This window comes from Delphinus delphis, chromosome 1 (assembly GCF_949987515.2).
Source record: "Delphinus delphis chromosome 1, mDelDel1.2, whole genome shotgun sequence".
Lineage (NCBI taxonomy): Eukaryota > Metazoa > Chordata > Mammalia > Artiodactyla > Delphinidae > Delphinus > Delphinus delphis.
In genome coordinates, this window is record NC_082683.1 from 104,824,990 (window position 1) to 104,885,937 (window position 60,948).

Sequence of the window (60,948 nt, forward strand, 5' to 3'; positions counted from 1 at the left end):
CTCTCATCCAAACTGCTCCCCAGGGTTTTCTGGTTCCTGGCAAGTGTTTCTCGGTGCCCAGGTTTGGCCATGGCAGGGTGGAGCTGCCTTGTGACAGGTGGAGGAGGGTTTCTGGGTCAGAGGATCGTCCACTTGTTGGTAGAGGAGAAGGAGCTGCAGGAGATCCGGGTGCTGGACAAAGTCTTCAGACCAGAAGTTCGGGAGGAATTTTCTAGTAAGTGAACTTGAGTCATGGGTGTGTAGCTGCATTTTAAACCCTGCATAGGTGTGGGGAGGGGGTTCTTGTCTAGCAATTTAAGGAAAGTTGTAGTCAAATCAAGGCTAATCCCGTGTTATCAGAAAGGAGATTACAGATGGAGTAATACCACGGTGTAATCACAGATGGTGTCAGGAGATGATTCTGGTCCTGACCCAGGATTAGAGAGGGTGGCTGTAGACCAGCCACTTCAGCCTCTGTTCTTCTCAACCAGAAAATCATGTTTCAGTTTTCTCCCTTGTCAACAAGTCTTCAATGTTCTGATGATTTTTGACTTGTCACTTGCTATGTACCATCTGCAAAGGGCGAGCTAGTGCCATTAACCTGGAGACCCCACCAGCGGGTCCCCGCCCCTCTTGATTGCTCTGGTCTTTCTGTGGCTTCACTGAGCATCTCCAGTGAAGGTGAAATAGAAGGAAGAGAAGGTGAAGCGAGTGTGTGTGAGTGTGTGTGTGTGTGTGTGAGAGAGAGAGAGAGAGAGAGAAAGAGAGAATTAGAGATGGAGCAGGAGAGAGGGGAGTGCAGAAGGTGCACAGGCTTGCAGCAAGGGAGCCAGAAACAGAACAAGAGGCAGCATGAGTGCAGACACACCTCGCGTGGATTCCCCGTACATCTCTTTTTATCATTCGCCTCTCTTCTCATCACCACAAGGAAGTGACTGCAGAATCTGCTGTAGCACCTCACGTCTCTCTTTCCAGATTGCTGCCCATGGTGCCAATGCAAAAGCTTGATTTATAGTGTATTTTCCAACCTGTTTTGCCCCCCAGATCCTCAAAATAACCCTGTGAGGAAGGTAGGAGAGGGGTAACACCCATCTGGACAATGAGGAAATTGAGGTCCACAAAGGTAAAGCGACTTGCTACCCGGATTAATGGGTAGCAGAGCTTAGACTAGAACTCCAATCACACGGCCCTAGGGCTGACTCCTGGGAAAGTGAATCTTCAGTTTCTGCCATTTCCCCCTTATGCGCCCCCAAACCAATTCGCTGTCCTCCTCCCCAGCCCCAGTGGACTGGCCGTCTACATGCAGGCCCTGGCTGCCCAGAGGACCCCTCTCCCCACACAAAGCCCCCCCCCCCACCCCAGCTCGCTCTCCTGGACCCTGCCCATCGCTCTGTTCTCCTTTCCTCTCCCCTGACCTCTGCAAACATCCTATTTCCTCTATCCTCTGCTTCAACAACGTCTCTGCTTTTTTAAAAAAAATTCACAACTGATCAACATCAACTGTTTGTAATCCCTACATCTCAGCAATATTGGCAGTCTGACAACTTATGCCCAGAGAGGGTGATGCTCAACCTAAGAGGAACATCTCCCCAGTGTGAATAAGTCATGCGCTGTCATGGGTGGGGGCAGGGGCCTCTGTCAGGATAATAACAGAGACCACTCACGGTGTTCTTTCTGTGCCAGGCACTGCGCTAAGTGTTTCACGTGTGTCAACGCATCTGTTCCTCATCGCAATCCTCTGGGATGGGTAACAGTGTCCTCCTTTCTTTAAAGATGAGAATACAAGCACAGAAGAATCCAGTCCATTCAGGCTGCTGCAACAAAATACCACAGGCTGGGTAGCTTATAATCAGAAATGTACCGCTCACAGTTCTGGAGTCTGGAAGTCCAAAATCAAGGCAGGGTCAAGTCCTGGTGAGAGCTCTCTTCCAGGGTTCATAGCCTACACCTTCTCACATGGTGGAAGGGGCGAGGGATGTCTCTGGGGTCTCTTCTATAAGAACACTAATCCCATTCGTGAGGGCTCTACCCTCATGACCTAATCACCACCCAGAGATCCCCCCAACTCCTAACACCATCACATTGGCATTAGGATTTCAACAAATGGATTTGAGGGGACACAAATATGCAGACGTTGCAGAGGTTAATTAACTTGTTCAAGGTCCCCCACCTGGAAAATGGCAAAGCTGGATTTGAACCCAGGCGGTCTGGCTGCAGCGTCTGTACTCTTAATCACTAGTTTGTCTAGTAGCTTCTCTCTGGGCCTCCCTCCAATCCAGTTCACACCACGTAAGCAACTGCATATTCAGTCTATGCAAAACACTGGCCAAGTCCCACAGAGCCTTGGAGGAGGAAGCTAGGGCTCCACCGCCGAGAAATACACAGCGCCCTCTGCTGTTCTCTCTGCGGCCCTGCATACTAATGGGTAAGAGGTCTTTCCTCCCTTGGCCTTGGGCTTCAGGGCATAGCAATTCCTTTGAGCCGGTCTGCTGAAGTTAGCCTTGAAAGAGAGGCAGGGTAAGGGAGGGGCAGGGCAGACGTGGGGACACAATCAGAAAATTCCACTCTGCGGCTAATTCCTCTGCCTTTCTCTCACTTCGTGGCCTTTTTGGAGTGGAAGCATTGGGGCGGAGCTAATTTTGCAGAGGCTTAAGGAGAGCAGGCTTAAGGTTCTTCCAAGTTGTAACCCAAGGAGGAAATTCTGCAGCCCTGAATTTTTCACTCTGAATTTCTCTCTCACTGTTCTCTGCTGTCCATTGCCAATTTCATTTAAATTGACGTCCTGCAAGCAAGGCTTGAAGCCTGGGCGGGGTGGGGGGGGGGGGCGGGAGGCGGGGCGGGGGGCAGGCTAGAGTCTTCATTAGAAGTGTGACTTGGATGTTACCTCACCCTCTCTGAGCCTCGGTTTCGTCGCCTGTAAAGTGGTAATCAGAATCTCTATCTCATGAGACAGCTGTGAAAGGAAATCAGAAAGCTGAAGGTCGTGTGCAAAATAAAAAGCACAAAATAAGTGCGGGGTATTTATCCAAACTGTATGTAGCGTGGCGTTTATGTCGTGGGCTCATCGGAGGTGATGATGTTACCAGTAGTGCACAGTAGCTCCACTTCCCGCGGGCTTCAGAGGAGCCAGAGACCCTGATGTTGTCTCTGCAACCCTTGGCTAGATGGCCGGAATGTTAGTCCCTCGGTGGCTGGCTCATTTTCAGCATTGATATCTGCTTTTGATGATATCTAATAAGAGCTCTTTCAGTTAAATCCATCCTTCGGGCCCACCCTAAATTCCTGTTAATAAGCGCCACTATCCTTCTGATCACTCAAGTGGGAAAAACTCAGGCTGCCTTTGACTCTTCCTCCCAGCCCATCACCAGTAAGAACCAGGACCTGGCAAGGTAAGGTCTGAAAGTTGAACCTTTTGTACCTCTCCCCTTCTCGTCTCCCACTCCTGGATCCCTGGTTCCAGTCTTCCCCATGTGAACTGTGGTTCAGACGGTGTAATTAATCCCTCAATCACCTTGCTTTCTCTTATATCCACTAGACTGATCCACGTTATAATACTGCAGCCAGGGTTCGCCTCTTACAGCACAACTGTTTACATTTCTCCTTTAATTCCAAACCTATACTGGATTCCCCATTCCCTACCGAATTAAATGCAAATTCTCTCCTTAATGAATTTTATAAACTCCCCATGAGTCTCTTTAACAATTTTGTGTTCCAGGCACTCTTGACCCCTCACTGCTCAAACTCTCTTTTTTAGAATGAGATGGGACGGAAAGAGACGTTTGCTCTTTCCCAAGAAATGCTACACATTCTGATTTCTGTGGCCTTGTTTAATTGGTCCTTCCATGGGATGTTCACCCCTCCCCACTCCTCATTCCCCCCAATCTACCTGTCCTTAAAGACCTGGGTCACCAGGAATCTTCCAGATCCAGAAAGCCTTCCAGTGACCTGACTCCTGTTCACACAGAGCTCCAGAGCAAGATCAGGCTGACCTTGCTGGAAGGAGACATCCTGGATGAGCAGTGCCTGAAGGAAGCCTGCCAGGGTGCCTCGGTGGTCATTCACACAGCCTCTGTCATCGACGTCATGAACGCCGTTCAGCGAGAGACCATCATGAATGTCAATGTGAGAGGTACAGGATCCTGGGGAGGAGCTGAAGGGAAGTGGGCAAGTGAGGGTCAGAAGCTGGGATAAGTGAAGAGGAGGCTGGTAGACACCTGCTGGGTGGGCACCAAGTAGTTTTCCTCATCACCACCAACAGAGATTCAAGGCCATCATCCTCCGTATTTCTGATGAGGAAACTAGGGCTGAGACAGGCTAAGGGACTTGTCCAAGGCCCTCTGGGGAGGAGTGAAAGGGCTAGAATTTAAACCCACGCCTGTGTGAGTCCAAAGGCCACGAAAACCCTTCTGCTGGTCCAATCAAGTGTTGACTCAGCTCCAACCTCAAACTCTTGCTATCCAACCACCTCCTGTCTCCACTGGGCTGGAACCAGACCTTACAAATTCTTCCTTGGTCATCATGCTAGCTTTTCTGTGTGGCTCTAAGTTGAGGGTCACCATACAGCCAAGAACTAAGAGCTCTGTGGTATGAGGTACCCCCAAGTCAGTTAGGAGTGACGGGCCACAACTCTGGGCTGGTTTCCTTCGGGCAGGACTTCCTGCAAAGGAAGGATAATAAGGGTAAAGAGAATGCCACCCCCAGAAGGATTCCTCATAAGAGAACTGGCAAAGCTGGTTCACAGTGGTCTGGCAGTACAGAATTAGCCAGCACTTGTCTTCCTGTAATATTTTCTTAATAAGAATAATTTCCCATTATCCATAATACCATCTCTTCAGCTCACTACCAGATCTATTATTGAAGAGTAGCACCTAGCCAGGTGCCCAAAGTACACCCTCTTTAGATCCTCATCCCATAAGGGCTTGGTGGCCCTTTCTGAACTGTGGCTTTCCAATTTACTTTAAATCTAGACACAGTCACTCAAGGGATTAGCTTAAATCCCTTATTAGCTTGCTGTGTAGTATCCTCCCTCTGACCCCTGGAGGCCAATCTCTCTAGGACCACAGCACCCCAGAACATCTGCCTTCCACGCCCTGCCCGCCAGAGTTAGTCTACTCAGAGACTCCTTTTCTAAAGCAACTCATTGCTTTTGCATCTCCAGCCTAAAATTGCACTGTTTCAAAAAAGACCATTTCTAGTTTCAACTTAGCCACACCCCCGGTCACCCCTATATTGCCAGGAGGGTGCTAAGATTAACCAGTCTTGAGTTTTCGGCCCCCCTCTCATAATTTCTACTCTCCACAGCTCCCAACAACAGGGGATTTGAAATCCCTGAGAAGTGTTAGAGGCCTCCATTGACTAAAACTAGCATCACTGACAGGTTTAGAAAATACTTCACAATCATGGCCATTTCTCCCTCTGCAGGTAAATTAGCTCCGAATTTTCTCTGCTTCTAGATTTAATTTTTTAAAAAGGAGGCTGTCTCTCCTGAAAAGCAAATTGCACAAAGACCTTAAAAAGGATTTTTTAAAATACCACCCAAAAATGATGCTTTGCCCAGGAAATTGCTTCCTTCTTGTAAGGAAGGCGCTCTGGGTGACCTCCGTGAGCTAAAATCCTACCCAGATAAAGGGATTCTGCAAGATCCTCCCACGATAGATATTACCAGCAGAGGGTGCACTCCTTTCTGCTTCGTCCTCCGGCTCGACACACAAGGCCAGGGCTAGCTCCAGAAAGCTAAGCGAAAGGAAGCTTTGCCACCCCGACTTTTCATACCTGGGTAGACAAGCCACGACCACAATTAGCAGTGGCCTTTGTAGGAAACACACAACCAGAAACAGAGTCTGGATCTCCAGCTTCTCCCCAGAGCCCACCAATCATTTGCTCAGTGACTCAAAAAAAAGTCCTTGTGACAAGTTTTTATTGGTCTTCAAAAAAAAAAAGGAGAAAAATAGGAACAATTCAATGTGTACTTAAGAGTATATATTACCTATATACAACTCGTGTGTGTGTGTGTGTGTGTGTGTGTGTGTGTGTGATGTGAATCCTTCAGCTGTCCTCTTTTGCCTAAGAACCAGAGCTGTCCTTATTCTAAGAGTATGACCTCCTAATTTTTTAAGTTAAAATAGCCTATCTTTAATGAGGTGGTAGAGATGATAAATGATCATTTTAAAACCTCTTTACTCCGCAAAATATAAAGCGGCAACTCGTTGTCCTTTTCTGACATTAGAAGTACGTACCCTGGTCCATGAAATCCAAAAGCCTAGAAATGCTGGATCTCCAGATTCCAAATCTTGGCCTCTTTGCATTTCTGCTTTCGTCCTGTGGCTTTGGCATAAGCTGATCTCAGCCAGAGACACACAGGAATGCACTCCTCGTGCAATAGCCCCCTCCCTGAGGGCTAGGGGCAGACACGGTCCATGGCTGGCTGGCTCTGGACTATTTCCCGACACTGACGGTGTGCTCCCCGTGGGCAGGTACCCAGCTCCTGTTGGAGACCTGTGTCCAGGCCAGTGTACCAGTCTTCATCCATACCAGCACCATAGAGGTGGCTGGGCCCAACTCCTACAGGGAGATCATCCAGGACGGCCACGAAGAAGAGCATCTGGAAACGGCATGGTCCTCTCCATACCCATACAGCAAAAAGCTTGCCGAGAAGGCTGTGCTGGGAGCTAATGGGTGGGCTCTTAAAAATGGCGGCACCTTGTACACTTGTGCCTTAAGGCCCATGTACATCTATGGGGAGGGGAGCCCATTACTTTATGCCCACGTGGACAGTGCCCTGAAGAACAATGGAATCCTGTCCCATCACTGCAAGTTCTCCAGAGTCAACCCAGTCTATGTTGGCAACGTGGCCTGGGCCCACATTCTGGCCTCGAGGGCCCTGCGGGACCCCCAGAAGGCCCCAAGCATCCAAGGACAGTTCTACTACATCTCAGACGGCACACCTCACCAAAGCTATGATGACCTCAATTACACTTTGGGCAAAGAATGGGGCCTCTGCCTGGATTCCGGGATGAGCCTCCCCGTTTCTCTGAAGTATTGGCTTGCCTTCCTGCTGGAGATAGTGAGCTTCTTGCTCAGTCCAATTTACAAATATCGACCCCCCTTCAACTGCCACCTGATAACCCTGTCAAACAGTGTGTTCACCTTCTCCTATAAGAAAGCTCAGCGAGAGCTGGGGTATGAGCCCCTCTTCACCTGGGAGGAAGCCAAGCAGAAAACCAAGGAGTGGGTCGGCTCCCTGGTGAAGCAGCACAAGGAGACCCTGAAAACAAAGACTCACTGATCTGGGGGGTGACAACGATGTGGATGTGGGTATAGTTAGGAGATGTCTGTCACGCTCTCCCCTTCCGGCTTCATACGGCAAACAACACAGACACAAGCCCGGGTCCTCCTGCTTCCGTTTTATAAGATGATCATGTTACTGTCTTCCTCCCTCCACCAGAAACCTTTCCCTGTCACTGGCCCAACGGGAAGCTTTCTGCCCTACCCTCCCTCCAGGGGACGGCCAGACAAGGTGATTTGCTGCAGCTGCTGTGCCACCGTCTCAGTTGCCGATTCTGAGCTATTTGGGCTTCTTTTAACTTAGAGTTTTGCCTGTTAGTTCCGTTTCCTTTGTTAAATGCAAAAGCCTTTCTTTTCTTTCAAAAGTTCATATTCCTTCACACAGCTCAATGAACGTAATAAACGTTTTAATGACTAATCTGGAGGAAGTTGTGGTTTACGTGATTGCATCCCTTTTTATTCCCCACCCCGCCCAATCACCATCTCCTATTTAGAAAAGTAGCTCGGGACTGGGGTGGGCAGAAGTGTCAGGAAGGGGAACCTAGGCTTGACTAAGCACTTACTACGTTTCAGGCATCATGTATTAGATGACTGACATATATCACTTATTTAACCCTCACCAGAAACCTACGAGGTAGGGATGACTATTCCCTTTGATGAATAAGGAAACTCGTTCACAGTCACACTAACTGCTATGAGACCGGGACGTTTAATCCAGATGGACTGACTTGAAAGCCCTTATCCATCCGCTGAATTGTGTAGCCTGAACTGCTCAAAATTTATAGCAAAACGGGGACGGGGTGGTGGATGGTTTGTCGGGGGTGCAGCAGAGCACTGGACATGGGGTACTGATCCTTGGGAGAGCCCAGCTCCCTTGGGTCCCCTGCTTCTTGCCCGGTCCTGTGCAGGAGACATCCTAGGACCAAGGACAGCCCCTTGGGGGAATCTGGGAGGTTTTCATACCCTTGTCAGCTGGGAGGAGAGGGAGAAGCAGAGGTGCAGCCAGCCTCCACTGCCAATGCCAGTGTCCTTGAAGGTCCCTAGAACACACTTGGATATATGTGTGTTGGCGACTCTGGCAACTCATAAGCCTATATTCCAACCTTTCAAATCACACAATGAAGCCGCACCATGGCTTCCTAGGAAAGTCAAGGGGACAGATGCAAACTCTCCCTCATACTGCATGCTCTCTTCCCTCACCTTCTTAGCCTCTTTCTCCTCCCTCCATCTTCCCCTAATCACTGGCCTTCTCATCCTTCTCAATGCCCCTAAGAAAGGGAGGCCAATCGAGACATGTTTGGGGACTTAAATGATGACACATTCGTTAACTGACTGGAGGACCAACAGTCAAAAGAAACACTGCCAGGCCAACAAGGACCACGTGACCTGAAGCAGGTGAGGGGGTGGCGTGGGGCTCAGTGCCAGGAGTGGGGAGCTCTCTCCTTCTAGACCAGGGTGTTGCCTATCTTTATGAACCATGGACACAACAAGAGTCACGACCAACACCCAGATGGCCTCTTTCTTACCCAGGGAATTTACGGATTATGAATTCGGTTGAATTTGATTACCACAAAGGAGCTAGTGTAAGCATTCAGTCTTAAGGAGAAAGGGGAAAAACACTCTGGCCCAAACGAACAGGTTTCCATCACCTTCAAAACCCCAAGAGACAGAGGATCTGGCACCCAGGGATCAGGGTGGAGTGGCCGCAGTGGGTGAGACAAGGTGAGAGAAGAAACACTCCTTTCCTGCCTTCCTCCAGCGCACAAAACACGAAAGGCAGCATCTGCCAACCCGGTAAGGTGTGCACACCCACATGTTTATACCGACAGGGAAGGAAGGAAAGGACGGTGGTGGAGTCTGGGACAAAGTCCCCTCCGTCCGTTTTTTAGCCCAGGGAAATCCCACAGCTATACCGCCAGGGCTGTTCTCCCAGGGAAGGGAAGTGGCATTGTCACCAGAGGACAACCGGGGGTTGGTGTGAGCGGAGAAAGAGGAGAGGGGATCTGGCCGGCTGTTGGTCTCAGCTGAATAAGCATAAAGACCTGGGAAGCTTTTGGCCACCGAAGCCCCATCCTTACTGGCACCGGGCTCAGGATGGACCGCGCGGGGCGGTCCGAGCTCGTGCACAGCGGCCCGAGGTGCAATGCAGGGAAGCACCGCACGGAGGCAGCAGAGGCCCGGAGGGAAGAAGGAAGCCCCCGCACCCGCACCCGCCACCCCCGCCACCCCCACCCCCACCCCCCACCACCCCCCGCCACCCCCACCCCCCCGCCACACACACCTGGGTGACTGCTGAGAGTACAGGTGAATGAGTGAAGGAAAGCGCAGCTCAGTGCTCAGCCACCAGGTTAAGGACTGTGTATACTGACTCTGGAAAAAGGAGCTGAGCTGAAGTTACTGGGAAAAACCTCAAGGAGCAGGTGGGACCTCAGCTCGGCCTTGGAGGGGGGGTGGGCCTTGGGTAGGAGAGGAGGTGGTCCAGGCAGAGGGAAGAGGCTGAGCAGTGGGGGGGCGGGGGGGGGCCGGGGGAGGGGGGAGTAGTGTGAAGCCGGGACAGGGGAGGACAGAGGAGGGAAGAGAGGGGGCGGGCCTGCCAGGTGAGAAGGGTTTGCCCAGGGGAGATTAGGCAGCTGAGGCCGCCAGACTTAGCTTCGACTTCAACCGACTTGAGGAAGCAGGCCTCAGAGGGCCGAGGTGGAGCTCGCAGCTGGGTGGCTGGCCTGGGGAAGGACCCGCAGAAAAGCTGCAGGGGGCCTGAAGCAGCGGGAGGAAGGCCAGACAGAGCCAGCTGTGGTAGAAACCCCGGGGCGGCTACAAAATTCTCAGTTACTTTATTAACAAACAGATCGAGACCAATGACAAAAACCAGCCTCACGATTTCTCCTCTCATAAGAAAACCCAAATATCCAAGAAAGAGACAAAGTCTGGGAGCTCTGGGATTGGGACCTGCCTTCTCCCCGAGGACCTGAATGCTTCTAGGCAGCCTGACCCACCCCAAAATGGATGAAGCAGTTTAAGTCTGTATCACACTTCACGTGTGTTCTTGCTTTTTCTCCTGCAGAAATTTCAGTGTGTTTAATTCCAAGGTGCTAGCCTGGATCCTGCCGGGATGGACTGTAATATATGATATATACACTTATTACCTTATTAAAATCCAAAAGAAATCTGAATTCCAAAAGACGTCTAGCCCCAAGCGTTTTGGATAAAAGACTGTGGACTTTTAGCAGCAGAATTATGAGCCAGGTATTGCTCTAAATACTTTATATAATAATGCTCAATCCACACTCAAAAGTAGGTACGCTTCTTATCCCAGTCTGACATATGAGCGAATGGAGGCACAGAGAGGTCTATAACCTGCTCAAGGTCATCCAGCGAGTTAGTGGCTCAGTTCCAGTAATAAAAAAGCTTTCTGACTTCAAAGATTTTACGTGAAGATGGCAAACGCACATGCCTGCAGGAGCCAGGCGCCATGTATAAGTGAGGCAGCCTAAGCTAAGAGGCTTTAGGGAGTGGCGGGGAGTGTGGTGTGCTGGAGAGCACATACTTTGCGTCAGGGAGATGGCAGCTGCAGAGTCCCTGCTGACTCATGTGGGAATATACCCCAAGTTACCAGATCTTCTGACTCTTTGAGGAAAGCAAAGCTTCCTAATTTTTATGTGAAATCTTTTGATTTCTAAATACTGTCAACTAATTCTAAATTTTAAGAAGTGTGAAAACCAGCTCCAGGAATGGGATGGTGTGGGCTAGCACTCAGATTGCATGTGTAATAGTTTACTTCTTAAAAAATGGGTGGCAAGTTATCTGAGGCAATCTGTTCATTCTTGGTGATAGGTCCCAAGTACACATGATATTATAGTCTGTATTTTCCGTATATTTGGTATAGGCTATAATTTTTTTAAGACATTGATTTTGATTTAAAAAAAGGAGTTCAAACTAACAAAACACATCTGCAGGCTGGACTGACACCTAAGGCTTCCAGTTTTCCTTCTCTGTTCCCAGTCTAGTGGGAGCAATAAAATATAAGGCATGGTAAGTTCTGTACACAGTAAAATGTACCAAGTGCGCTTAGAAAGGTGAAGTGCTTCTGGAGGGTCCCATCTGGGTAGGGGACTCAACAGAGCCCTTGCACTGGGGCTGGATATTGACAGATGGGTAGGATTTCAATGGGCAGATATGTGGGGAAATATATTCCAGGCAGAGGCGATGGAGTCGGGAAAGACACAGAGGTGGGAAAGGGGAGTCATTCCAGGCAGCTATGAGACCACTAATGACAGACCAGGGAACACAGGTGCAGGAGAGAATGGAAGATACACCTGGAAAAACATGATGGGAAAAGACCAGGGTCACCTTGGGTCATCTCTGGGAGACACTCTGCCTTCTGCCTTCTTCCCCCTTCCAAAGACCATTTGACATTTAACTACGTCACATGTAACATGCCTCACCTTCTCTGGAAAATTAGACTCTTAAGAATAAGGAGGATGTCTCCGTGTCCCCTGCCCCCAGTGACAAATATTGGTAGTCAGGCTACAGAACTTGGAGGTTATTCACTATGCAATGGGAAACCATTGAAGATTCTCATTTGGCTGTCCCTGGAAGGTTACTTTGGCAGCAATGTGTAGGATGGATTGGAAGAGATTAAGAGGATTCCTCAAGGATCTAGGCAAGAAATAAAGGCTTGATTTATGTAGTGTTAACAAAGAGGACATGGGGCAGCTGACGCCAGCCTGAGGCAGAATGGACACTACTTCAGGCAATGCCTGAGTGTGACCACAGCACTCCACATACCCCATGGACCCACCTTCTGAAGCCAGAAACCTGGATGTCCTTCCCTTACTCTCTCTATCATCCAGTCCTATCAATTTCACCTCCAAAACGCCTCCCGAATGTGTCCTCTCCTTCCCTGGTAACACAGCCTGGTTGAGGTCCTCATCACCTCTTGCCTTGCCTCCCTGCCTCAGAGGGTCACCCATGAAATTCATTCTCAGCAGTGTTGCCAGAGTTGTCCATCCAACATAAAATCTGACCATGTCACTCTCCTCCATAAAACCATTCAGTGGAGCCCCAGGACACTTAGGATAACCCTGAGTGTCTTAGGACAACATGTAAAGCTTCTCAACAGACTGGCTGTTGCCAAGGGGGAAGGGAGAGAGGGAGGGAGGGAGGGAGTGGGAAGCTGGGGTTAGCAGATGTAAGCTTTTATATAGAGAAGGGATAAACAACAAGGTCCTACTGTATAGCAAAGAGAACTAGATTCAATATCCCATCATATACCATAACAGAAAAGAATATTTAAAAAATGAATGTAATACATATATATATGTTTGTGCATAATTGAATCACTTTGCTGTACAGCAGTGATTAACACAACATTGTAAATCAACTATACTTCAGTTTCAAAATAAAAGCTTCCCAAGATCTAGCCCCTGCCTACCTCACCAGACTAGATTCCCACCAATCCCTGCCCTATTTCCGGACTCTCCAACTTTAGGCTCCAATAATAGGCCAATAATGCTGGGAACTGCTGGCATATATCACGCTCTTACATGCTCCCGCGCCAATGCATGGTGTTCCTTCTGCTTCAAGATTGCCCACCTCTCCTGTCACCACATCCTTCTCAACTCCTTATTCATCCTCCAGAGCTCCCCACTTTCTCACCTCTGCACCGTGTGTCTATCTAATCGCTATGCATATATTCTGCCCCCCTGGCTACACGGTTATGTTCTTGAGGGCAAGAACTCACCATTTCATCTCTATGTGTCCCTAGTGCCTAGTCCTGTGCCTGACACAAAGGGGTCACACGATGGACAGACGGATGGGGGTGGTGAATAGACAGACAGACAAAGCACAAACAAACAGCTGAATTGCTGAGATGGGGAACGAAGGGAATCAGGGAGGCAGAATGAATGACAAAGCGAGAAAGAATTCAGAGATAATGTCAAGGCATCGACGAAGCTGAAGAAGCTGGATCTTCACTATGAGAATCAGGAAAAAGAGGAGCAGTGACCCTGGAGGTTAGGGCTAGAAAGATGACTTCATCTGCACTACATGAAGAGTGAGTGAGTGATGAGTGTGTGAGCAAAGAGACAATGAGAGGGAAAAGGCTTTTATGAAGACAAAACCTAGCTGCTAAGATGTTAAGTTTCTGGAAATTAGATACACAACCTAAAACAATGTCGTGCCCAAAGAGTTTTTATACTACAAAAATAAGGAAATCCTATTTTTAAAAACTGAATTCAGAAGAAAATCTCCCACTCCCTTAAGTGACTCAGGGTGAGGACAACGCAATCCCTCTGGCTATAAGCAAGTGCTTCTTAGCGCATCAAGCGTCTCTGGGGGAAATTCGTGGGGAGTGCTTGTCCTTTGCCATGGCCCAAGATCCCAGGGGTCTTGAGCAGGGAATGGACTCAGTGCTTCAAGGCATGAAACAGGCTCATTACGACAGAGTGGAGTGGGGGAAGGGAGGACCAACAAAAAGTGGATTGGCCACTCTGTCCCCAAGGGCATGAAGCCAAGCACGGGGCCCTGGGTCACCGCACTGGCCCCAGGCCTGTGAAGCTGCCCTGCTCACAATTACTCCGGTGACTTCACACTCTGGCTGGTGGGAGGCGGAACCTAGATCCCGGCCCCTGAGCAGGCTCTTCCTACCTTCATGACCAGGGTCCGTGCTAGGAGGGCCAGCAGCCCACCTCGTGGCCAACCCCTGCCGCCACCACCTATTTTGGAAGAAGAGCTGACTTCACTGGTACATGTTCTTCTGTTTCTTATGGAAAGACTGCGTATGGGGAGCTTCAGGTTTCTAGAACAGACTGGTGACTGTTCCAGAGTTTGCAGCTGACCCCAGGGGGATTGCGTTACAGCTTCCAGCACATCTCTACCCGTCGCTGGACGGCATTCCACCACAGCCGCCCCTGCCTGCAGCACATTCACAGTCCCCTGGCAGCCTTCCCTCCTCAGCTCTTCATGCTTCAGGCTGCACCTCCGCGGGAAGTCTCCCACCTTCCGGGGAGTGGGAGAGTGACCCTCCGATAGGCACCCGTCACTGTCCAGCATGGCTGCTTATTAACTTGTCTCCCCGCCTAGACTGTGGACTCTGGGAGGGCACCACGGGGACCCTGCACTGACACCTGTGCACACCTGGCCCCAAGCAAACACTCAGCTGATAGTTATGGAAGGAAGGGAGGGAGGGAGGGAAGGAAGGAAGGAAGGAAGGAAGGATGGAAGGAAGGAAGGAAGGAAGGATGGAAGGAAGGAAGGATGGAAGGAAGGAAGGAAGGAAGGAAGGAAGGATGGAAGGAAGGAAGGATGGAAGGAAGGAAGGAAGGATGGAAGGAAGGAAGGAAGGATGGATGGAAGGAAGGAAGGATGGATGGAAGGAAGGAAGGAAGGAAGGAAGGATGGAAGGAAGGAAGGAAAGAAGGAAGGGAGGGAGGGAGGGAGGGAGGGAGGGAGGAAGGAAGGAAGGAAGACAATGTTCTTAAAGGAAGGGACTCGGACTAGAATAACAGGATTTTAGGGAATGGAGTGAAGGTGGTCCAGGTATGAGTGTCCCCTAAGCAAGACAAACTTGGACTCCATACCCACCTGTAATGGTGACCTAATATTTGCTGCCCTGAGCTTGGCCTGGGAACGCAGAGCTGAGCAGGGGGTAGGGAGAAGCACAGCCTCCTGGTGGTAGAGAGGGCACAGAGCCAGGAGGCTGCCCTACCAACATGTTTGTTAAGGAAAAACAGTGGCGTGGGGGATGAGAGAGAGCATTTGGAAAGAGGGCAGAGGGCAGTCTTAACCAGCACACCAGCTGCCTGAACTTTCTATGGTGCCCATACAGCGCCGACCCTCCCTCCTCAGCTTGTGGAATGGGGGTCCTGCGTGAATAAAGACAGGCAGGGGCTTCATGGTACAGGAACAAAAGTAATCGGGTGAGGGGGGCCTGAGGAAGGGGGAAGAGGAGGGCAAAGGGAAGAAAGGATTCTTATTTGAGAAGCAGACCATTTCCACAAACAAGAGTGAAAACTCTGGGTTCTCTTTCCATTTTGCCATGAAAGTTAGGCAAATCCTTTTACTTTCCTGGGTCCTTACCTGCAAAATGAAGGTTGTGGCCCATTTCTAAGGTTCATCGCAATGATACTGGGCAGCTGTAAGTTGACTGCGTGTCCCCCGGTACCCCGTACTTCTGCAGCTAACCTTCACCATAACACAGTCCTCCCCTTGAGTATTTGTTTGTTTGTGCAAAGCCAAGGCTGAGAACGTGGCTTCCCAGCCCTTCCCCAGCTCTCTTGGCACCTGGCACCTCATCTGTAAAGGGACATAATACCCTTCTAAATGCGGAGGTCCAAGGCTGGGGGCTGAGCAAGGTCCCACCCTCCACTGACATCCCATGAGCTGAGCTGCAGAACCTACTGCTGATTTAGACGCATTCTCATGGCATTCTTACATGGAGCTATGGATGTGCCCCAAGCAGGTGTGAAGCTCTTGGATAATTAGGAGACACTAGAGTAGAGAGAATCAATAGAGGTAGTGTCTCCTGAAGGGGAAACAGAGACCCAGAAAAATCCAAGCCTTGATCCAGACCGCAGCCAGTGAACACCAGAATGCCTTGCCCTCTCCCCAGCACCGCACGCCCTCCAAGGGATAGCAGGACTGGTTCCTCCTTTCTCCCTCTGTCCCTGGATAAGGGAAGGCCATGGCCTCCCATCCCCTCATCCCCCTGCCTCAGGAGCTGGAAATTCAAGAGAACACAGACATGCAAGCAGCTGCCTCTCTCCTCCTTCTCGGCTCCCAGGACCTATGATACAAGCCCCTAAACCTTCCAAGAACCTTCATGTGTGTTATTTTGTAAGGTCTTCTCTCCATACCTCACACCTGCATCTTTCCACCGGACAGACAAGGCCAAGATCAAGTCCACCTGTAGTGCCCAGCCCAGGCTGCAGCAAAGTTGGACAGTAGCTCCCTCAGCCCAGAGGCTTTGTGGCCATGAGGTGAGGTCCATGACCTCTACTATGTCCATTAGCGTCAACCCAGGGAGCAGTAGAGCTACCTCAGCCCAAGCCTTGAGGTGGTCCTTGTCTATCAAAGTCCTACTTTATTCAGACACCTCCTGACAGACCTGACAAAAGAAACATGTAGCCAGATCGCTTAGCAGCCCCTTCCTTCATTAGCCTCTCCAAGGTCACACACTGCCCCGTTTCCCCACCCTCAAAGACAGATCAAGGGGACACTACCTGATTTGCAGCAGTGGTGTCCCCAACTTACAGTCACACAAGCCCTCCGCAGAGAATCTACTCCATCCTGAGCCTTTGCTGGGAGTACCATCTTGCCTAGGCATAACATTTGAAGTCTTGATATGAAGAAGTTCCTCCTCCCCAACCCAACCAGAGGCCAAATGCCCAAAGTTATACTTACAGTTTGCAAAATTATCACCACAAAGAAACTGGGTTTGATGTTAGGCAGGGGACAAAATCAGTCTTCCCTTCACCCTTGTAGAGTATTAGAACATGGAAGCTTCTCCTTCTCGTACCTGTATCCCCAGCATCAAGCACTACCCAGCACGTGCGCGCTCAGCACGCTACGGAGTGAACTTCTCAGGGTCTCCACTCTTAATACGCCACAGCTTTGGGGCACGAGGGAGACCCACCGCCCATACACCAGGAATGTGTGTACGGATATTATGGGAACATCTCTGCAGAACTACTCCAGCCCTCATAGCTCAGAAAAAGCATCCCAAAGGAGTATCTTCCGTGAATAAATGTTTGCACTGAATTTCTTCCATTGAATCCCTAGGTCTCTAGCAACTGTTGGGGCCTGGACCTTTTCAGTCCTTTCACTCAGGATGAAATCCCTCCAAATATATATGTGAGAACGCCAGCTTGAGCAGTGCACATACGCTGATACCTTTTTTCAACCTTCTTAAGCACAGGACAACTTGGTACATGGAACACCTGCCACCTACCTCTGTGGTTTCCAAAGCTGAGCATCCTGGCTGCTGTGACGAGGTAGGTCACCTCATCACAAATGGATGCAGAGGGCTGTGAACAGTGTGACCTGGATCCCATCAGGGCAGTTGGAAATTGAAAACCATTGGAATGTGTTTTGGGTTAGCAGAGATGACCTTGAAACGGGGGCATGCAGCAGGGACTGCTTCGCTCTGGCTGGAAAAGACAAGAGCACGACGCTAGTCTGTTCAAGCTGGGACCTCCTCCCCTTTCCCTCCAGCAGCAAAATTTAGGAAACAATTCGACTGCCAAGCGCAGCTGAGAAAAAGAGAAATGAATGGAATTTTGCTTTGTTAAGTGAGTCGAGACAGGGAATGAAGGTCAGAAAGAAAGGAAGGCAGGCAGTCTGTGGTTGGCAAATACAGAGAAGGGCCAGTGGCAGCCTGCGATGCCCCTGGGGCATTATCTGATGAACAGCAAAGACAGACACTTTTCCTGGCCCTTACTTATTCTCTTTAACTATGTGGGGAAGGCCTGTGTGAAACGGAGGCCTACCAAGGGTAGACAGGCAGCAGAGCCTGCTGCATCTGACAATACCCTTTGCATCTGACAGATATCCTCTGACAGAGGCAGAGAAAAGGATTTGCGGCTTAGGAGTTTCACCTACCGTAATCCCCAAGAAAGAAAGGAGGTGCTTAATTCATCCTACAGACCTCTCAACCCTGGTTGAGATTCCCATTAAAATCACCTGGGAAGACTTTATAAAATCACGGGTACTTGGATATCACCCCAGACCAATTAATCAATGTCTTGAACAGTGTTCTGGGGTGGGGTTGGGGGGGTTTGTTTTTAAAGCTCTCCAGGTAATTCTACTGTGCAGTTAATGTTAAATTAAGAAAATCGCTGTCTGAAACTAACCAAGCCTGGAGAATTCCAAGTTGACCAGATACACCTTCTCTACCTGCAACGTGGACAGGGGCTGCTCTAATTGGAAGTTGAGGTTGAGCATCCCCTCACCGTGCAGCACCAAAGGCCAGGTTTACTGCTGTGTCCCCACAGGACACTGAATGAGTACTTCAAATGCTTGGTTTAAGTAGGTTCCCAGAGACTAGGAGTTAGACTAGGAGCCAGAACAGTCAGGCTCGGGGAGGAATGCTGCAGTCACAGAACTGACTGCCTTCTTCCAGGACCAGAACCCAGCATCCGTTGGCCCTGCTAGGCAGGGAAAGGGCTGTGGACATTCACTCAAGGAGGCAGCTGTGCTCATTAAAAGAAATTAAGGTGTTTTTATTATCATGCTTCCTCTTTTTTGTTTCTTGTGAACCACTTCCTTACAAACTGCTGTCTCATTGTCTCCATGAGCAGAGACTAGCTAGAAATTTTTTTTTTTTTTTTTGCGGTACGTGGGCCTCTCACTGTTGTGGCCTCTCCCGTTGCGGAGCACAGGCTCCGGACACGCAGGCTCAGCAGCCATGGCTCACGGGCCCAGCCGCTCCGCGGCATGTGGGATCTTCCCGGACCAGGGCACGAACCCGTGTCCCCTGCATCGGCAGGCAGACTCTCAACCACTGCGCCACCAGGGAAGCCCTAGAAAATATTTTGAGCAAAAGGTCAGTCTAGCTGATAAGTTCCGTTCAGTATTATCTATAGTCATTAAGCTGCATTTCCGAGAACTGGGGGAGAGAAAATACTTTGTTATGTGATTCAGGAATACATGTTTCATAGATCAGAGATGGGACCTGAGGCTGCCTGCCTTCTCCGTGACTATCTTCCCCCTGCCTACTGCCAAAATTCCCCACAGATTGCTTCTTACAAGGAATGAAGACAGGTCTTTGGAAATGGGTACAACAGTATAACATTAACACATTCCCAACATCCCAAAGCCACATTAGTGCAAAAGTGTTGCACTGAATTATGGGTTACAATGCACAGGCTACTTAGACATCAGCCAGTTCCAGGATGATCTAGGATCTGCTGGAACCTTCTAAATCAGGAGTCAGCAAACTTCTTCTGTAAAGATACAGATCATAAATATCTTCGAATTGTGGATCACGTAGCCTCTGTCACCACTACCCAGCCTTGCCATTTTAGTGCAAAACAGCCGCGGACACTATGTCAGGAAGGCTGTCTGGGTAGAACTGTATTCCAACAGAACTCTATCCATACAGAGGGACGGGCTGGATTTGGTAGTTTGCTCACTCCTGTTCTACCAGAGCATAGCTTCCGTAGATTGAATTGAGTGATATTTAATGGGTGACAAGTAAAAAGGAGAGACTGACATGGTAAAAGACCGATCTGGATTTAATGACAAATATTCCATACTGGTTGCTGAACACCACAATGCTGTCCAGGGAACCATCATTAAATAAAACCTGAAAATAAGGCAATTCTCACATACACAAGCACACACGCACACAAAACCTGTTACTTTTAGGATCATTAAATTATTCACCATTTTAACACACAGCTGTAAAATAACATTACAGTGAAGGAAAATGTGCACAAACTTCAGAAACACAGTTCAGATTGTCTACGAACACAGGTTCTTAATTTGTACTTTTTCACATATGTACAGCCTCTGGATCTTGAAGAGGCCACGTGGCTCAAGGGGTTAACTTCTCGTCTTCTCCTTCCAGCTCAGAGCTCAATATTTAATCAAGCCATTTAACCTATTTAAAACTGCTCTAGCTTCTTCTCAGTAAAGGGCAGCCTGCACTTGACCAAACTCCCCAGGAAATAAATGATACATTTGCCTCCACCAACATTGATGAGTTGGTGGAAGGAATCTTCAGAGTAACATTTTCAAGGGTGAACCAGTTACCAGGGTTTGCTTTAGAAATACTATTTTTGTAAAACTAGCTACAAGAAACAACCTCCTGAATGCACTAAACCTCACTTCATGCAGCTAGGTTCCTTGAAGAATTATAAGAAAAATGGAATCACATTTTAGCTGCACCATGAGAGTGGGGTGTTTGGTGCCTGGACTGTTTTCTTCTGCTAAGGGATGTGGTCACAGAAGGGATAGTGAAGTAGTGGCTGGCTTTCTTATCTATGGTAACGGAAAGAACAGAGTGGGTCAGTGAAATCCAAAGAATTCCACCGCCAGTAAATTATTTTACATTAGCTTCAATCTCCTTTCCCCATTGAACCCATGCTCGAAAGTTGCGGCTACGGAACACACTAGATGCAGATGAGACTGTGCAATCGTACGAAAATGTCAGCAAAAGACCAAGTGACCCAGAATGTGGATCATAAACCCATGAATAATCAAAAGTTGGATGAGATTTCATAGGCACAGACTCAAGAGAACTTAAAACAGCTGGAAGAGGTAGATGTGCATAAAAAAACACAAAGTAATAAGATTACCTACAAATTGGCTCTATTCTTTTCATGTGAGTCTCATACACTTGGTATTCAGACTACAAGAGTCAGAATAAATAACGGACGCTTGCTTTGCTCAGATTACTCTTGACTAAAATAAAAAGGAATTAGTATCTTCCAAAACTATCTATAGTTTGAAAATCTATTTGCATTTGTGAATAACAACAAACTGATTAAGAGGGCAAGATCAACAGGCATTATACAAGCCCAGAATTCTCAGGGGTTTTTTTTTTTAAGTGTTATGATGGCAAAAACATGCTTTCCTAGAGTCCCCAAAGAGGTTCTTTGCTAGAATACAACTGATCAAGTATAAATTACCAGCGTCCATAGAAAGCTTGCTAAAACCGTAAAAACAATCTTGTGGGTTTTTTTTTTTCCTTCAAGTGTGTCCAACAGTTTGTGAAGATGCTTCCATGAAAAGTATAGGTTAACAACTGCTAATAAAGGAAACAAAACTGCTTTCCACAACTCTACCTTCTAAAGGCTAACCTAAGGGAGGGATTTTTCAGCATAGGTAACTGAAGTCTATACAAGAGTCATCTAACTATAGCCCCTACTAGAAATGGAACATATCTAGGACACTCTAATTACATGACAAAGACCAGCTTTGTCAGCAAGGACATCTTTGGCCCTTCTAGACTAGCCTTACGTGTTCCATCAAGCGTTAAGAATTTTCAGTGTCCTTATTATAGAAATCACGACAGGTAAGTCTTCCTAGCAGCTGAGCTGGAGAGCACCAAAGGGCAGACCACACCTATCCACACTGTCATCAGCCTCTCTTCAGAACTACCTGTCACACTCCTGTCCCCAGGCCTTCCCTAAGACAGGGGTCATAATACTGTTCTACCTCACAAAGAAGTGAGAAACAACTAACAAGCATTAAAAAGCACTTTCGAAATACAAAAGTGCTATTTTGGCATTTATATAACAACCGGAAGACATTCATTGCTTGTGCTATTTGGCAAATTTGCGTTTATACCTCTCCCTGCTTGTGCCCTCCTTGTGTAAAGTCTTGAGCTTTCTACTGTGCCGCCCTGTGCAGGAAAGAGAAATTTCTACTCAGACCAGAGCCCATATCGATATGGGTGGGGGTGTGGGTTCGAATATCTCCCCCATTACTGCAGAGGGGGAGGGGTACACAGATACAAAATGAAGGCAAATGAGACGTAGGAGCCTGGCGCCCCAACATGGGAACATTTGCTTTCCTGGATTTCTCACATAAGGCCAGCAAAACTCTGAGCAAACTGACTTTTGTAGCAGGTCGCTGGGGCAACTGTTGATGGCCTGAGTTTCACTTGAAACAAGCATCAAGCTGACCTGAGAAAGGAAAAGTCACACATAGCTGCGACTGTTCCATTTCCCAGCACTTAAAAAGATCACAGATGAGACCTGAAAGAAATACTGGGCCTGGAACACACCTGACACCGGGGGCAGGGGTCTGGTCATCCACACGGACTACCTTGACCCAGCATGAAGCTAGACTATTTTAAAGGAAGTAGCAAAGAACCAGGAGCAGGACCACGATTTCCCAGATCTGAAAACCAGCTGTGAATGAATTTCTAAACCTCAGAGATTCCACCCTGGAGACGAGGGTGCGTAGCTTTTCTGCCCAGTTTCCCCTGGACACCTCAAAATAGCAGCTAGCTGTGGCTCAGAGGAAGGAAGGGAAGAGGACACAAATATCCACTCCCGTAGGACGGACAAAGCTCCTCTACTTTTCGCGGGACTATAGCTGATGTGTGGGGACAGGGCCAACAGTGGCTTAATACCTGCTGAAACCAGGACAGAATTACTCATACCCGCCTTTCACTTTACCCCGTAACCCTCACTCCAACCACACGCTCTCCCAGCTCTCCCCGCTTCCCACGGCCCATCACTGCCCAAGCTACTCTATTGCCTGTCATCCTGTACCCTCCCCCACCCCCAACTCCCCTTCCTCAAGGTCCTCAAAGTGCCTGCTCCTCCACGCTCTTCATCCTCCACAGCGTGTATGTGGTGACGTCGCCACGCTCAAGCACACCTCCCAAACATTTCTTCCTTAGGGAGGAGGCAGGCAAAATACAGCACCCCCGAAGGAATAAGTCTTACTCAACCCTCCCCTTCAGGACCCCCAACACCTCAAGGCTCCCCAGTCATTCTCCGATTGCCCCTCCCCCCTTCCCCATTTCTTTCTACAGGGTCTGTCCCCAGGACATCTAGCCCCCCGCCCCGCCCCCCAGTGCGCAGCCTCCGTCGGCGTAGCCCTAGCACAGGTGCAGCTTCTGGTGCTGCGCGAGGTGCGTCTTGTAGCGGAAGCCCTTGCCACAGCCGGCGCACTTGTGCGGCTTGTTGCCCGTGTGGATGCGGCGGTGGCGGATCAGGTGCGAGCTCTGGATGAAGCTCTTGCCGCACTCGATGCACGTGTACGGCTTCTCGCCCGTGTGCGTGCGCTGGTGCTGCGTGAGCGTGGAGAAGTCGCTGAAACGCTTCTCGCACTGGCCGCAACGGAAGGGCTTCTCGCCCGTGTGCACGCGCAGGTGGTTCACCAGGTGCGAGTTGCGCCCGAAGCCCTTGCCGCATTCGCGACACACGTACGGCCGCTCACCCGAGTGCGTGCGCTTGTGCGTGAAGAGGTGAGAGCTGACGCTGAAGGTTTCCCCGCACTCGGAGCACATGTAGGGTTTCTCGCCCGTATGCACGCGCTGGTGCTTCACCAGGTCCGAGCGCCAGCTGAAGCGCTTGCCGCACTCGCCGCAGCCGTGCGGCTTCTCGCCCGTGTGGATGCGCTGGTGGTTGGCCAGGTGCGAACGGCGCACGAAGCCCTTGCCGCACTCCCCGCAGGCGAAGGGCCGCAGCGCCGCCGGCCCCGCGCCGCTGGCCGCCGCGTGCGCCCGCCGGTGGCTCAGCAGGTGCGAGCTGAGGCTGAAGGCCTCGCCGCACTCGGGGCACGGGTAGGGCTTCTCGCCCGTGTGCAGGCGCCGGTGCTTGAGCAGGTCGGCGCGCCAGCTGAAGCTCTTGCCGCAGTCGGCGCACAGGTTGGGCCGCTCGCCCGTGTGCAGCCGCAGGTGGTTGGTCAGGTAGGTGTTGCGGCTGAAGCCCTTGCCGCACTCCCCGCAGCGGAAGGGCTTCTCGCGCGGGGGCCGGGCCAGCGCGGGCCCCGCCCCGAAGGCCCCCGCCACGCCCACGCCCATCATCCCCACCACCCCGCCGCACTCGCCAGCGAAGCCGAAGGGCTCCAGGCTGGCGGCCGCGGCGGCCTCCGCCAGGCGGTGAATGCGCTGGTGCTGCAGGAAGGCGGCGCCCGGGCTGAAGCTCTCCCCGCAGTCGGGGCAGATGGTGGGCGCGTCCATGATGCTGGCCATCAGGCTGTCGAGCTCCCCGAGGTCCATGGCCATGGGGTGGTGGAGCCGGCGGAATCGGCGGTGGGCGGGCTTGTCACCCCGGTGTCGACTCCCCAGGGAGAGGTGCCGCCTCCAGGGAAGCACGGCAGGAGGCGGCTGCTCCTCTTCCCCCTCTTCTTGGGGGCTCCGGGAAATGCCGACGGACTCAGACAGCCCTGCGAACATCGCCATCTCAGCTACTCCAGCTTGGTCATCGTCTTCCTCACGGAGAGCAACCCCTTCTTCCTCGCTCAGCAGCCCCTCTGCAACAGAAAAGGCGGTAGTGGGGGTGACTATACTGGGCGCTCAACAGGTAAACCCAGAGGAAGCCCGTCTCAATAAGAGGGTGGGCCACGGGGTAATCCCCTCCCCCGGGGACTCTCAAACTCTCTCTCTAAGGTCCCTGTCTCCTCCACCCCCACTTCCAGCCTCCTTCCCACCTGGTGACTCCTGGGGAAGGCCTAAAGGAGAGCGAGCTCACCTGCCCCCTTGCTTTCCAGTTCTTCAGGCAGCTGTCTCCGGGCCCAGGCCCCACCCACTGGACCTGAGGCTCTGTTCCCCAGGGCCACCTGAAGGCCTGACAGCTTGAGAAGGTCAAGTCTGGGCCAAGTGGGACTCTCTGGGATCTCGGAAGACATCTGCCCACTCCAAGAGCCACCAATGCCTTTCAAGGCCCTAGCCTCAAAAGACAAGGCCACCCCAGCCAACCACAAGAAAAGACCACCCGGCCTAACTAGGCTCCGAACTGAGTTTTTGAATATGATGGGTCAGTCTGCAACTGCTTAAGGCGGAACAACAAACCCAACACACCCCAACCTAAGGGCTTTACTAGGTAAGGAGGGTGGGGGGGTTGGGAAAAAGGGGAGGTGAGTGCAGGGCCTAGAGCTGGTGAGTCCAACTTAGAGGCTGATCCAGAACACACATCTGTCTGCCTCTGGCTGCTTATCCCCAAGCAGAGGACACCCAAGAAAGTTACTGGGATGTGAAAGATCACGTGCTCTGTGCACTGTAAGGGAGGGCAGTAGCGGGGTCTGGGAGGTGTCCTGGGGAAGGAATGTAACCTCACGGCCCTGATCATAAGGTATTTCAGCTCATTTCTGTCCCCAAGGCATGCACAGAGCAGGATAAAGCAACAAAAGCCCAAAGATGGAACCAAGGAAGCGGATGGAGGCCCAGCGTTTACTCTTTCCAGATCACAAATAGCAAGGGATTCAGGAGAGGCCTTGGGCACTTTGGGTATTAGCCACATGAACCTGGGCAGGTCCCTTACCACTGTGTTTATTTATTTGCAAGCGGGGATGATGACTGTAACTGTAGACGTCTAGATCTGTGCTAAGCAACTCATCTAACTCTCCAACAACGCCAGGACGTAGGTCCCAATGCTACCTGTGTTCCCTCTTGTGCTGTTACAAGTGTTACTTTATGGCAGTATTTTGTATGCTGTAAAGTGCACGCACGCCTGTGAGTTACCCTCTTCACCCATGTTTACCAGTACAGCCCACCTCAGACCAAATTGATGAACAGGATGTTCCTCAGGCGTAAGATGGTACAGAATCTGCTTAATGCTGTCCTCTAGAGAGCTGCCTCCTAAGAATGCTGCCCCTGGTTATCACTCTGGAGGAGCTAGAATAAATGTGAATGCGGCAACTTCCACCGAAACTGCCGTTTTCTCCTCACCTGTGCAGATGTTAGACACTAGTTCCCTCTCCTCTGAGTCCCCTCTTAGAGCTTCATCCTGTGGGTTGGAGCCCACCTCCTGCTCCAGGTGGCATTCTCTCTTGTCTGCATCATGTGGGTTAGAGCCCATTCCTCTGTCTTCTGGGTCCCCTTCCCTGTCTTCAGAGTTCTCAAAATCAGAGTCCATCCCCTTGTCTTCTGAGTCCTGGGCTTCACACACGCCCCGTTTATCTTCTCGTTCCATCCAGGAAGACCAGGACAAGGGAGGTGACCACGGATCCCTGCTCCAGACAAAACACACAGATCAAGTCACGTGAGTCTGGCCTCATCCCCCTACCAGGTCTGGCTTTGATTTCCATGAAAATCAATGGCACAGTCCAATAAAATGTACAGAGTTCCAAGCCCCAGATGGCAGATCTCTGCTCCATCTCACGCTTTAAGGTAAATAGAACTGAGCGAAAAGGAGGCTGGTCTGGCTGGGTAGCAGAGGAACAGTGGCAACTCATGAGGCCACATGTCAACTCTCACTGGACTACAATTCCATCTGCTTCCATATATGAAGTGGATTATTCTATTAACACGGCTCTATAGCTTTAACAGCGGGGTAACAGTGGTATTCCCATTTTACAGATGAGAAAACTTAAAGCTCAAAAAGAAGACCCCACTAGCCTAAGGCTAACTTGTAAGCAGTAAAGTGGGAATTAAACCAATTGTGCTGCTTCAAAGTTCCATGAGTTCCTTACTCTAGTTAACGCTTGCCCTCCTCTACATAGATACAATTTTTATTTGTATACAATATTTTATTTACTGAGGTCAATTATACCTCAGTAAAGCTGGGGGGGAGGGGCAGCTTGCCCTCCTCAAACCCACAGCAATTTTGTGAGGATTTTAGCTAATTATGAGGGGCCCTCCAAGGAACCAGAGGAAAAGTACATTGGAGACACAAGACTAACAAAAGCATTGGTATATTAACTCCTTATCTAAGACTGTGTCACCAACAGCAGCAGCATCCTGGCTCCAGTGAGGATCTGCTGCTCTCCTGTGAGCAGTGAGCCAAGTGGTTCAAGCTTTGGTAGGTCTGTAGGGGGTGGTGGAAGGGATGCAGGGACCCTCTGTATCAGAAGCCATCTCTATAGCCTGATGAAATATTTTGCCTTATTATATACTTTAATTGTAGAGAGCCCTTAACAGGAACGTCCCCTGGCACAACTGGTTCACCCCTCTACAGAACAGGCCAACGTGTGAGTTGTAGGGAGACGATGACATCAGATTCCTAAACCCTTTTGTAGGTTTACGTTTCAAAAGTATAGGGCGCCCTGCCAAGACTGCGCAGCTGAGCCAAAAATAATTGACGTCTGCCGTCTATCACCCTTACGGCTCAGCTCAAGGCAGCAAAACACTTTACGGGTCAAGGATCTTGGACCGACGCTGAAGTGTCCAGCTCTCTCTCTGCCTTGGCAGTCCCCAAACAGGACTAGCAAGCATATGGCTGACCATGCGGCTTTTCCTACCTGCCTCTGTTGACAGGGCTTCCCAGAGGCAGCCCTGGCTCTGTGACGCTTCGGCGTGGAAAGCAGGAGTTACGGGCAGCAGCCTTTCCGGTGGAGTCAGCCTTACTCTGCAGCCCAGGGCAAGTCAGTTAACCTCTCATCGTTTCAGTGTCCTCATCAGGGCAAGGAGGATAATGCTACGTAACCTTTCACACACGGAGGGTGTCAGAAGGAAACATTCAAAAGCACTTTGGAAAATACTGCGGCAGGGACTCGATACTCTGAGTAGTCCAAATGTGGAATTCACACAGTATTCCCCTTTCTAAGTCCTGATGCCATTCCAGCACACCTCAAAGACACACCAGCCCCTCCGTAATTCTGGCAGACTCACGGCCCTAAATAGCACATTATATCCTTTCTCAGAGCTGATGATATGCTCCCTAGATTAGAGGGAAACATCAAGCCTGCCTCTTAAACATCACAGGAAAATGGCTGGACTGAGGATGGGCAGTCAGCAGTGTCCTAAAGGAACACAGCTGGTCCCTTTAGAATGTATAACTGTTTAAAATGCCAGGTCCCAAACACTCAGGATTAGGCTGTAGGAGAAAATCCCTTTAAAGCCATAAACCTTTTAAGAGGTCTATCCCGCAAGGGACTGTTGACCCCAAGTCACTTCGACCCATCACCCTCTTGCCTCCTGGAGCTCAGACTCTACAGACAAGTACAGCCCTTGAGTCTGCATAGATATAACACACCCCGAAGATGGGCGGTAGGAGGTTTTCAAACATGTGACCTGTTGGTTTGCTAGTGGCTGAAAGCAGTGGAGAGGTGGGAGGGGGACTTAAAGGGGACCTAATCAATGGTTTCTGCCAATCTGAGACCAGCAAGAAGAATTTTATCAATAAGGGAAATCAAATAAGTGTGTCACCAGAAATTCGTAAAACTAAAATGGCAGGGTATGGTACCCAGAATGGTGCAGAAGTAACTGCAGCCCTCCACCATGAAGGGTAAGATTTAACGGTCTACCCTGGGAAGCAGGAGAGCTTAAGGTTTTACCCCAAACCCTTTTAAGAAGGACAGAGCGCCTTCTTAGAGATCACCTCAGACACAGCAAAAATGGAACAAGCGGACTTTCTAACTTGTGATTTCTTGGGAACCAAGAGATAGTTCATACCAGAGATATTAAATAAATAAACTTTTTTTTTTTTTTTTTTTTTTTTTTTTAGATTTAAGTGGGGAGAGCAGGGAGAGGCAGAATCTGAGTAAGTTCCCCATTTAGAGCTGTCTTATGAAGTTCACAATGCTGCCCCACTCAGGATTAGGGAGGCTCTGAGCTCCCAAAGGGAGCATGTCCAGATCCTTATTCACACCAGGGGAGGGAGGATTAGGTATGTTCTGGAAACAGTAGGAAGCTCCTGTTGCCTAGAGAGATACACTCATGGTACAACATCTACTCAAATCTGTTTTAAAATGCATTATGTTAGTGCAAAACTGGAAATCTGCATGCCCCACAATATGGATTCAGCTCCATTCACACAATCACATCATAGGATTCTACGCAGCTATCAAGTAACGGAGAAGACTACTTAGAGGTATAGAAAGGTAGTCACAATATATTATTAGATGGAAACTAGCTGGTTTAAAAATCATCTCATTTGTTTATTAGTATATGCACACCAGCATATAGTTACACATGTCTACACAGGTTCAGAGAGGAAAACCAGAAGATTATTTACCAAAATATTAAATATCTCTTGGTCACTTCTAGGGGCTTTGCATCATTTAATCTTAACAACAGCCCAATGAAGCAGGGTATGATTTTCAACTTCAGAGACGAGGAACTAGGCACTTAAGTTAAGCGATTAGCTCAAGGTCATACAAATCATAAGTGGCACAGCAGGGACAAAGCCCCTGCAGTCCAGCTCCAGTACCCACATTCTTAACCAGAAGCTGGTGTGCTGTTTGGGATAACTTTTCCTTTTTGTGAACATCAGTCTTTTCTACAATAAAGATGTAGTATTACCAGCAAAATATGCCAACTTTGTTTTCAACGTGATAAAATACATTATAGGAAAACCTACAATTATTCAAAAGCAGCAAAAAGGAAGACAAGGACAGGAGTTGTGCTTCGCTCAATCTAGAAGACTTAATTTTCAGAAATGTTATCTCCACACCAGTATAATCGAACTGTCAGTCACCAGCTATCTAGGCACATTTTGTTCCATCCATTCTCAGATTAAGAACTAGCAACATGTTTTCTGAGGCAAGGCCAGGGTTGGCTAATGAGGAGGTGGCAGGACACCGTGACAGCTTTGTGGCTAAACTGACCTGGGTTCAAATCCTGTTCTTTGTCAGCTCCTTCACCTTGCGCAAGTGACTCAACCTTGCTGAACCTCAGATTCTGCATCCATAAAAACAAGCATGCTGCCACCTACCATCTAAGGTTAGCGGAAAAGCAGCTGGCACACTGTAGAGACACAATAAGTGGTAGTTATAATATGAAACTTATGGCAATGACTTGATTAAAGAACACACACCCACACTTCTCAAATTGGGGGTCACCTTTTCACAGCTATATTCACCGAGAATGGTGTTTGGCAAGTACGAACAAAAAACTTCCTCTGGCTTGGCCACTCAAGGCTCTATTAATGAAGAGCCCACCACGTGGAGACAAGAACCAGGGAGGGGCTGGCTGCTGAGGTGAGCTGGGGAGAGGGAAAAAGGTTCAGTTCCATGTTGGTTTGGAGATGCTGATAACCAATCCTGCACACAGGAAGTGTTCGTCTGAAGTATGCGTGGTCCAACGAATCCTGACTTAAACCATCTATAAGGGAGCTCTTCTCCCCCCCAGTAAGAAGGGGTACAAATTTAAAGGGGGGAAAACCAAACAGAGGTAATAGTGGGAGTAGTCAGGCAAATAAGATCCATTCTGCATCTGGTTCTAATCACTGAACTAGCAGTAATGAGGAGAGCCCTGGTTTTGGCCACCAAAGACACTGTGCTGTGTGACTTACAGTAAGTACTTGCCCCTCTGGGCTTCTGTTCAATGAGGAGGTTGGGTATGAATGTGCCCGAGTCCTCTTCTCCTGGTCATGCCACAAGCAGGAGCATGAATCCAGGGAGGCACCACTGTCAGTTTCGTTAGACATGTTCAACTCCAGCTCATTTAGCAGACTCCCACAGCAAGCTGTTAACTTCCCAAACACCCAAGACCGCCACCACCAAACCCTTCTCTAGGGCGCAGACCACATCAGGGTAGGATCAGCCAACTTTGCCGAGACTGCTCAAATTCTAGTTTTCAGAACCTTTAATATTTTCATGTTCCTACCCCTACCCCCTACCCCCCCCCCCAACTCAGAAAAGAGTAATGTTTCTAACTCTATAAAGTCACTAGGCTCAAGCGCCTTCTAGACAAGCTCAACCCCCTGCGGAAGACGAATCCGATCAGTTTGAAGATATTGCTACACAGTGGAGGTAAATGTGATAACGTATGTTGGAAGGAAGGATCGGGGAGGGAGGGAATGAGGTGGGGGAAGGGGAAGTGGAGCCAGCCACGGAGCCAGAATCAGAACTTCACCTGCCTGAGCTTCTTGGCACCTTCTCCCAACAGCGCCCTCTGGACCGATAGAAACGCAAAACCCATTCCTTTCCAACAGCAAGAGCGCCACCACTTTAAGGATTCAACGTCGCTTCTTGCCAAGACGTTGATGCCCACAAGCACACACCTCTCCCCCACCTGCCTGGTAGATGAGCCACTGGCCGTCCTTCTCTGGGGTATTGTGCGCAGGACCTCCCGTGTCACGCCCCCTCTGGCGGGAATGGGAGCGGTGGAGTGCGGCTATCACAGCCCCCTGCTGCCAGTCGTCTCCCGTTGGGATGCCCAATGCAGCTGACCCTGCACTGGAGCGGATCCCTCTCATTTGACTCCAGTAATTCCGTCGGGTGAGCACCGAGGGTCATCCACCCTGTTTTCCACGTGAAGAGAACTGAGGCTCAGCCAGTTGAGCTCCAGGTGACACAGCTCCTAGGTACTGTCAGGTCTCTCCCCAGCGTCTCTTGGCTCCTTGCCATGGCATTCCCACTCCCCGGGAAGGGGACAGCTGGCCAGGGCGTACCCCCCGGAGAGGAGCGGGCCCACCTGCGGCCCCTGGGCAGGCGGGATGGCCAGGCTGGGGGAGCCACCGCCTGAGAGCAGACCTCTCCCCGCCCCCTCCCAGGCGGGACAGGCAGTCATGTGCCACAGCCACTGCCAGGTGGCCGGGAGCCAGGCCGGCGGGGCTGTCATGTCAGGGGAAGGAAGCGGCCAGGCGGCCGGCCAGGAGCGGCTCCCACTCGGCCTCCTCCAGGCTGCAGCTCCTTTCCGGTCCCCTCTGCTCTGGAGGTCCCTTCCCTACCTCGGCGCGGCTCAGATCCCGCCTCCCCCGAAGCCCTCAGTGCTTCCTCCCTTCACTTCCCACGCCCCCTGCGCACCACTCTCTCCCCAGGGATGGTTTCCATCGCAGAGTCCGGCAGGGGCGCCCGGCTGCGTAGAATGCTGGAAAAACAATTTAAGTCTGCGGCTCTAAAGGCTGAACTCATGACCATAACTGGGGTCTAACCGGGGATTCCGGGGGGTTCATCATTTGTCAGTCTTCAGGCACCAACTGGGTAAACAGTCAACCAGCCTCTCAGGGGATACAGCCATCGAAGTCCTGCCTCCTCATGGGGTGAGCCTGTGGTCACCCTCCAGTGAACGGGGTGAATGTGTCTGCACCCCAAGGGCCAGCTGACTTCCCAGTCACACACCCAGACTGTCCAACCCCAAATGCCAACCTCCCAAGTGGCAGACTGCTGCATGAGGTGCATGGTAATTTCAGACACAGCTAAAAGATGACTGCAGCTAAGTACTGACCACTCTCCAGACAGGAGAAGCTAAAATAATATGGTTTCCTCCTTGTGGTGACTGCTTTTCTACCTGGAGAGGGAAGCCCTATTGGAAAAAAGAGACAGGCTCAAAACCAAGGCAACAGAGAAATCCATTTACAGCCCCATTGGCCAGAGCTAGTCTGAGATTCTTTCCAATCTTTATGGTCAAGAATAGCACATATGTCCTTGGGGTCAGGCATTTCCTGTCTCATGGTTGGGCCAGGACCCCTCAGTTTGGCTGTAGGGCCTCAGCTGCCAAGCCTCTGCCACCACCTAACAACTCCCGCACAAAATAAGAATTATTGCAATGCAGAGACAGATTCTAAGCTGCTTCAAAGTTAGACCATCTGCCCTCAGATGAGAAGGCACAGAAGCTAAAGGCTTTCATGCAGGCATTTACTCGTCCCAGATTTTACATTTAACTAAAATAGAATATTCTACCTGATGCACAGGGAATACTTCTGTTCAAGATTTTTTTCTCTGCTCTGCTTGGCATCGTCTACCAGCGCTACCTATGTAAAGCCTCAGCGTCTTTTTTTTTTTTTTTTTTTTTTAGTGGTACGCAGGCCTCTCACTGTTGTGGCCTCTCCCGTTGCAGAGCACAGGCTCCAGACGCGCAGGCTCAGCGGCCATGGCTCACGGGCCCAGCCGCTCCGCGGCATGTGGGATCTCCCCGAACCGGGGCACGAACCCGTGTCCCCTGCATCGGCAGGCGGACTCTCAACCACTGCGCCACCAGGGAAGCCCCTCAGCGTCGATTTTTATCTAGCACCTGGGCAGTCCTCAGAAAAACTGTCTTCAGATAACTCCTCAGTAGTTGGCTCAAATGTTCAATGTCTGTATTTCGTGGAATCATATACTTGGGAATCCGTTCGCTGAAACTCCTTCCACAGACAGGAAATTGAGGCTCAGAGAGGGAAAGTGACCAGATCAGAGACTGAAAGGCAGTTTGCTAGAAAAATTATGGCCAGAATCTCAGTTTTCTGATGGCTTCTCCAGTGATCTTTCCATCTCTTTAATATAAAACATCACTTCAAAAACAGACAGCCAAATAAATTGGGGCACATACTTGTCTTTTTTTCCCTACGCTATTTGTCAGGGTTCTCCGGAGAAAGAGAACCAATAGGATGTGTATACAGAAAGAGAATTATTATGAAGAATTGGCTCATGTGTTTATGGAGGCTGGCAAGCTCAAAAATCCACAGGGTGGGCCAGCAGACTGGAGACCCAGGAGAACTGGTGCTGCAGTTCCAGTCTGCAGGCTCTTTGCTGGAGAACTCCTCCTTGCTCAGGGGAATCAGTCTTTTTGTTCTATTCAGGGCTTCACCTGACTGGATGAGACTCACCCACATTATGGAGGTCAATCTGCTTTCCTCAAAGTTTACCAATTTAAATGTTCATGGCATCCAAACACTCTGTCACAGAAACACCCAGAATAATGTTTGACCAAATATCTGTGTACCTACCGTCCCAGCCAAGTTGATGCATAAAATTAACCATCACCGTAGCTAAAAAATACATTCTGCAATAATCCCATCCTATGTCGAAATTTAGTCAGGAAAACATCTTATTTTTCATAAAAAACGTTACTATATACAGAGAATGGAATGGGGTCTCTGGGTGTATGCGTTGTAAAAGACAGCAGGGAAGAATCAAAATTAATCTTAATTAAAGATCTACAGACATGTGTGTGTACAGGCATACACACCCCACAGCAGCAAGAGCAATTTAATAATCTATTTCACTGAAGGACAAAAGAGAAAACAGACTTAGAATGCAAAGGGGGTCTATGGGGGATATGGGAGTTGTTAACAAACAGCTTTGTTCTGGGAGAGTTGATGTTGGAATCCCTCGTTAAGTTTACCAGATGAGGTCAGGTGACCTCAGGAAGTCTTTTCCAACCCAGGTGATTCTGTGATCATATTTCCACTGGAATGAACAGCCCTCAAGACAATGTTCATCACAGTGAATAGGGAGAGAGGAATGTTGGGACCAAAGGGTTTGAGGCATACATTCAATCACCCCAATTTCCCACTGCAAATTCAACAGGAAAAATGGCTCTTCCAATTCTCTGCCTAAAATAACTGTTTGGCCTCGTTGATAAAGAATGGCTGGCATGTTCCAGCCCAGTTCATTTCAGCAGTGGGTAAGTGACACCTCTGCATATAATCCTCCAAGGTGTCTTCCAACAAAGAGAAAGAGAGAATAAAAATGGAGGGACATCACCTGATGCTTCATTGTTCCTGCCTGATTAAATTTTAAACTCCATAGCTAGACTTTTTTCAGCGTAAAGTGAAACATTTACATACACTCAAGTACACATTTTTTAAAATTATATACTTGTTACTCTTATTTCCTTAAAAATAACAGTATCAGCAAAACCAAGATCATAGGAAAATGTGTGACACAATCCAGTTTCTTCAGAAATGATAACAAAAATTGGACTTCCGTGGTGGCACTGTGGTTAAGAATCTGCCTGCCAATGCAGGGGACACGGGTTCAAGCCCTGGTCCGGGAAGATTCCACATGCCAAGGAGCAACTAAGCCCATGCGCCACAACTACTGAGCCTGCGCTCTAGAGCCCGTGAGCCACAACTACTGAGCCCGTGTGCCACAACTACTGAAGCCCCCATGCCTAGAGCCCGTGCTCCACAACAAGAGAAGCCACCACAGTGAGAAGCCCCTGCACACTGCAACTAGAGAAAGTCCGTGTGCAGCAATGAAGATCCAATGCAGCCAAAAATTAATTAATTAATTATTTTTAAATGATAAAAATGGCAAGAAACAAAAGGAGAGAAACGTACAAATCAAAACACTTGAGCTGTATCAACCAACCTCAGCGATAGACCTTATTTGAATCCCAATTGAAATAAACTACAACAACAAATTATAAGACAATTGTGGACTTGTGAATGAGGATTAGATATTTGATATTGAGGAATTACTCTCGTGTTTTTAAGAAATACACAGGAAAATATTTACAGGTGAAATGCTATGTCTGGAATTTGCTCCATTTGAAATGATATGTCTGGAATTCCAGGACAGAGGGGAGTAGCAGGGATGCAGATGAAACAAGATGGCCATACATTGATCACTGTTGAAGCTGGGTGGTGGTATACGTGATCTTACTTTTCTATTTGCTACGAAGCTTACTAATAAAGTTTAAAAATAGAAAACATAACAAATCTTTTTTTTTCTGAAATTTAAGGTTGATTATATTCATTTACATTCTGAGCAGACCATAATAAAATGTCAGTGACTTCCACAAAAGGATTAATCTGCTTTTTACAAAGTATGCCAAGTCAGGAGTGATTACGATGCCTAATATTGAACAGAGCTCTCGGGTATTGAGAGGAGAGGCAGTGGGGAAAAGAGATGAAAGAAATTTAAGTTTCATGCTTTTGAGTCTCTTTTTTTCTTTTTATGAGATAGAGCAACAGCTGTAATATACAAAATAGAATCAGAAAACTGTTTCCGCTTTCATCTACTTGCATATTTCCCAAGAACTCAAAGAAGGATGCTGCCACAGCCAGTGCTTGTTTATTTCCACCATTAGTTCAGCAACAGGGAGAGGAGGGAATTCCCTGGCAGTCTAGTGCTTCTGACTCCCTGATCTCACTGCCAAGGACCTGGGTTCGATCCCTGGTTGGGGAACTAAAATCCCACAAGTCATGTGGCGTCGTCAAAAAAAAAAAAAAAAGAGGGAGAGGAAATAAACCTGGCTGGGGGCACTGGTCATGACATCTCTGCAAGCGGAATGCTTTATCCCCAGGAAAGCCAAGCTGACAAAATGATGCAAGGGTCCAACAGGTTAAGTACACTGATAATTCATCATCTCCAGGATGATCTTCTAAGGGGATAAAAAGATGTGTGTAGATGAAAAGGAAGCTAATACACTGGTGATTTATGAAAAAGTGATCTCCATGAGATGAAGCCTGGCAGGAACAGAATTACTTTATGAGCCCAAACTGAGAACTTTTAAATTAGTGTCCTTCTCAGTGAAACACTAAGGATGCTATCCAAAGGTACTCATACCACATTACAAAGAGAACAGCTAGAAGATATCATGCTCCCACTTTATATTGGAAACCAAAAGCTTGTAGATAGTTTCCGTTTTAGCCAAGGAGACATGGTAAGTCTATGGTACACAGAAGCAGTGACAGGACACAGCTCTCATCCAGGCAGCGAGGCGTCTGTCTCAAGGAGGAGGTTGGAGTGGCCAGGACCCACTCACACCTTGAACACCATAGTTCCTAAGTCAGTCGTCAGGCTCAGACTGTTTGGGTTCCTTACATCCTTTTACCTCTAGTTCCTGGCATTTCCTGGAGAGAGCAGCAGTCCTATAGAAGCGTGTAAACAGAAAAATGGTATTTTCCTTAGGCCTGGGTTCTTCGTCTGAGGGCCTTCAGAGTCCAAGAACTCTCCGATAACTTATGTGAATGTGTCCCCAGAACCTCTCTTCTGATAAGAAGGCCCACAGCTTTCCCTCGGACTCTGAAAGGATTCATGGCACAAAAACAAAACAAAAGCCCTGCTATAAACCAGTACTACAGAGGATGCATGATACATTCCTATCATTTCCGAAATTATCCAGAGCAGTTTTGGGGGAAGGGGGATAAGAGCAATTTCACCACTGTATACCACAAGATCTTTTGGTGGGCCGGTGAAGAGGAGAAGATAGTGACAGTAAACCTCAAATCGGGCAGTAGCACAGACAAAAACACCAGTAAGTTTCAAAGGGTATGGAGCAGAATGAGGCACCTGGCAAACGCAACCTGCCTGATCCAGTTTGCTGATTTAGTCTAGTGCCCTGTTACAGGTGAGTCAGGCAACAGAGACCCAGAGAGGTTAAGTGAATGACCCGTGAATGCACCAGTGGAGGACAGACAGGAGACACTGGCGTCTCAGTTTCTGTTCCAATCCCCTTTCTGCACAGCCCAACATAGCCTATGGGGCTTGGCCGAAAGATTCGGGCTGGAGACGGGCTCCCGGCCATCAGTCGTTTGTCGGCTTTTCGCTTCCTTGTGTTATGTGGCAGGTGCACTAGAGGATGTTAAATTGCTCTTCAAGCCTCTGACACGCTGCCTCTCTAGGATATGGCTAATTTATACAAGTTTGACCCCGGTTTTATAGTTCCCATCATTGCTTACTTGGGCAATGAGTCAAAGCACATTAGTCAAGCCATAACCTACCCAGGACACGAAACACTTTGTTAATCCTTCTCTTCTGAAAAGAAAATGAATTAGAATCTTTTTAAAATTAAAAAGTCACCAACTCATTCGTAACAAATCTTCAGAGTGTTAGCAAAGTCATCCTGCCTGCAAATACAGAATAACATGGAAATACCCAGATGAAGAAGGGGATTCTGGGAGTAAAACAAACTCCCCAGTACAAGGAGTCCGGGTCACACTTAAGGACGATTAAGGAAGGGTACCACCCAGCCCATACTCACCCAACATGGCCCATGACTACAAATACAGTTTCTCAGATTCACCCTCTTTTCTATCATATCTTTTTGCTTGTTTGAATAGCTTTGCATTCTCTGTGTGGGAGGTGGTGCAGAAGTGGGCCAGGGGACAGGAGCAAGCCAACCACAAGCTAAATGAAGAGATTCCCTCCACAGATAATGGGAGAATCTCACAATTTTTTTGTTGAAAATTTCTTTAAAGGAGCCCTCATTTTACAGATAAGGAAAATGAGGACCAGAGAAGATAAGTGCCTTGTTTGAACTCACAAAGGTAGTGAATTGGTGGCAGAATTGGGACTACCATTCAGGTTACCTGATTCCTTTTAAGTACAATCTCCCCTGCACCAGACTCTCCCAACGAGCTCTGTCCTATTCATGGGTTTAGTGCTCTGGCTTTGCTGATAGCATTTCATTGATGCTAACTTCTTTCTTCCTATTTTTCCTGTTCTCTTCTGGACTCTTGCTTTTTCCCCCTATTTTGATTTTAAATATTTTTCCACTGAAAAACGTAAAAGATATTCTTCAAACTTACCTTCATGGGATCCTCAGAAATGACCTCTGAATTAACAGGGTTTGAGTTATCTACCGTCTTTCTTAGACAAAACAGACATCTCATTGGTCAGAAAAAAGCAGTCATTTTGAATTAGCATTGACTTAATGGAGTGTTATGGTAAACATTTAATAATTCCATGTCCTTGGTACAGCATTTGAAAAAGAAGTCATCATAAAAAGAGAAAAAGAAGTCATCATAAAAGAGACAGTTGGAGAGAAAAGAAAGCCTATGGCATATCAACCTGAACAATTAGTACTGACTGTCATTTTTTAAAAAAATATTTATTTATTTATTTATTTTTGGCTGCATTGGGGTCTTCGTTGTTGTGCACGGGCTGTCTCTAGTTGCGGCGAGCGGGGGCTACTCTTCGTTGCGGTGCACGGGCTTCTCATTGCGGTGGCTTCCCTTGTTGCGGAGCACGGGCTCTAGGCACGTGGGCTTCAGTAGTTGTGGCATGTGGGCTCAGTAGTTGTGGCTCGTGGGCTCTAGAGAGCAGGCTCAGTAGTTGTGGTGCACGGACTTAGTTGTTCCGCGGTATGTGGGATCTTCCCGGACCAGGGCTCGAACCTGTGTCCCCTGCAATGGCAGGCAGATTCTTAACCACTGCGCCACCAGGGAAGTCCAGTACTATCATTTTTAAAAGAATTTTTAAAGACGTTTTTAAAAATTCAAACTATGAAACTCTCTCATTGAAAGGAGAGACTTTTTCTTCTGCAGAGACTTTTTAAATGCCTAAAGCCAATTATCAAGCAATATTACATCTCCTTCTGCAGTGCCATTTTTTGGCCAACACGTCTTACGGGCTATTGGGAAAAGGAGGGCTGGTGTCAATGAGCCCTGATAAATTCTAACCTCATCACCACAGACATCAGTTTCCTGGTGAACCATGGGCTTCCCAGGTGTGAGACATCTCAGTAGATCATAGTCATTGCTAACGTTTAGTCTGGCTCACATCAATATCAGCTATAACTTTCCATCTTCCAGTCCAGTGGTCGGTCTCTTCTTTGATCTCACCATCAACACTGTAAAGTGCTGGGCATATATAATCGAGACTCGACAAATGACTACAGAAATCCTGTTCAGATGCTGTCCTTGAAATTCTCTCCTTCCTTAGCATCCAAGATATTGCACTGTCCTAGACCCTCTCTACTTACCTTGCCACCCTGCCCCTCTTCTTATCTACTAAAACAGGTCAACCTTGCAGCTTTTTGTTTACATTTTCTTCTCCCTCTCCCCTTAATTGTTTTGCCCCTTCCCCCAGTTTTCAATAAATACCTGCTCTGTCTACAGACCCCACGAAAGTGAAACTCCCCACCCCCCACCGAACCCCTGACCTGTACTCCAGGTCCACATCTCTAACGATGCGCCAGGCAACGCCACTGAGGAGCTTTAATGTCCCTTCTATCCTGAAGTGCTGCCCTGTATGTCCCGTGGGACACAGGACAGGAGGCAGCCCAAAGTGGGGGAAAGCACATGGTAAGGCATCAACAGACCCGGTTTTGAACAGAAGTTTGTCACTGATACACTGTATGCTCCTAGTACAGTTATTCACCAATTTGAGACTTAGTTCCCTCATCTATACAATGGGAAAAACAAGTTACCTTGGAAGGTTGTTGAAAACACTAAGTGAATTTCCATTTGTAAAGCATCTGACCCTAGTCATATTGAAAAGTATTAGTTTTCCTCCCAAATCTTCATTACAAATCAATTCCTCCTGACGGTGCCCATTTCTGTTAATGCCCCTCCGTTCTTAATCATTAGGTTGAAAACCCTGGAGTCAACTTTGACCACTTCCCTCTCCCCTTTCCACTAAATCTGCCAAGTCCTTCCTTTTATTTCTCTCCTCTATTTTCCATCATCACTGCAGTAAACACTCTCACCAGTTACAGGGACCTACATATCATTGCTGGATCCATCTTAAAACACAGTTGCCATTCCATTTCCCCTCCTGCTCAGAAACCTCTAACTGACTCTGCCAGTGTGTCCGAAACCTCTGACTCTGCCAGTGAGTCCGCAGGAGCACACACTCTAAGCCCTCAACAGTGTAGCCCAAAGCTCTCTAACCTCTCCCTGACTTCTGCCAGCTAACCTCAGACAAAAAGGGATGCTGTAAGCCTTCCAGAAGGCGCCCTGTGCTTCTCTTCTCTTGCCATGCTGTTCATTCTCAAAAAAACGGTTTGATGCAGTCTCCCCTTTCCTGGAGTGAAGCAATACTCGTAGTGGTTAAAAGCTCAGATTCGGAAGCCGGACCGCACGTGTGAATCCAGTCTCTAGCTCTGTATGTTACTCAACCTCTTTGAGCCTGGGCTTTTTCATCTATAAAACAGCGAAAACAACTGTATCTTATTGGATTAGTGTTAAGTGCTCAGAAAGCATTATTATTATTTCACTTGGCACGATTCCTTAAGGTACTTTTCCTTATCTCATTCTGCCTAATGTTAGTTTTTAAAATATAATCATAGTTATAATAATTTGTACCTTATTGTTTACTCTCTCTCCCTCCCTACCACCTCCCAATTATAAGTCCTGGTGGGAACATACTGATTTATGCACGTTCATGATTCCCCAGGAAATGAGCCCTCAAATACTTTATTTTTTTAAATTTATTTTATTGATGTATAGTTGTGTTCATCTCTGCTGTACAGAACAGTGACTCAGTTATACATATATATACATTCTTTTTCATGGTCTTTTCCATTATGGTTTATTGCAAGATATTGAATACAGCCCCTGTGCTATACAGTAGGACCTTGCTGTTTATCCCTCCTATATATACTAGTTTATATCTGCTGATCCCAAACTAATTGTCAAAGTCCTTTAAATGGATAAAGTCGGGATAATTATTTCTCTCCTTCAGCCTCAAAATGAAGAACTAACAAGACCTGGCAATCTAGTGATCTGGCTAAGATCACACCCGGTAAGGCAGGGCCCTGGAAACAACGTAGCTCTCCTAACTGGATCCAATAACCTGTCAGCACCAGAAGCCAAGCACGCCTAATTATCCTGCTAAATAAGTAGATGTGAGAGAAAGTGGTGATTACCTTCAACACTTAGAATGTTCTCGAAAAAGAATCCTGCGCCCCACGGCCAAATGCCAGCACCCCTTGCTGGCATCAAGTAGTCCTGTGTGTGCCCTGCCTCCTCTCCAAGCCTTTACCACTCAACTCAGCAAAGAACAGAGGTGGCCCAGAGCCATGTTTGCATTCATGGTGGGAAATGTTCCTGGGCTCTCCTGGTTGGACAGGACAACCACTTCTCTCCCACCCCTGGAGGAAAGACAGGACTAGACCAGCAGAAATCGAGTGGATGAAAAAAGACCAACATCCAACCTTTAGAGAGTAGTTAGGAGACTAAATAAGAAGTTGCTTGAGAGGAGAGGGCAGCAGGGAGCACAATCGAATACAGAAGACATTTGTGTTTATCATTACAGTGTCTGCTCAGACCAAAGTTTATTCTCTAGCAGTTTTCAAGGGCTTTGTGTTCTGTTTTGTTTTCTTGCTCTGACAGGAAGGGCATGTATGTCTTGATTTCTCTTCTCATTTATAATTGTCAGCCCTTTTCCTAAGGGTCCATAATTAAGCTATGAGACAAACGGAGGCTCTTAAAGAAGTTTTTTAAAAGGATACTTGCCACACAGGAAGTAGCTGACCAGAATTATTTACCAAGCCACTAATTCAATCAACAAACACAAGTACCTATGAGGGAGCCGGGAAACAGAAATAAAGAGTTCCTATAGTAACTGCCCCCAAGCTAGTTCAGGCTGTGGCCACGGTCTGGTTAAATTTAACTGACATTTACCTTAGTTTTTAAAAAGTAGGGGAGCATTTCTTCAAGTTTATTTCACACTTTGGTTCCTCATTTCTGGGGTAAACTGGTTTTATATTAAAATAGATCTGGTACACTCACACTTCCCAAAAAGAAAAAAGATATGACAAGTTCACATATATAAAAATATATCAAGAGAATGAGAAGATAAGCCACAGGCTGGGAGAAAATATTTTCAAAATAGGTATGTGATAAAGGAACGTTATCCAAAATATACAAAGAACCCTTAAAACTCAACAACAAGAAAATGAACAACCTGATTTTAAAATGGGCAAAAGATCTAAACCTGCACCTCACCAAAGATATAGAGATGACAAATAAGAATATGAAAAGATGCTCGACATCACATGTCGTTAGGGAACTGCCAATTAAAACAATGAGATACCACTACACACATATTAGAATAGCAAAACATCCAAAACACTGAAAACACCAAATGCTGGTGAGGATGTAGAAGAACAGGAACTCTCGTTCACTGCTGATAAGAATGCAAAATGGTACAATCACTCTGAAAGACAGTTTAGTAGTTTCTTACAAAACTAAGCATCCTCGTGCCATAAAGTCCAGCAATTGTATGCCTGGCGACTTACGCAAATGAGTTGAACACTTAGGTCTACACACAAAAACGTGCACATGGAAGTTTACAGCAGCTTTATTCATAATTGCCAAAACTGAGAAGCAACCGAGACGTCCTTCGGTAGGTAAGTGGATAAACGGTGGTACATATAAACAATATGATTCAGAGCTGAAAAGTCATGCAAAGACACAGAGGAACCTTGCATGCATATTACTAAGTCAAAGAAGCCAATCTGAAAAGGCTACATATTGTATGATTCCAACTATATGACATCAAAAAAAGGGTGAAACTATGGAGACAAACAAGCCCAGTGGTTGCCAGGGGTTAGAAGGGAGGGATGGATGACTAGGTGGGGCACAGAGGATTTTTAGGGTAGTGAAACTATTCTGTATGATGCTACAGTGGTTGACACATGTCATTATACATTTGTCCACATTTTTTTTTTTTTTTTTTTTTTGCGGTATGCGGGCCTCTCACTGTCGTGGCCTCTCCAGTTGCGGAGCACAGGCTCCGGACGCGCAGGCTCAGCGGCCATGGCTCACGGGCCCAGCCTTTCCGCGGCATGTGGGATCTTCCCGGACAGGGGCACGTACCCGTGTCCCCTGCATTGGCAGGCGGACTCTCAACCACTGCGCCACCAGGGAAGCCCCATTTGTCCAAATTTAAAGAATGTACAACACCAACAGTAAATGCTAAAGTAAACTATGGACTTGGGGTAACAATGATGTGTCAATAGAGGTTTGTCGATTTTAACAAACATACCACTCTGGTGTGGGATGTTGAAGTGGGGAGGCTATGCATGGGGTGGGCTGCGGGCATATGGGAACTCTCTGTACTTTCTGCTCAATACTGCTGGGAGCCTAAAACTGCTCTGAAACATAAAGTCTATTTTAAAAAAAATTATGTGCATATAAAAGATCCTTTCCCCAGCTTATATCACATATAAGCATACACCCTTTGTCACAACTCATTATAAAAAGTTGGCAGCTCCATCATATTAGGAAAGAATCAAGGTGAAATGTTTTAAAATATAACGTATTCGTTCATTCAACAAATTTTTTCGAACGCTTACCATGTGCTACCCATTATGCTGAGTTCTGCCTTGTGGAGATTACATTCTAATGACATAATTTTTAAAACCCATGGCTTTCAAAACCACCTACTGTTACCAGAAATCACTATCAATACCTGCTAGAGGGATTACTTTTTAAAAAAGTGATCCGTTGAAATTCACCAAGGTTCCCAGGTGTGGGGAAAAACGGTTGACTTTCCAGGTCAATAACTGGAAAGCTGTTCTTCCCAGAGTGCCCTATCTAAGCATGATCAAGCGTCAAAGATGCGCTAACCTCCTGAATATGCAGGACACTGAGACCAAAGCGATACGTTTCTCGTTAATAAAACCCAGGAAGAATTGTTCCTGTTTTGTAAGTTCGGGTAAGATCTTGACAAAGTTCTCAGAAGAAAATATATGTAAAATGCCTCTCTGAATGAATGCAGGCCCTTTCCCCCTTAACTACACACATTTTAGCAAAGCAGAGCTGTGTGCAGATGACCCAGACTTGACCCTCTGCAGGAAGGGGAAACTAGAGAGTTGCAGGTGGCCCTCCTCACACTGGCTGCAACACTGTTGCTGGCCTCTGGAGGCACCATGCATGACTTGCTGAACAAGTGCAGGGACCCCCAAGAACTGTCCTATCGTTGAAAATGACTAATGTGCTTATAACAACCCCTGCACACTATGTTTAGACCGAGGCTTCCAAAGCACTGTGGGGCCTTGAGGTCAGGGAAAGAGAGGGCTTCGCCTCAGGAAATGGGTTCAGTCTTGTGACAAGTAAAAGCCTCTTCACCCAAAAAGGAGAGGCTGATCTTTTTAGCACCCGCATTAATACATGATGCAATAAAACCCAATTCCATACCCCATACAAATCATGCTACTCTTCTCAGAGGTAAAAACAGAAGGAACTATCTTCCTTCCTCATCCCAGCCTTTTTTTTTCTTTTTTTCCATATCTGCAGAAGCAGGGAAACCCCTCCAGTTTTCTCTGATGTGCAGCAAAGAGGTCTTTCCTAGGAGATATGGTAGAAGGTGTGCATGACAGCAATGGGGAAGGTACTGAAGCAATAGCCCCACCCATGCTACCCAACATCAATAAAACACCATCATCATTTAGCACTGATCAAGTTCCTACAACTCAGCAATACACAGATCTGCTCTCACGTATTTCCAGAGGGTGCTTACATTTTTGGGCAGTCATGCGAAAAGGATGAAAATTAACTAAGAAAATGATCCTCTGATCCCTCTCCTACAAACTGGCAACACGCAAGCAATGTTTCATGCCTACATTTTTGCATTTTGAGTCATTACCAATTCATCATCAACTCACGGTTCCTGAAAGCCCACCATATGCCAGGTTGTGTTCTGGACCTAAAGTCCATGCCATGTGTAGAGAATATGCAAATATTCCAGCACACGGTGGAGGCTCATTCAAGTTTACAATCATCAAGAAGACATTGAGCCTCAGGTATTTCAGACAATGCAAAAGGTTAGAGGAAAGGCTAAATGTGGCCTGGAGTGGTCAAGAAAGTCTACGGAAGGGGTGAGACTTGGCCTGGGGGGAGAACAGAAAGAATTCAGATAGGCTGGGAGAAAAGGGAAAAGAATTCCAGGTAAACACTTCTGTGCCCAAAGGTTTTATTATGGATTCTAAACCTGGTCTTTCCAAATGATGCCCATATGGGATTATGAGGGCACAAAAATAATGAATTTATGAAAAAACAGGGCCTCTCACATGAGATCCATTAGGATGCATTCAGAAACCCAACAATATTCCTGGAAGGAAATTTGGAAAGTGAAGGACTTCAGAGGAAGAAGGAATAGATCCAGCAGTTTTCTCCCAGGGAGAACAAAGACACACCGTTCTGGACAGGCTCGAGAGTTGACAGACCTAAATTCCAGTCTATCTCCAGAATCTGGGACTCCAAGCTAGATTCTTAACTCCTCTCTGAGCCCCAGTTTCCTCCCTTTTAGAATAGGGATAATAATATGTAAATCATCAGATTAAGGCAAGGCATAGAAATTCCCTAGTTCAACAGTTGATACATAGATGTTCAATAATAGTAACTCTTGTCATCACGTAAAAAAGAAGCATAAAAAACTTTCCAGTTAGAGATAAATGAGCAACTACAAAACTGCAATGTCTTTAAGGAACGTTTGATGAAAGTCTGATCTGTCTTGCACTTCTATATGCCACATGTTTAATCCTAGTAGACTGCTTGGGCTATAAAGTCAAATCGACATAATGGGAGTCAGTGGCTTAGTTGCAAGTAGCAGATGACCCTTGTAGTGCTACTTTCTAGAAAGCGCATTGAACCTTCACAACTGAGAAGAAACCATTAGCTTCTTCAGTCCAGGAACATGACAGAAGTCATCGGTTATCCCCTTGAGATGAATCCATTCCATACCCTGCCTATAGAGCTTGAAATTTTAGGCTGGCAAAGAACTTCTTCAACAAATTTTTAATGAGTGTCTTTGTACTAGACACTGTGATAGATCCATTTAGGGTCTCCTAATGAAGGAGCAAAAGGAAAAACTCTAAGATTGTGGCTTTAGAGCCACAATTGCAATGAATTCTTACAGGTCTATGGGAAAGGCTTCATCTTGGTTTGTTTTGGTTTTTTTTGCGGTATGCGGGCCTCTCACTGTTGCGGCCTCTCCCGTTGCGGAGCACAGGCTCCGGACACGCAGGCTCAGCAGCCATGGCTCACGGGCCCAGCCACTCCGCGGCATGTGGGATCTTCCCGGACCGGGGCACGAACCCATATCCCCTGCATCGGCAGGCGGACTCTCAACCACTGCGCCACCAGGAAAGCCCCCATCCTCTTTTTTACAGAAAAAGAAAGACATCAATTAAGATATATGCATTCTTTTACTCATTCCTTCATTTATTCATGTTTTTCAAATAACATCCTTTGTGCACAGAGAGGCACAAAGGACAGGGTAGAGAGAGCCATTGCCTTCAAGGCATTTACATTTTGAAGGGGAGAAAGAAATCATCTAACTATCACAAGGAAGACCAGAGATGGGTGTCATCCAAAGGATGCAAAGTACCATGGAGATGAGATGGATCCTGACTGGGAGGTCTAGGAAGACTTCTACAAGACTTGTGCACCAGCTGGGCTAGGATTTGGAGAAAATAATCAGGGCAGTGCAGGCATGGAGTTCAACTTGATGGAGACACACAGGTGGAAGAATGTCTGGGGAGCTATTTGCTGCAAGAATGGGTAGGTAACATGAGGTGGCCCAGGTCCAGCGGAGAATAGAGGTTAAGTAAACACTGAATTGTTAAGGGTTTTGAATGCTAAACTTAGGAGTTACCTTTCTGATTACATTAACACTACTTAGTATGTACTAAGAAACCTGTTAGGAGAGGGGAAAAAAATGAAGGAAAAGAAAAAAGAAGTAGGAACTTAGATCAAAGGAAAAGCCCAAATGGCATTAACATAGGTTCACACTCCAGACCTCTTAATGACATTGCAGCTTTTTTTTTTTTTCACTCTACATGAGCAGGCAAGGTCTTTCTTGTCCTAATTTATCACCTTTAACCAGCTTTTACCCTTTCTCCTTGCCTTTACTAGACATTAGAAATTGGGCAAATATGTAGATTCTGAGGAAATCCAAAGGGCTTTGGGGGAGAGGGAGAGGAAATGCGATGCAACCCCATCAGCCTTAATCATCCAACCTTCAGCTGAGGTCACCCTTCCCAGGCCAATTCAGCTACATCACCAGTTCTTCTCAGTCTGATTTCTTTCCATTCACTCCCTTAAGCCCAGTCGTTTTTGAAGACCATCTATGTTTTCCTTTCTATAAAGTAAACGGTAGCCAGACTTCCCATTTATGACCTTTGTTCACTATAGTGCCACCACATTCTCTTCGGGGCCCAGTTAAACTTCTAACATCAAAGTTCCCCCAACGACAACCTCCACCTCCACCCCCAACACACACACACACACACACGCACACACAGCCAACATGTTCCAACTAGAAACCATCTTCCGAATCCACAGAGCCTTTTCTCTTCATTTCGCCACTCTCATGCCCTCAACCTCAACAACTGGGTTTTTCCCCACTCTGTTCTTATCTCACACAAGATGCTTCACCTCTTCTAGAGAAGCCAGTGGAAAAGGTTCTGCATCCCCCTATATAGGATGCAGGGCTCTGTGCCTACCACATTATCATGAGCCTTGGGTACTCCTGCCTCACCACCCAAATGGCATTTTTCAAGGTTCATTTGGCTCTTAAAGTGTATTCCACTTTAAATAATATCCCTATGTTGGCTTGTTAAGAGAAGAAGGCAAACACTTGAGTAGAGCAGTAAAATCAACAGGGGAGGGGAGAAAGGAGAAACAGAGGCTTCTTAGGCGGGGGAGTTCAGTTACACAGGAGTGACACTTGGACACTTGGACTGTGTTCAAAGTTGCCCATTCATCCATCAGAGCTCCTCAAAGACTATTAACTTGCTAGCCATTTCCAACTGCCTTTACCACACCCTTAGTCCCATGGGAGGAGGATAACGCCCTAGGGGATGCAGAGTATTCATGTCACCTTACAGGTAAAAGACAAATAGGCCAGCTATCAGAGCAAGGATAAAACATCACCAGATTGAATCCAGTCTAATGCTCACGTAGCAATGGGTGGGTGATTCATTATTTGGGATGGGGGTGGAGGCGGTTAGGAAAAAGGAAAATCGTGGAAAGTCCCAGAGGAAGTGGTCATCCAATTCTCGAAGCGTGGCCATAAGGTACACAGCGCGCCCCTGTTGCCGCTGGCTCCCGCCCTCAACCTCTTACTCGCCCTCTCCTCCCAACGCGCACTTCACCCCGTGCCTTCACTCACAGCCCTCAGCTTCGGTGTTCTCCCTGGGTGAAGGTATCGGCTTTGCTCCACCGGCAGACATGGACATTTGGCGTTGGGAAGCCTATCAGAGCTGAACGGCGACCACCCCTAGGACGACGAGCTGCTGCCCATCTACCCACTCATCCTTATTGTGCCATTTGTCCAGTCTGATGGCTGCCCAAGCCGCTGCTCTGAGTCAGGATAGAATGGAGCGGAGAGAAAAAGGGAGAACACACTTCACAAGGACCCAAGATGACCCGCTGGCCCCCCTCGGAGTCTCCCACCCCCACCCCCAAAAGCCCCGAGTGGGGCTGGGGTCGCGGAGAGACAAGGCGAGGGGAACGCAGTCGGTCCCCGTCCGCAGCTGCACACAAAGCCCTTCACCTTCTCCTTGCCTCCCAAGCTCCTCCCTGGGCTTCGTTTTTCCGAGGGTCTCGGATGCCCCCTTCGGTGGTCGGCGGGACGGTCTGACTACCTCTCCAAGCGCTGCCTCCTCCCTCGCGTCTCAGCCTCCTCCTCCCCGCCCCTCGCCCCAGACCCCGAAGGGAGCTCTGTCCGGGCTTGGGGGCCGCCAAGAACACCCACCCTGCGCCCGGGGCCCCGAAGCCCCTGAGCCCCTGCGCCCCCGGGGCGCGGACAGCGGTACAAGTTCGCCCAGCCGTTCCGCCACCAGCTCTCGGGCGCACACCCCATCCCCGCAGCGGTCGGGTCGGGTCCAGATCAGCCCCAGCCTCTGGCGGCGTGGGAGCCCAGCCGCAGCCACGCTCCTACCTGCGCGGCGGCGGGCGCGGCAAGGAGCGAGGGCACCGCGCGCCCCGGCCCGAGCCCCGCGCCGCGGCGCGTCTGCTCTTGTGCTGCGGCGGCGGCGGCGGCGGCGGCGGCTGCAGCGGCCGCGGGCTGGCTGGCGGACTGGCTGGTCGCCCGGCTGGCTCCTCGCTGGGGCTTCCTGTAGGGCTGGACAAAGGACATTTCCTGGGAGGAGCAGGGGAATGTTCCCAGCATGCCCCAATTTGTAGTTCCCGGGGACTTCCTGCCACCACAGCAGCGGGCGCCTGGGAGGCAGCTCCGGCCAGACTAGGACCCCGGGCCCGGAGCAGAGGCGCTGCCTCCTTCCCTAAGCGCTCCCGGGAAGGGGGCGGCGCGTGGATCCGACCCTGGGCCCCGCCCCGCGGCGCACGCCGAGCCACCGGCCCCGGAGGGCGCGGGTCCCTGCGCGGGAGTTCGTAACTGGGGTCCTGTCGCTGAGCTGTCGCAGTGTGCGGGGGGACTGCGGGGGGAGAGGCCTTTTCTTTAGAAATGAGGAAGGTGGGGATGGGTTCGCTTTAGGTCATCTGGGATTTTTAAAATAGATTTTCTTTTTCTTTTTCCTTTTCTGTTTTAAGCCACCGGAATCCTGCTGGGGGCGGATTAAAGAACTTGACTGCTCACCAGGAATTCAGGTTCCTTAAGACCTTGGCGCTTCATCCTTAAAACCATAAGAGCTGATTGTTCCCAGATCCTGACCCGATGACATTCCTTCCTCCGTTGTTGGCCTTGTCCCAGGCATCTTTTCAAGAAAAGTAATTAAACTAAGAGGTAGAAAACAAATTACATGAATTAACTAGGAGACACGTAAAAACCCGTGTGCTGCTGAATGAAGAACTTGCTGGACTTTCTGCTTATCTTTTCCTTTCACCTTTAGGATTCAGTTTCCTGGGTCCTACAAAACAGAAGTGGTGGCCGCTATATAGCGAGCGCGTGGGGTGAGGGGGTTAGGGAAGGAGGACGTTGGCTACCAGAGAGGAACTCCGCTTCCAGACTATCAAGGGTCTGTAACATCCTCCACAAATTCCTGTCTAATTCCCAGGACGCTCGTGGGAAAATCAAGGAAGGGCCACTTAGAGACTACATGACTAAAAGCTGTGTTCTCTCCCAAGGAGAGCGATCAGAGTGTAGTGAATGGAGATGGGACCTAAGGAGGATTTCTAGGGTCCTCTAAAATGTGTTTGAAAACTCACAAGGTAGTAGGTCATAATTACCCGTCATATCCACTTGGCCTCTCACATTTCAAAGGCGCATGAATTGGAACTTCTGGATGAGGGATTTAGGTTTACATTTAAGAAAAGTGGATCCACTTTGCTTTTCTGCTGTAGTTCTCTTTCTTTGGAGGTCCTTAACCACAGGCATGGAATGGGCTGGATTAATTTAAGGTGTAGGACTGATGAGTAGCACACAAACATGATCACCTTCCTCCCCAAAATTCCTGTTGCACATGTCACTGTGTTGACCGTCCACCTAAATGAATGGGGCTGTACTCCTTGAATTTTCCAGACCCTACAAATGACTGCTCCTTAATGGTTTGCAGTCTGGTAACATTCCAGTGAAAGCGTGCCTCCCCCCCCCAAAAAAAAGGATAATTGATAATGGTGGTTTGGCAAATCTAGCAACCTTTTCTAGTGTTCAGCTTGAAAAAAAAAATTATGCACTTGCCTGTAGCATCTAACACGGTCTACCAGGCCTTGGTTGAAGCTACTTTCTGCCTTGCTTCTAATATGGTACACTCTCCCCTACATTTCTAATTTCAGCTTATGATACCTAAAACCTCACTATCTCCATCGCATACCAAACCTGCCCCTCATTTTATTTTGTCAACCTAAGTTAATTCGTTACTTTAACAAATTTATTTAACACTAACTATTCACTATGCCTGGAGTGGACAAAGAATATTTAACAGTAAGATATCTGCAGAGTAACCATCAATAACTTAACTACAAGCTACGTCTTACCCTCAAGAAGCTCATACACCAGTTAACATCACACAGACAATTACCACATGGTATTTAACAAAGATGTCTGTGTTCCCAGAAAGTGGTACTCTTTCCATAAACTCTTTTGTTCCAGTGAGAGCAGGAGTAGGACAGGAGTGGCCAGAGGAGGGAACAGGAGATGAAAAAATGCAGGTCGTATGTAGGGACACTTAGTGTGTGAAATTTGGTTGGGAAGCGGGTGGAGGTAGCTCGGCAGGAAAGAGGGTCTAAGGAGGATTTTCTGTTTGTGGGGGGTTTATTTGGTTTTTAAGATGAGAGCTCCTTGTGGATGTTTAAATGCTGATGGGAAAGGTCTAGGAGACAGGCAGAGGGTGAAGACAGAGAAGAGAGGAAGGATAAGGGATTAGGCATTCAACAAATGCTTGTTGAATTAACTAATGCCTGTTACGGATCATTGCTGAAGATGTTGAAGTTGAAATTAATAAACTGCACATTCCCAGTAAAGATATGCAGAGTGTGAGACCAGACAGAAATGACATTCCTTTCTCCCTCGTCTTGGGCCCTCTCCCAACCTCCTTGTCCTCAGGGGAAGGTAACAGGCAAGCAGATAAAAGGAGGGAAAGAAGGGCTCCCCAGCTGTTGGAGGATGGATGTCAAGTTTTCCAATTTGACGACAGGTTCAAAAGCACACAGCAACTTCAGAAAAGTCTAAGCTTTTAAGACTATGGGTTTGGGTTTTATTATTAAAGTAAGCAAATATTTTACCTTGGCCTTTTATTTTTAAATCTTTACTTTGAGGTAGGCTACATAACTGTTCTCAGCCTCACCTTTCAAAAGGGGAATTGCGCCTACACCTTTCAAGCTTTCAAGTATAAGGTGGATATCTATTGTTTTTCATACCCTCACGAGCATCCATCTCCCCCTTTTCTGATAACAGCAGCTTTGGGAAAATAACCCCCTTCCCAGTCCTTAGTCTTTGTGGTTTACAGAGTGGCAGATCATGATGGGTACAAGATCAACACGTGCCAATTAATCTATTCCATTGCTGTACAAGGGATAAGCTAATAGAAGAAGCAGAGCTGAGAAAAGAGGGTGTGTGTGTGTGTGTGTGTGTGTGTGTGTGAGAGAGAGAGAGAGAGAGAGAGAGAGAGAGAGAGAGAGAGAGAGAGAGAAAGAGAATATAATCACAAGCAAATCCTTACCCTATTGTTGATCATGCCTGAAGCCAAGATACCCCCAGACTTTTTAGCTGCATGAGACAAAACCTTCTCTTCGGGCTTAAGTTACTTTGAGTTAAGTTCTATCTCTTGCAGCCAAGAGAGTTCTATACAGCTGGTCATGAGGTATAGTAGTACAGATCCTTAAATGTGTAACTGGCTAAGTTGAGGAAGGGTGAGAGTAGAAAGGATCCCTCTGCACCAGGCTAGAAAATTGGAAATACTTGTGATATGGTAACCAAAAAAACGGAGTGAAAGGTCTCAGACCCCAGCATTTCAAGGCTGGAGTTTTAGACGTCTTGATTGACACACGTCAGGATTTTTGAAGGTTTGGGCTACTTGTAGTTTTTATAAATGTTCTAAAGAAAGAGACATGCGATGTTCAAACTGGGCCTGTGTAGAAGCAGTGAGGAAGAAATTACAGCCTGGCTAAAAGATGCTCTTTCTGCCTCTAGCTGGCAAACTCAAATGGTCAAGAATCAGATATATTGAGCCATGCCAGGTTGGAAAAATGAAATGCTCTGCTCCTTCCAGAGTGACAGCAAAGACATGAAGGTAAAAAAAAGCTGATAATGGAAAGACTGTTTCCAGGGTCGACATCGGACTCCTCCTACTGTGCCATTCCTGTCTGAGGAAGGGAAGAATTAATCCCATTTTAAGTACGGTGACCATATAATTTATCATCCAAAATGGGACAATTTTGAGTGTGAGTAGGGGTGCTATTAATAATTACACTGGAGTGACACTCAAGAGCAGGTCACCCTGATTAAAAGAGCCATCCGCTAGGACACAGCCCTGCATCTAGAGGCCATAATCTGTCAGTCTTCTTCACCCCCAGTAAATTGCTTCAGATTGCCCCTAGGCAGAGGTCAGAGTGGCAGTCATTAAGCTGAAGACTGGAAAGTGAATCAGACCTAAGGTCTTTCCTTAGAAAACAGAACCCCCCCAGGCCAGTGTCTAGAGTGCAGAAGGACTCCACACCACTGAACTACACTAGCAAGTGGAAGCCTAAAGCAGTGTAGTCCCCAAATTGGGAACTCTCCCAGATTCCCATCGCTGTTGTGGTCACATAGGAAAATAGCCAATAAGAATCTTTCTTGAGAAGTAAAGTGGAGATAGTTAAATTGATCTCTACCTCTTCATCCTCCACTTCCAGGGCTAGGTCTGTAACCCAGGCCTGTCAGTCAGCACCTCCCACGTCCCACAGACCAGTGATGGGGCAGGTAGTTGTGCGGGGAGGGGGGGGGGTCAGGCATGGGCATGTGACCCGGAAGCTAAGGTTAAAGAAGACGCTTTCTCTGTTGGAATTGCTAATTGAAAAGACAACACAAACTGAAGATGCTGGAAGGCGTAACCTGAACATCGAGGCAAAACAGAAAAGAAGAGCAGAGAGAGGGAGAAACAGAGAAAGAGTTTATTTGAGGTCTTCAGTTCAACCACTCCTAATCTATCCCTGTTCTTTTCAGTTACATGAACAACTACATCCATTCCGCCATCATAATGTGATTTGTTCACTTATCTAATTGAATAGGATTTCTGCCTATTTCAAGAGAAATAATTCTGACTAAACTCGGAGATTCTGAACGTTTTTCGGTGTTTCTCATGGTGAAAATTCTCAGGAAAGAGGGAGGGGAAAATAGGACAGGGATAGACTCACCTGAACCACAGCTCTCAATGAAGTGTTCTTCTCAGTAGACCCCCTGTTGTTGCCAGCCAGCGCCAGCTTTCTAATCCCATCATCCAGGCTGGTGTGGCGAACTGACCACCTTCTAGGGTTGAAATGACACGGACGCATCCATCAGTCAGTGCCTGACTGTTTGGAGAGCTCAGCCGTGTTTTCCTCCTGGTACTGGCTCTTTTGCTTAAAAAAAAAGATTTTCAACCCTTACAGTTATTGTTTAGCCTGATTCGCTTGTTAGTAGGTAACATATAGTTTTTTGGTCTTTTGTTTTGTTTTGTTTCGTTTCCTAGTGGCATGTAGCTGCTTCCTCTTAAGTCCCAAAACTTGAATTCCCACATCAGGGCCTTTTCTCCTTTTCTGCCTGGAGTCAGCCCTCCAACTCCAGTCCCAATTTTCTGAGGGGAGCGCCTTCCCATCCTAACCCTAAATGTCACTTCCTTATACAGACTTTCTCTGGCCACTCTCTCTAAAATAGTCTCCCCCTTTTCTCTGTGTCTTTCATTTTCTTCATATTTGAAACACTTTATTCTCTGTTTTCCCTGCTTCATTTCTCTCCTGTGATTAGCATGCAAGCTCCATGAGAGTAAGTTCTATGACTGTCTTATTCATAGTTTTGTCCAAAGAATCCAGCACAGCGCTCAGCTTTTATAGCAGAAAAGATATATGTTGAGTCCATTTAATAAAGAAATATTTTTTAAGCAGCTGAGAGGAGCATCAGGGTTCACTTGTGGGCAACCTCTCTTGGATACACTTTTTAAAATTGAAATATAGTTTCTGTTCAATATTACATAAGTTACAGGTGTACAATATAGTGATTTGCAATTTTTAAAGGTTACACTCTATTTATAGTTATTGTAAAATATTGGCTATATTCTCCTCTGTATAATATATCCTTATAGCTTATTTTATACCTAATAGTTTGTACCTCTTAATTCCCTGCCCCTCCCCCTTTCCCTCTCCCCGCTGGTAACCACTAGTTTGTTCTCTATATCTGTGAGTCTGTTTCTTTTTTGTTATATACACTAGTTTGCTGTGTTTTTTGGATTCCACATGTAAGTGATATCATACAGCATTTGTCTTTCTCTCTCTGACTTATTTCACTTAGCATAATGCCTTCCAAGTCCATTGAATATACTTTTTTAAAGTAAATTTTCTATTAAAGTATAATGTGTAAAAATGAATATTTCATTAAAATCGAATGTGTTCAGATATTGAATATCTTATTCCCTAGAGGAGAATTTGGGGGAGGGGAAGTGAGAATATTTCCCATCTGATCAAAGGCAGTGGAGGGAAGAGGACATTTTCACCAGGATTACCTGGGCTGAGGGCTGGCTCTGAAATAGTCGGCCTCCTACACATGTTCCCCTGAACATGAGCAAAAGACTGTGTTTTTTTTTTTTTTTTGGTTTGTTTTGTTTTGTTTTTCTGAGCTACATATAGCCTGGAACTCTTTATCCCTGAAGGATGGGGAGAGAAGAAAAATAAATTGTGAGCCATAGCAAAAATGGGTATACATGTCAAGGTATAGATTTCACTCACCTCTGTACTCCAAAGATTAGAAAGATACTTGGTTCACTAATCTTTTAAAATAAGTCTGTATCTGACTTAATGGAGAAATTTTAGATGCCCTCTCTCTAAGGTTAGAAGCAAGATGAGGATGCCCAGCGTCCTGCTACTCTTCCACTTGGTACTAGAAATCTATGCCAATCCAATAAGAGAAGAAAATCAAAGGTATAAACATTAAAAATGAAGAAACATAACTGTCATTTGCAGATGATATTATCTACATGGAACTTATTATAAACCAGGAACCATCTATTTGTTTAGTATTCACTAATCATCTCTGTTTCAAAAATAAGGAAAATGAGGTTCTGAGAGGCCACATTTACCCAAGGTTGTTAAGAAGTAGTCCTCAGAGGCTGAATTTAAGGCCTCATGAGGCAAGAAGAAAGAATAAGAACATTCACAGTGAAAGTGTGAAGAAGAGAGGGGTGAAGTTCCATCCATCCATCCCTTCATCCATCCAACCATTCATTCAGTAGTTGGACGCTTATTGTGTTAATGTATGTCTGCTCCCTTCCATGCACACTGCTCGGTGCCAGGGATGCTGAAATGAAAGTTGCATGTCCTGATCGCAATCTGGTGGAAGAATAATACCACATGAGGAGATGACTCTGTGACTAAGCTCACATAGCAAGCAATCGAGGCACAGGAGAAATTGGGATCATCAGAGGTTGCTTTCCCAGTGGTGACACCAGAGCTGAGTCTTAAAGAATAGAAGTAGGTTTTCTGAGCAAGGAGCTGGGCATCAGGTGAGGGAGATGCTGTAGAGTAGGGAGTGGGACAGGATGCTCATGCAGAATGATAATGATTGAGGCTATCGTATTTTTAGGCATGAGCCCAGGACTTGAATGACATTGTGAGCCATGCTAAGTAAGGAATGTGGATTGTGGACACAGCACTGGGGTACTGAGACAGACTGAAAAGAAAATGGCTCAGTCCTTATAGGTTGAAGGAGGGTGTGGAGTGAAACTGCTTTGTTTTCTTTTACTGTGTCTACACTGAACAGCATCAATTATCACTTCCCTTGGCATGCTAGTTTTCCTGTAATTTACCACTAGTCACAGCTTTTTAAATGGTGTTACTAAAACTTTATCCTATTCCGAATAAGATTGCTTTAACATTGAGCAGACTCGACAACTGGTACCCTCCAGCCACTCGTCGTCTCTTTTCTTTGAAGCGTTGTGGCTTCATCACTAGGTTTATCAAGTAAGAAAGTCCCCCAGTATGGTTCCAGTGAAGCAGAAAAGATAAATCCATTTATTCAACAAATATTTACAGAATATTTACAGTGCTAGGGTACAACAGTGAATAAAACATGCTTCCTACTCTCAGGGAACTTGTGGGCTCAATTTGACCAAACAGATAATAACATTTAACACCAGAATCAGCAAACATTATATGATACTGTGTACCAAGCCTCGTTCTATATGTTTCCATATACGAATCCTTCAATCATTTAATACGCTCAACAACCCTATGAGGCAGGCTGTAAGAGGCCCCCTTGCCCAATTCACCCTGCTAGTGGGCTTGGAACTGTAGCAGTAAAGCTCCAGTGTCTGTGCTCTCATCCCTTTCACCTTAATGGCCTGATGACAATCTAATGTGATAAATAACATGATGCAGACAAGCTGCGTCAGAGTAGCATCCAAGGTGCTACTAACCCAGTCTTAGGGGTCAGGAAATATTTTCTGGGAAAGTTTCAAGCTGAGCCTGGAAGAAGGAGTAGGAGTTAGCTAGATGACAGAGGAAGGGAGGGTTAAAGGAATCTTATGTGCAAAGATTCTGAGCCTAGAAAAGACTTGGCATTTACTGCAGAGCATCCTGGAAGATTAAAATGAGGCCAGGATGAGGGGGTGGGCGTGAGGTTGGGGAAGAATAGAAGTAAAGTTGGTGTTACTTCAAATTTTAGGGCTAGAAGAAATCTCATAGACAAGGCAATGGAACTAAGAAAATCCTGAGCTTAAATATTATATCTCTTTTAAGACATGATGACCTTTTTTCATCAAAGCAAAATCAGAATCATTTTTTGGATTCATGGCTTCATGTAGGTAATAAGTTTTAGAAAAGTATTTCTTACTAATTACCTTATTAATTACATGGAGGTATGTATTTAAACATTCATCTTTGTTGAAAGGAATAAAATTGCATTAAAACTAGGTATAAAATTACCCCACAAATCAGTTACTACTGATTTACTATGATTGGACGGTCATTCTTATCTTCAATGTTTATTTGTTGAGCACCTACTATATGTCAGGCCTGGTGTATGACACCAGAGGACACTTAAGGGAAGATAACAGGTCCTTGAGCTTGCACTGGGCATATTGCAGCAAATCCTAAGTATCTTAGAAAGTCTGAAAGCATGGTTTTCGTACTTATAGAACATGTAAGGATTTTTGTCCAAACATCTAAGTTCACAGATAAAGAAACAAGGAAGATTAAGTGATTTACCCAAATTCATATACCTCAGTGTAGGAGGGTGCTGGTGACTTGACCTAGGGTCATACTTCTAAGCCATTACTCTTTCCAGTGACACCTCACTCCCTTATATATTCTGAGCCATGCGTTCAAGAGAAGTGTTTGCCAACAAGTTGAGGGGTGTTGTAAGTCAGGATTCCCATTGGAGCCCTTCTATACCAATATAACCTTCTCCCCCGCTCACAAGGTAACAGCCTACCTATGGCCAGCATTGTCCAGTTTACAGAAATGTTTTCACATTTATTATCTCAGTTGAGCTTCAAGGGACCCTAGGAAGTAGATTCTATAGACATTAACACCCCCACGGAGATGAGGAAAATAAGTTTTAGAGTTCCAGTGACATGAGCACGGTTACAAAGTAAGAGCCAGAAGGGCAGGATCAGCTGCCCCAGGCCTCAAACCACAGAGGCACTCAAACATCCTGGGAATAAACCCGAGATTCTGTGCCATTTAACTCAGGTTTCTACCAACACTCCCAACACAAGTGATGAAATGTAAACTGGATCTATTCCCACTGAAGAAGGAAGTTTCCCTGGATAGAAATGTAAAAACACTCCCAGGACTGCAGGTTTATCTTTGCTGAGATTTTCTGCGATCTACACATGCATATTTCTTGGTGTAATCAGAGTCCTGCCCCAATTCCAAGAGGACCTGAAACTGACAGCTGAATTCCTAAACCAAACAGTGTGTGACATTGTGCAGGGAAACAGAGATTTTTTTTTTTAAATATACATTTAAATTCCTTTAATATACCTCCCATGAAGTCATCTGGTTGGAAAGGAAAAGTGAAGAGAGGAGAAAAAACTGTAGATATTTGGTAAATGTTTAATTGGTAAGAAGCCAATAAATAAGTAATGGAAAAGAAGCTATATCTATATTCACACTATAGGTTATACAAGTGATGGCATGAATACATTCTTGCTATTATGGAATTAAATAATTAAATATTTAGATTAAAAATAAAAGTCATTCTTCACATACCATGAGTGTTCTTGAGACTCTACCAGTGACTTAAGAAAAATATTTTTTTTAGAATCATACCCATATCTTGAACGAGACTGTGTAACTACATCCAAGTAAGTTCTCTTTGCTCATGGTGAGTGTGAGTGACTAATGCTTTCCAGTTATGAATGCTGGAAAAACTGTAAAACAAAAGAAAAATAAGTAAAATATTCTGCTATACTTGGTGCAAATAACAAATCCCTTATTAGAGCATAAAGAGAGATTTGATTTTCATTAATGGAAATAGTCATCATCTTTGTCACCCCTCTCTATTAAATAATATTAATTTAAAGGGACACCACATTATCCAGAATCTGGATCTGCCCCTTGAGGCCTCTGCTCATTGGCTGAGGCTCCATTCTTTTATACTGCAGATATTTTTTTAACTCTAAATTCTTTGCTCCTTCCACTATCATATTTCCCACCCCGTGAATGCCTGGAGTTCTGATAGACTGTGCCACAAAACACTTGTGTTTTATTTTATACTATTTTCTATTACTATTACTGGTTCGTGAGATGTTTTGTACAAATCATTGGTCTGTCTCTCCAGCTAAACTCAAAGCTTCTTGGCGGAGGAATCTCGCTTCATATTTATCCTCTCCCTGCCTCCCCCACTGAGTGCCCTTGCTGCAGTGTGCACAGAGTAGGTTCACAATCCCGGGGGGAGTGTAGTCTCCTCTTTCTCTTCTCCACAACAGCATGAGACAGGCTGGGACCTGGGACCTGGGACCCTTTGCTGCAGTGCTTGCACCTGGACAAACATCTCCTTGAGAAACAAAATACAAAGAAACAATAAGGAACTAAAAACGTGCATTGGCCGTTGGGGCAAATTATGGACAACAAGATACAAAAAGACCAAGAAAAAACCAACTACCACTTCTGAAGAACTGGGAGCAAAAGCATGGTACTAAGCATGCCCCCTGCACCCAACACCACAAAGGGGTGGGCAAACCACCTAAGCCCCCCACTGGCTGTACCCCTGGACGTACCCCTATCCCCCTTCAGGACCAAGCAAGGGAAACTGTTCCTTGTTTTCACTCCCCGCTGCTGCAGCAGGGGCCCCAATAAAGCCTTGCCTGAATTCCTTGTCTGGCCTCTAATCAATTTCTATTGATTGGGGAAGGCCAAGAACCCTGGTCAGTATCAAGAGAACTCCTCAGCAGCTGCATTCTCTCATCCCTAGTGCAGCAGAAACTTCCCAGATGTGGGCAACACCCCAGAGTAGATGCAGAGCTCAGGTTTTCTCAGGGTAGAGCTAAGTGTTGGCTGGCCCCGGGTGTCTGAGCCCTGAGGGCTGTCCTCCTCCACAAACTCACTAAGCCTCTTCCTGGCCCTGATCCCCAAAGTCGACTTTTTTTGGTCCTATAGTCAGTACTCCAGCTGCACTGAGTTCCTGGCTTAATTCCCCACTACTCTCAGCCAGAAAGCTTTCTGGTCCAGAGCTTCAACTACATTCTCTTCTTTTGCTAACTTTGTTTCCCTCTCCTGTACTGTATGAGCTTGTTTCTTCTGGCTGCTTCCAGAAACACTTCATCCATTGCCAACGGGCTCTGTAATAGTTGCTTTAATCATTAACGCTGATAGCTATTTATAGAGATTACCCACGCCAGCCCATGAAATGTTTACCTCCAGTCAGGCCCATGAAAAGGGAAATTGTGTCCCAGGATGGTTGTGTCTTATGTGCTTGGATCATACCAGCATATTCTCCTGCCTAGAACATGATCTGTCCAGAATTAAAGTGATTGAACTTCGAAGAGAAAATAATGCACATTTTTTTTCCCGTGAGATTTTATTCAGGGTCATTTGCTTCAGCTGTTGATATAAAGAAACCAGTTTAACTGCTTCAAAAGGTCAACTGAAAAAGGAACTAGTCAACCTGTGTCCTCATTAAAAATAAATGGAAGAGTTATTATTATACCATGTCAAGACTGCTTTTTGGAGG

The 60,948-nt window shown here is 47.1% G+C and overlaps 2 protein-coding genes across 2 annotated transcripts; one reads left to right on the forward strand and one right to left on the reverse strand.

Annotated features, from left to right (window-relative positions):
• Nucleotides 1-69: 69 nt before the first annotated feature.
• On the forward strand, nucleotides 70-7,264 carry LOC132422304 (3 beta-hydroxysteroid dehydrogenase/Delta 5-->4-isomerase). The gene is made up of 3 exons (XM_060007098.1): nucleotides 70-214; nucleotides 3,944-4,108; nucleotides 6,453-7,264. The coding sequence occupies exons 1-3, from the start codon at nucleotides 70-72 to the stop codon at nucleotides 7,262-7,264; spliced, it is 1,122 nt and encodes a 373-aa protein (XP_059863081.1).
• Nucleotides 7,265-22,816: 15,552 nt separating this feature from the next.
• ZNF697 (zinc finger protein 697) lies at nucleotides 22,817-49,197 on the reverse strand. Its single transcript, XM_060007104.1, has 3 exons — nucleotides 49,090-49,197; nucleotides 25,610-25,890; nucleotides 22,817-24,195 (listed from the first exon to the last, which is right to left on the reverse strand). The coding sequence occupies exons 2-3, from the start codon at nucleotides 25,851-25,853 to the stop codon at nucleotides 22,817-22,819; spliced, it is 1,623 nt and encodes a 540-aa protein (XP_059863087.1). The 5' UTR covers nucleotides 25,854-25,890; nucleotides 49,090-49,197.
• Nucleotides 49,198-60,948: the final 11,751 nt, after the last annotated feature.

What these genes read in the sequence shown, in the direction of transcription:
- LOC132422304 (XM_060007098.1), top strand. Translation starts at nt 70, where the DNA reads ATGGCAGGGTGGAGCTGCCTTGTGACAGGTGGAGGAGGGTTTCTGGGT. An exon ending in AGTTCGGGAGGAATTTTCTA is followed by an intron (nt 215 to 3,943) that starts GTAAGTGAACTT and finishes CTGTTCACACAG; the next exon opens with AGCTCCAGAGCAAGATCAGG. An exon ending in CATGAATGTCAATGTGAGAG is followed by an intron (nt 4,109 to 6,452) that starts GTACAGGATCCT and finishes CCCCGTGGGCAG; the next exon opens with GTACCCAGCTCCTGTTGGAG.
- ZNF697 (XM_060007104.1), bottom strand. Translation starts at nt 25,853, where the DNA reads ATGGAACGAGAAGATAAACGGGGCGTGTGTGAAGCCCAGGACTCAGAA. An exon ending in AGTGTCTAACATCTGCACAG is followed by an intron (nt 24,196 to 25,609) that starts GTGAGGAGAAAA and finishes TTTCTGTTGCAG; the next exon opens with AGGGGCTGCTGAGCGAGGAA.